The sequence below is a fragment of the Chiloscyllium punctatum genome, chromosome 27 (assembly GCF_047496795.1).
Source record: "Chiloscyllium punctatum isolate Juve2018m chromosome 27, sChiPun1.3, whole genome shotgun sequence".
In the NCBI taxonomy this organism is placed as follows: domain Eukaryota; kingdom Metazoa; phylum Chordata; class Chondrichthyes; order Orectolobiformes; family Hemiscylliidae; genus Chiloscyllium; species Chiloscyllium punctatum.
This window is the reverse complement of record NC_092765.1, coordinates 15,252,079-15,313,026: the sequence shown is the minus strand read 5'-3', so window position 1 is coordinate 15,313,026 and position 60,948 is coordinate 15,252,079. Positions and strand designations below refer to the sequence as shown.

Below are 60,948 nucleotides of genomic sequence, written 5' to 3'. Positions count from 1 at the left end.
GAGGGTGGAAGCTGTATATTCTTCTCAGAGCCTGCTCACAGTCAATGTAGAGTCATGGAGACAGCACGGAAACAGACCCTTCAGTCCAACTTGTCCACGCCAACTAGATATCCTAAATTAATCTAGTCCCATTTGCCAGCACTTAGCCCATTATCGCTCTAAACCCTTCCTATTAATATACCCATCCAGATGCCCTTAAAAGATTGCAATTGTACCAGCCTCCACCACTTCCTCTGGCAGCTCATTCCATACATGGACTACCCTCTGCATGAAAAGGTTGCTTCTTAGGACCCTTTTAAATCTTTCCCTTCTCACCCTAAACCTATGCCTTCTAGATCCCCCCGGGGTAAAAGGCTTTGTCTATTTATCCTATCCATGCCCCTCGTGGTTTTGTAAAAGGAGAAATTACATTTAACCAGTTTGTTGGAGTTCTTTGAAGGAGAACATGGGCAGTGAATAAAGGGGAGCAAATTGATGGACTGTACTTGAATTTCCAGAAGGCATTTGATCAGATACCATATGAAAGATTATTGCAGAAAATAAAAAGGCCACATATTAGCATGCATAGATTAGCTGGCTGGCTGAAACCAGTGTAAGGACGTATTGTAGAATCCCTACAGTGCAGAGAGAAGCCATTTAGCCCTCTGAAGGACGTCCTCCCCACCCCAACACCACAATGCCTCACTTAACCTGACCAATCCACCTCACCTGCACATCCTTGGACTTGGGGAAGCAAAGCAATTTTTTTCCCCTCAGCTTGTTGAGATTTTGGAACTCAATGGAAGCAGGATCATTGAATATTATCAAGTGAAATAGTTTCTTGGTAAGCAGGTCAATTATCAGGGGTAGGTGGAATTCAAACCACAAAGAGATCTGCCACGATCCTATTGAATGGCAGAATGGGCTCCAAGGGGCTAAATGGCCTTCCCCAATTCACATGTTTGTCTGCCCCACCATTCATTACGATCTTTACTGAACTTCTACATCAACTTCACTTTCCCACCCTCACCGGTGTCACAGTACCTCACTGACCTCCAGTGCTCACAGCTCAGAGCTGCAACCAACATTTAACTAAAAGACAATTCTGTATTAAACAGTGTCTCAAAGAACTGTGAGAAGCTGCAGATTTAGAACAAGAATTAATCGGAGATATGCCAGTGATTTAATCTTTTATTGACAACCAACCTTTTAGTTCAAATATATACAGTACAAGAGGATTTCTATATAAAATATACTAAGCTATCTGTACAGCTTTTTGTTCTAAATTAGTATATACATATGTACATTGTACAAATCCTGTAATCAGCAGGAGTAGACTGTAAACATGGTATACAACAGTAGGTAGTTAGTTTGAATTTACTTTAGTCTTGCTTGAATGATAAGTTACATTCACATTTTAAAAGTAATATACACTGTACACAAGTCTCAATTTGAAACCTTTAAGTGCAAAAACATTTGACCATTGGTTATACAATGCTGCAGAGTTCACTTGAATCTGTTTCTGTGTCTTGACCATTATCTCTGCAAAGGGGCAAACACAAGAACAATGTTAAGAACCATTTACTCAGCGCATGAAATGACATTGCAAGAGAACCCACAGAGCACGCTGCGGCCGCTCTACACAATATTAAACCAGTTTGTGAAGGTGCAGTTCCATTATTGTGAGGTCTGTGGGCTGCTGTGTGGTTCTCATTCCCCACCTCTCCTAGTTAGGTCTTGTATTAGACTTTACACCAAAATCATGCACGTTTAAATACACTGTTCTTTCAGTTGCTATTCATGCCTAATGACAGGTAAAATCCAGCAACATAGCAGTCAGCTCAGGCTACTGGAAGCAAAACATATTTGCAACAATATATTTGTTATATACCAGTCGAGATGACACCAGTGAAAAGCACCTTATTAAAGTTAGCCCTGGGTAGTTCCAGTTAATAAGATCATTGTAGAAGCCAGATGTGCTAATGTAATGCCAAGCTCTGAAATCACAGCAGAACTGTAGTGCTGTGACTTAACAATATCCAAACAATCTCGTGTATTTTCCTTACTTATCAGTTACCATCACATCACAAAGTCTGATTTAAAGCTTAATTAGATGTGAAATTCAATTTTGATCATAACCTCATTATCTACACACCACAAGATCACAAGAGCAGAAGGAGAATATTCAGCCCACAGGGTGTACCTTGCATTCAATCAGATCACAGCTAATTTGATAATCCTCATCTCCATTATCCTGCCTTTTCCCCATAACCCTTGATTCCTTTACTGATTAAAACTTTGTCCCCTCGGCCACAATGTGGTGTACTTGGGTTGAGCCTCTTCCTTATCCTGGAGTAGGGCCAACCTTTACTCTACCAGATCTATTTACAAAAGCAGAGAGATAAATTAAACAGTCCCTTCAATTTGTTACAGATTTGTTACAGAAGAACATTCCCAGTTGCACGTGTCTATTATGGAACATTATGAAAAGCTCTCTGTTGAAATGGAGCTTTGGGCTAGGGTCTATTTTTATCAGAGCAGAACATCTCTCAACTATTTATTCTGTTAAATAGACAGTCCAAGTCTTCAACTTGAGGATCCCTGGAGTTTGCAGTCAGTGACAAACTAAACTGCATTTGATGTCTGTTTACTTGTGTGCATGCACAAGGATTTTCTGGGACTTTTACATCGAAACTTAAGCTTATTAGTGTCAAACCAACAGAGCACCTTGATATGAGATCTGGAACCTATATAAAAGGGGCACATAATACTGTGTCTCCTTACCCTAACATGATGGAAGAATCTTTACTGGGATACACAGTCTAAACCATTCAGCATAAATGAGCTATTTCAAAGTCAAAACATGATAGAGAGGGGAAAGGGATGACATTTAGAGAAAGAAACAAAAAAAACCTTTTAATTAAAAAAAAAACTCAACAATAATTAAAATTTGAAGGAATGAGCCAGTACAACTGTAAAAGTTGATCTTCAGTATCGGAGGGGTTATTAGGCAGTAAATAAGGCTTTATCCTATTGCTAAATTTACTTACTCCTGAATAAACAAGCCCTAATATGTATATGAATGCCAAAGAGGGATTTAGGTGTCCACAAAATATTAGGATGTAATTACAGCTGAAGGGATGCCATAATTTACTAAGAGGAATGGAGCATAAGGAAAGGATGTTGTAATTAAAGAGCATTGGTGAGACATCTGAAATATTGTGTGCAGTCTTGGTCTCATTAATGAAGGAAGGATGTAAATGCAGTGGAGACAGTACAGAGGAGGTTTACTAGCTTGATACCTGGAATTAGTGACATGTCTGATGAGGGTAGGTTCAACAGGTTAGGCTTGTTTCTACTGGGGTTCATAAGAGTGAGGTTTAACTATAAGATCCTGAATGACCCTGACAAGGTGGCGTGGAAGAGATGGTTCCTCTTATGGAAATGCCCTGGAACAGGGTGGCACAGGGGTTAGCACTGCTACCTCACAGTGCCAGGGATCCAGGTTCGATTCCACCCTCCCTGTGTGTTGTTTGAATGTTCTCCCCATGTCTGTGTGGGTTTCATCCAAAGATGTGCAGGTTAGGCGGATTAACCATGCTAGTTTGCCCATAGTGTGTAGGCTAGGTGGATTAGCATTGGCAAGTGTGGGGTGGAGGGTCGGCTGGATGGGATGTTCTTTGGTGGGTCAGTATGGGCCGAATGGCTTACTTTCAGAATTCAATGATCTAGGGGCACAGTTTAAAAATTAAGGGTTGCCCATTTTAGGGAGAAATATATTGAGTGGCTATTCATGCGGGCTTGAATGCAGAATTGCTCAATGAAATGCAGTTAGAGTGGGGCTTTTTGGAGACTCCCAACAACTCAGTGATGTATGTGTTTTATATTTCTGTGCTTGTGTCGTCACCAGAATTTCTATTTTTTCTATTGTCCCCATCCAACAGGCCATGAAAGAGTTCGACCAGGACAGAAACTCAAAAAGGAAAAATGTACCTGAAAACATTTTACAAACTCACCGTAAATCTTCAAGTGCTTTCCTGTTCTTCATTCTAACCTCCTCATCAATTGGGTATAATTTAAAAATAATCAGTCCAAGTAGAATGAGGAAAATCGGGGCGGGGGCCACCAAAATCTTCAGAGTTAGATGCACTGCATTGGGCTGAACACATCCCCGGGTCACATAACCTGCAAAACTGAGGCAGACAAAGAAAGCGAAAAGATTGGTTCAGTACCTGCTACAGTAGCCAGACAGACTTCACTAAACCACATTGTAGATTAGAAAGAGACCTAGATCTCTAAACAAAAAAAAAGACAATTCAAGAATTAGTATATTGATTATCAACCTCATTGCACAATACAATAGGGGTGCACAGATTTTGTCGACAAAGAATACACAAGAAAGAAGATGTAACCTTTCAACACTAGACATTGTCAGTTATATGTATATGTGGATACATTGATCAGTAAATTAAAATTTAAACTTGCTGCATCAGAAATGTAGGGAATGAGAAGTGATTTGGTAGGGAAAAAAAATTATTTGGCTCCATATAACAACATTTATTAATATTTTCTAGCACATGTGTTTTTAATTAATTTGGGATACTGCCACAATATGTCTCTTACATAAACAATTAGATCAAGGCACGCCGCACAAAAATAATAATTTGGTCCAGGCAACTTGGAAATGATTTCAGGCAATCTACAGATTAAATAAAACTCACAATAAAATCTATTGCTTCCAGTTGATCCAATTATTTATAGTGGTCCTGTCCCTGTGTTTGAGCCAGAAGACCCAGATTCTAGTCCCAACTGTGCGAGAGATGTGTCGTAACTACTCTGAACAGGTTGATAAAAAACGTACAAGTGGAACTCCACACAATGATATAAACCCTCTTGTGCTTCCAGCTCTACCTTTGCTTACACATTACTGTCAGCCCCTAAGTGGGTCCTACTGGTTGATTTTGACATATGGGTGAAACTGGTTAAGATGCACTTCACATTTATTGCCCAACTCTGGATTCCCCCCCCCTCACTGTGTATTTAATTGTGGGAGAAAATCGAAGTTACTGACTCGAGGCTCAATGTTGAGATTCCGAGGGACACTCCAGATGCAAATTTGGTGAAGAAGACGTAGAAGGAGTAAAATATTGCTTCATGCCCCACAGAGTCTGGATTCTTCAGCTTGAAATCATCAATAACATCAGGTAGCATGGACCTGTTGAGACAGCAAATGGGAAGGCGGCTTAGTCTTGAATGAGAATAGACAAGCAGGAGGCTGGAAGAACACAGCAAGACAGGCAGCATCAGGAGGGACAGGCAGGAGGCTGGGGAACACAGCAAGGCAGGCAGCATCAGGAGGGACAGGTAGGAGGCTGGAAGAACACAGCAACGCAGGCAGCATCAGGAAGGACAGGCAGGAGGCTGGAAGAACACAGCAAGTCAGGCAGCATCAGGAGGGACAGGTAGGAGGCTGGAAGAACACAGCAAGGCAGGCAGCATCAGGAAGGACAGGCAGGAGGCTGGGGAGCACAGCAAGTCAGGCAGCATCAGGAGGGACAGGTAGGTGGCTGGGGAACACAGCAAGTCAGGCAGCATCAGGAAGGACAGGAAGGAGGCTGGAAGAACACAGCAAGCCAGGCAACATCAGGAGGGACAGGCAGGTGGCTGGGGAACACAGCAAGTCAGGCAGCATCAGGAGGTGGAGTAGTTGGCGCTTTGGGTGTAACCCTTCTTCAGGGCTGGAGGTGGGTGTTGCAAAGCTGCAGATAAAGGGGTTGGCAGGGAGCAATGGAAAGGATGAAGTGACCTCTGAAGAAGTGACATAAGTGTCAATTACAATTTTAAACAGCAATATCGGACACTGTTTATAAATTATAAAATCACCCTGGAAATAGTGCCAGAATAGAACTGTTAATCTTGATTCACTGCTTACTAAGTATAATAAAAATGAACAAAAACAGTACAATCATCACTAGCACTATGGAACAATGCTATGGAAAATGCTGCTGCAGGGACTGCTATGCTTCAGCAATATTTGGGCCAATCCATTCATTGTTCACCGTGTGACACAGAAAGAAGAAGGGCTTTCATTGGTAGAGGTTTAATTAATAATTATCCAGAATAATAGCAATTCCCAGATTGGATTGTATAAGTTAGGTACAAAAACTGTATTCAGTTTTTGCTGAATATAGCATTAGAACTCTGATTTTGTGATTACCAATCAAGTACATTAATAATTTAGGAATCAATCAATTTCATGTAATGAAGCCAGTGTACTTATCGGTGCAATGCATGAGCTCCTAAACTGAAGGAAGCGTTAGAATGTGGAATGTTAGAATGTGGAGGATACAATTCTAAGGCATAGAATTTATAGCAAAAATTTAGTGTGACGTAACTGAAATTATACATTGAAAAATACGTTGATTGTCTGTTCAGTCTCAACAGGCAATCAAGGTATTTTTCAGGGTATAATTTCAGTTACATCATACTGTAAATTTTTGCTATAAATTCTGTGCCTTAGAATTGTATCCTCCACAATCACCTGATGAAGGAGCGTCGCTCCGAAAGCTAGTGTGCTTCCAATTAAACCTGTTGGACTATAACCTGGTGCTGTGTGATTTTTAACTTTGTACACCCCAGTCCAACACCGGCATCTCCAAATCATCATTTCTTTGTCATGTTGCAGATTTTACAGACAAACTGCAATATCACTGGGCTACTGGCTTTGAAATTATGTTCCTCAGTTACTGGGGGACCCTTGGTACAATTATACTTGAGCAGAATTATAAGGTAGTGTAAGAAAAGGTCACTCACCATGGCAACAGGAAAGCAGCAGCAACACTCATCCCAGAGGCAAATGAGGCAACATAAGCCACAGCTAAATTGTTCTGTACCAGGACATTCAGGATAAGGAACGGGACAGCTGACTGTAAAGAGACAGAAAACATGCAAATGTGAAAACATGGAGGTACAGTATTATTACTCAGACAGCTCTGTAATGCACAGTGTGGGGGGAGGGGGGGTGGAGAGGGAGGAGGGGAAAGAGATGCTGGCGTAGTGGTAGTGTCACTGGCCTAGGAATCCAGTTGTCAATGTCAAAGCTAATGCACAGATAACACGTGCTCACAACTCATCGCATTTAAATTTAAATTCATTTAATAAATCTGAAATTTGGTGTCTATGCCAATTATCATCAATTGTCCTACAAGGTCACCTCAGTCACTAATGCCCTTGAGGGAAGGAAATCTGCCATCCTCACCTGGTCTGGTCTACATGTGACTCCAGACACACAGCAATGTGGTTGGCTTTTAACTATCCTCTGAAATGGCTCCAAAAAGCCAATCAGTTCATGGGAAATCTGGGATTGGCAAAGAATAAAAAAGTAACACTCGCTAAAATATATAGTTCCGACAATTCCATTGACTGGAACCTTTGTCTAGGGTAATATAATCGCAAGGACAGATCATTTGTCAAATTCAGAAACATAGCTAGGACTGGCCAGGTGATCAAGTAAGGTCTCAAGTCAGCAACTATTAAAGTTAACACTACCATAGAGAGTAGCTATCATCAACTTCAGCCACTGTGGTATGATGCAAGTAGAACTTGTCAAAATAAGAAACTTGACCTGGTCCTATTCTGAATGTGCGGGAAATCCAAACTCCAAAACACGATGAACTTCCACGTAGACAAGCTGAATTGGAGACACAACGTGAATCGATGCAAGTCCAGAGTACAGCCACTCGGTGATATTTTTGGCTATGAACTTTCTTATCTTTATAGATTACAGTTTGTACCTTGTGTATTGATATTTTGGAAGACTACACTGCAACATTATGATGAGTATCATAAATCTTTTGAAAGCACATTAGAGACATGTCTAGTTAATTTACAAAAAAAAAAATCCTATTCCACTCAATACCTCTGTACTTCACCTGCTCAACATACAGTACAAGAACAGAACAGAACGTGCCTCGAAATAAATAATCAGAAAAGCGAAGTTTCCTGAAATAGTTCACATGACATTAATAAGTCAGAGAAGGAATGAAAACCCAAACTGTTGTTAGATTTAAAATTCTTGGTGCATTAAAAAGATAAGTGGCTCCATGGTCAGCCTAAGTTTGTATTGTGCAAACTGGATTTTGGTCGCATAATCAAAATAGCAGTATATTATTAAAGTCCATTACTTCTACATCATGACAGGTTTTGAATAGATTTCTGGATCAATAAATAATTTTGTTTAATAATTAAAGCTGGTTTTCTTTGGGAACGTGGCTGAAGAGCGTGCAAAGATGCACAATGGTGTCTAATAAGCAGAATGCACAGCTGACTGTGCAGGCAGTATCCACTGGGCACTAAAGTGCTCACCTTGAATACTCCAGCAGAAGTGGTTGTTTCTGCTGTACTTTCTCAGCACACAAAACAAATGCTGCTGGTTTCTGGTGCTAACAATTAGCTCCACCAATTATCACCAGGGCAAGATTTAAAGAAATAGCCCTCTGACGGATTCAATAAAATGAGTTGGATTTTAGTTTGTGACAGTGGTCCCACTCATGTACAAACCTCGGGGCTGAGTCCACCTCTAGCCAGTTTGCCCTGAAACTGGTCAATTGTACGTGTTGAGCACTGCTGTCTCACAACACCAGGGACCCAGGTTTGATTCCACCCCCAGACAATTGCCTGTGTGGAGTTTGCATGTTCTTCCCGTGATTGTGTGGGTTTCACCTAGATGCTCCGGTCTCCTCCCACTGTCCAAAGATTTGCAGCTTAGGAGGATTGGCCATGCTAAATTACCCATAATGTCCAGGGATGTGCTGGCTAGGTGGATTACCCATGGGAGATGTGAGATTACAGGGATCAGGGTGGGCCTGGGTCAGATGGTCTTCAGAGGGTGGGTGTGAACTCAATGGGCCAAATGGGATTGTGCAGGGATACCATGATTGGCCATTAACTCGCTTGAGGGGTGGCTTCTGTCGCTCAGCAACAGCAAGAGCTTCTGACAAGAGGTAGGAAGCCTTCTCCGATATTGTCATGCCACTGGGTGTAGTGGCCGCTGCTGGTACTGCAGGAAAGTGAGATGGCTGGGATAGAAGGCAGGGATGAAATGGGGGAAGAGAAAAAGGTGGGGAGGGCAGCCAAGGGAAAAAGACCGTGTGTTGCTTGTGGGGTGACTCTGATGGTTCCATTAAGACGGCAGACCAGCCTTCATCCACCAGGGGCCCACACAGTAAGAGGTGCCTGGCTGGACAGAGCTTGGGCCTCTCCCATCATTGGTTAAACACTAGCCATAGTGGGAGAGAACCCTTAAATGACTCTTCAATGGCCACTCATTCCAGTTGGCTCAGAGTCAATTGGGCAGCAGCCCCACTGCTGGTGCAACAGGAGGAGGGAGGTAAGTGTGGACACGGGACTGAGGCAGTTTACTCTCAATGTGCCCTCCCCAGCTCTCCAAGGTTACCTGCAGAGTGTTTGGCGTTGGCACACCTACACCTGCTTCTGGAAGTCACTGCCTTGCAGGTCCACACAGCCAAAAGAAAATGAGAGAGAATGTTATTTACAAACCCTGTCACCCACCGGCAGAGGGCTGTAAGATCCAGAACCGATACCTCACTTGCTTGCTATAAATTCTGAGGTAATGGGGTTAAACTCACCGAAATGCCGACATACACAGCTGTTTTTTTGCCAAATCTGGTCAAAAACCATTGCCAGAAAGGGATAGTCAACGTTGCTGAAAGCTGAAAAACAGTAAAGATATTTCCCATTACATCATAGGATTACATAGGCGGTGTTCAAACTTCACCCCTATCTTTAGGATAGCTAACCATGCATTCATTTACAACATAATACATTATGGGATAGTAAAATCGATGTGCAGATTCAGGTCAGGGCATAATATACTGAAAAAGCATTAACTTTACTTCAAAATCAAAGCAATTTTCTCCAAATGGATGACATGCTAAAGCATTTCCAATTTTGATAAAACTAGAATGGGATAAGAAGCGACAGTATCAACAAACGCAACATGTCAACCCAAGCTATACAGAAGGCCACCCTCCAAAGGTTAGATACATTCTGCAGCAATTCTTCACCGGTCTCTTAACCTTTAACCTGCCGAATCACAAAAACAATCCTTTCCAAAATACAGTCAGTTTCATGTTGCAAGATTTACAGCGTTCCTCCAGGCACTAATTTGTCTGTGCTGAAAAGCAAAAATAAAATGCTGGAGATCACAGCGGATTGAGCAGCATCCATGCAGAGAGTCTGGATGACTCGAAACGTTAACTTGCTTTCTCTCTGTGGATGTTGCCCGGCCTGCTGTGATCTCCAGCGCTTTTGGTTTTCAGTACAGATTCCAGCATCTGCAGTAATTCCCTCTGAATGTGTACATGCTGTTTGTTCATGTGTACCCAAGACAGCACCCAGAACCAGATTACTGAGTAAATCCCAAGGAGATTAGTGAACTTTACTACAATTTGCTATAAATTCATTTATAGAATGGAATTGCCCAACTTAAGTCATATATAGCCTTGCTTCCCTAAAATGATTATTATTTGAATTACTAGCAAATCATTTGAAAGGATAGATTCCAAGAGAATGAGCTGAGTACAATTTCCTCTTTGTTCTCATGATCAGACTACATCCCACGTCTTGGAAAGGACTCTGTAACTTGCCCTTTAGATTCCACGCAAAGCTTTTAACAGTCTCAGTTCAAATAGAGACACCCCCACCCTCCTGAACATGCATAACTATAACATACTAATGCTGACAGTTACACTGTAAATATCCTCTGAACGGCAAAAGGCTCTTTCAGAAATAGTTTTCCTTCCAAAAAGCCTGCAAGTGGCACGACAGTCTCTAAAGTTATTACTGTTGAAGAGTGATAATAATTATTGGAACATTGGAGGAGGACTAAACTTTGGAGGTCTCCAAGTCTGCTTCAAGAAGCTAATGCACAAAATGTCCACGCACTTTGACAGCAAGCTACATGTGCCTCAGTGTCCCTTACCCTGAATTTGAATGATCGCTAGGGACCTTTATTCAATTTTGAGTTCCACCAGCCACTTTTGAGACCTTTACTTTTACTGAAGAAAGTGTCTATCATTCAGTGAAGTTTATATAAAAGAACACACATGCACTTCTCCATATCATGATGCCTGGGAAACAGCAGGACAAAGACGTTACTGTTCAGCTCAAGGACACCCACATTCTATTCACATTTCACTATCTGCGGAGTGTGAATACTGCAGGTTCCAACTGAAAGGGACACAATTTGCCATGCAAAGTTGTTCATTATAATCTAAAGTTACTTGAGCAGCTTTAGAAATCATAGAAATGAAGGGACGACTGTAGACAAAACAAAACTAATGAAGCATTACCGTGCACCTTCTCTGCTGAATCAAATAATGCTTGCATTCAGCCAGCTGTTGATTTTTTTTTAAAAAGAAAGCATCATGGAGAAAGCTTCTTTCCTGTGTTCAACATTACGTCCACCTTTAGGATGCATTTTTCTCTTTCTGGGCTAAATACCTGCATGTAGTTTGGGGATAAATTCTGATCAACAGCAAAGGATTGGGAAAGAAGGCTCAGTTTCCTAGAATGGTGATTCAGCTGGATCCATTCAAGACCCCACATTATTTTGAACTTTTTCATTGCCCTGTTGCTTGCAATCTACCTCTGTCCATTGGAGTGATGCTCCTGCTCACATAGGCCTGTAGACAGCTGCCTGACTCCCATTAGTGTCAGTGTTACCCAGCCATACCTCAATACACTCATTGTTTCTTATGGCAGTATCTGCAGCTTTCGCAGAATGAAACAGATTCCTCTCTGTCTCTGCCTCACATGGAACACTCACTTTCTCAACAAAAACTGATAGCGACGCAGTAAAACATTGAGCAATGTGCTCTGTGATCAAAACTGTCTGGTCTCCTGGAGATAACAAAGACTTTTCAGAACAAGAGTCTGGCAGCTTCACAGGCAGGCAGCAGTTTTAGGCGGCACGGTGGCTCAGTGGTTAGCACTGCTGCCTCACAGCACCAGGGACCCAGGTTTGATTCCCACCTCAGGCGACTGTCTGTGCGGAGTTTGCACATTCTCTCAGTGTCTGCGTGGGTTTCCTCCGGGTGCTCTGGTTTCCTCCCACAATTCAAAGCTGTGCAGGTCAGGTGAAGTGGTCATGCTAAAATTGCCCATAGTGTTAGAGGCATTACTCAGGGGTAAATATAGGGCAGAGGAATGGGTCTGGGTGGGTTACACTTCAGAGGGTCAGTGTGGACTTGTTGGGCCAAATGGCCTGTTTCCATACTGTAGGAAATCTAATCTAATCCCAGACAGTGTTCACCCGCAGCAAATTCTTCCTTTGCTGCCAACAAAAAATTTACCATTCTCGGTTGTAACTAACTTCTCCCCAAAACACAACCAGTTGTTTCTGCTTTTAGTTGCTCGCTGACCTGCTGTGCATTTTAAAAAATTTATCGACGTTTTCGTCAGTGCGTCTCCACTTATGTTTCTTTGCTCTTGATTCTTCAATTTTCACTCCCTCTCCTTCCTGTATACATCTGTAAATATTTTCTAATTTAATTTGTTCCTTCTCCCAACTATGAAGCTCCAACATACTTCGATCATTCTCATATAACCTTACAGTCTTAGGAAATTGGTCCACCTGATTCCCAAATTTCCTTCGCCTCCAAGTTTACTTTTCTAACTCTTCGTTTCTCAATGAAAGTGATTATGAGAAGTTATAATGAGGATCTCACGAACAAACTGAGACGGTTGCTAATTTTTGCAAAGCTAGTTCACAGCACAATCAATATGAAGTTGTTACTACTGTACAAAGGCATAGCTTACACTCTTACCATGATTACCAGCAGGATATTCTGGAAGTCATTGGGAAAACCAAGTGTGTAGGAGCAGTACAGGGCATAATTCCCTTCCAGCAGCTAAAAGAAGAGTTCATAGTCACTTAGAATATTTTGAACTGTAATTCATAAATGAACAAATTGATCACAACAGGTAGGTGAACTTGTGACCCTGAAGCAGTACATCTCTTAATGGGATACTTGGTTTTCAACCGAAAGATGTAGAAGCTGAAGGAGGTCATTCAGCCCATTGAGTCTGCTCTGCCATTCATCGGGATCATGGCTGATCTGATACTCCCCAACTCTGCTTTTCCGTCTTTTCCCCATAAACCTTGTTTCATTTCTTTATCTGACCTGGGCCTTGCTAGTCAGGCTGCAGTTGCCCAGAGGTCAGGTTAAAAATAAGCCACATTGTGGTGGGTCTGGAGTCACATGTCAGCCAGAGCAGGTCATGATGGCAGACTTCCTTCCCCACGAGTGAAGCAGATGAGCTTTAACAATGCAATCAGTAGTCATTACATGTCATCATTTGACTCGCTTCTTTTATCCCAGAACTTTACAGAATTCAAATTTCACCATCTGCTGTCATAGAGTTATATCTGGTGAGATTCAAACCAATATTCCCAGAACATTAGCTGGGAGCTCTGGACTGCTAATCCAATGACATTACCACCACACCAGGACCTCTTCCCAACTGAACACTCCCAAGCATACACACAGACACACCTAAGGCAATAAATTACCCAAGTTCTTTATGCTTTCTCTTCTGAGAACTTGGAAACAATGTTAAAGGCAAATTCCCACCTTCGGCTGCATAATCTCTTTTACAGATTTACCTGCATCTCGTACAGGACTCCCACCCCCGTACAGCCCCACATCGCCCTGACACCCTCCGTGCATATTTGCCTCGAATACTTATTTGTGAAACATTCCCCTTTCTAGTATTCTAAGACAAACAGGGAATTGGCTAAAATATCATCCCACTTTCAACTTCCCTGCCTCTCCAAGGTACCATTGGCATGTCACCATCAACCAGATCCCCACTCAGTTACTCAAATCTCTGAATTGTTTAAAGTGTTTTTCCACCTTTCCCTTGCGACAGTAGTGCAGAAGTAATCCACAAGTCCTCAATTCCATTTCTGGCTAAAATATTTGTAACATCCCAGCCTTGACAGTGCCCAGTGATAACGAATTCCACAGCTTCCCCTATCCTCAGAGGAAATTCCGCCTGATCTGTCGTTCATGTGTGACCCCTTATTCTGTGATTATGCCCTCTGGTCTGAGACTCTCTCACAAGGAGAAGTAACCTCTCTGCATCTACCCTGTCAAGTCCTGCAAGAATCTTGTATGTTTCAGTAAGGTCGCCTCTCACTCTTCAAAACACCAACAACCTACTCAGCATCTTCTAAGACAATCCATCCATACCTGGTATCCACCTAGTGAACGTTTGTTGGACTGCTTCCAATGCCAGTATGTCTTCTTTAGAGAAGGAATCTAAAACTCTTCACACTATTCCAGATGTGGTCTGACTAGTGCCTTGTTTAGGTTTAGCAAGAACTCCCTATTTTTGTACCCTATTCCCTCTGAAATAAAGGCCAATATTCCATTTGGCTTCCTGGTTATCTGCTGAACTTGGTTGCTAGCTTTTTGTGCTTCACGCACAAGGACTTCTTCATCCCATTGTTCTTTGGCTTTCTGCATACTTTCTCCATTTTTTCCCCACTGCATTGGAGCAGTTCTGACTGGTCAGAAGAAGTGGCATTTGCTTTGAATTTGGCCATGCTGCATTATCCTTTAACGGGGGAACTCTTTCACACAGAGGGTGGAACGTGTATGGAATGCGCGGTCAGAGGAAGTGGTGGAGACTGTTACAATTGCAACATTTAAGAGGCATTTGGATGGGTATATGAATAGGAAGGGTTTGGAGGGATATGGGCCATGTGCTGGCAGGTGGGACTAGATTGGGTTGGGCTATCTGGTCGGCATGGATGGGTTGGACCGAAAGGTCTGTTTCCATGCTGTACATCTCTATGACTCTATGATCTTATGCTTCAGTTTGGTCCTAGTACATATAGGGTTAATTTATAAATCACCCATGACCACTGAATTGCAGAACAGTCACAAGGAGTGGAATGGCCTCCCCTTGTCTGGGTTTGTGCCTCATTTTTGTCTAATTCTTCTCCACCATCCCCTCTCTCATTAATCCTTTTGTAGTCACAGTAGTGCTAGCTACAGCTTCTTCCCCATAACAATACCCCCTCAGAAATCCCCTATGGACTCACCTTCATTTACAATGTTGCCCCTTAGTGATATCACCTGCAGATCAACATGAACAGGGGTAACCGATGACTCTCAGTTCTACCTCTTTTTCATCTCTGCCTGGTGGGAGGTGAAGGCCTAGAGATATTATTGCCGGACAGTTAATCCAGAAACTCAGCTAATGTTCTGGCAACCTGGGATTGAGACCCACTATGGCAGACGGTGAAACCTGAATTCAATAAAAATCTGGAATGAAGAGGCTAATGGTGACTATGAATCCATTATTGATTGTTGGAAGAATCCATCTGGTACACCAATGCCTTTACCTGGTCTGGCCAAAGCGACTCCAGAGCCATAGCAATGCGATTGACTCTCAACTGTCGCCTGGGACATTAGGGATGGGCAATAAATGTTGGCCTAGCCAGCGATGCCCTCATCCCATGAATGAATAAAACAACAAGTTCTTTGTGCTATTGCACTGGCTTCAGATGAGCAGCAATTCCCTCCAGCTAGACACAGATAGTGATAGTCCTGAGCTTTAGTTTTTGTTGAACCCCCTCCATCCCATGCCATGCTCTTTACAATACTGCCAATCTGCTTGACAGAGTTAAATGTTCACCCTGCATTCCTTCATTAAATATTGCACCAGCCTCCCTTCCACGTTCAACATAAGTACCTCAAGCAGGCTTGTGATCGTTTGATAACTAAACCATGTAGAATCACATTCAGCAGGAACAATTCAATAATTATTTTGGACATTCTGTTCAGAAATATTCATCTTACCATAAATGCCAATGAAGTGAACAGGAAGCCAATTATCAATTTCACATAAGGTCCATGACTCATTACGAGTTTCAGTCCTTTCCCAAAGGAATAGGACTTCTGTGCTTTTCTGTTACATGGCTCTTGAAACAGAAATAAAAGGATTAGAACCATGTATTACGTTTACAGCCAGTTGCACAACAAAAATTCTCAAAGAAACATAGATAAATTCCCTATGTGCTATTTTAAAGTAGGTCTTACAAAGAACAAAAAAAAAGTATAGCAGAGGGGCAGGCCCAACAAGACTATGTTAACATGTCACACTTTTCTGAACTAAAAACCTCTTCCCTCTGCACAGTCTGTATCACTCAATTCCCTGCCTATTCACATATTCTCAAGGTGCCTCTAAAAATGTTGCTATTGTGTCTGCTTCAATCACCTCCTGTTAATCTCATAGCTCTCCATGGAAGTTAGCATGTGTGTTAAACATGCATACAAACAGCTTTGAGTGTAATTTGTCCCCTAATACAGTTAAACTTGCACTTTTATTGTAAAATTAACCTTTCCCAGAAATTACAGCACTACATCTTGCCAAACTAGTATTACAGCTCTACAGTATTAACAGTCTGGCAAAAACTAAAGCTATGGACAGAAAACAGTTTGGGATTTTGCAATTCTACTAAGAAGATAGACAGTGAGAGGAGTTCTGTACTGGGATGAAATCACAACTTAGCTCGACTGATCTTTATCACTGGAATCTAAAATCTTGAATAGTTATCAATATCAGGAAATAAACTGTTTATCTTCCTGGTTCTTTTCCCCACCCTTTGAACAATGTTTAGTTCATTTCCTATGGGACTGGGAAATGGTTAGATTGTCTGAGTTTGATATTGTACTTCTGCAGCAGCAGACAACCTCAGATCAGTAACGTAATACCATACACGTAATTACTCCATGTGGAAAGACGTCAAATCATTTGCTGGCAGTGCCATCTCACAAAGATAACATCTGGTTCGGTTTCGACGCTTGGCCATTACACTTCCCACCCACACTACACAAAGCTTGCCAAACATGCTCTCATAAAGACCACTGATGTCCTGTACAACTATTTTCTTTTAAACCATTTGCTTTTACTGCTTATACAATAAGGCAAATGGATACACTTCACTAACTCCTTAACGCTACCTAGGCAGTGCAGGCAAGGTTTGCCTCGCAATACAATAACATTCTTGGCAAATAACACTGTATTACGCACGACACAGCAGAACCAGTATTTGATTTGGCTGTTATTCATTAAAATGAATAAATAATCAGTTGAAAAGACATTTGGATTGGGTTAGTGCAATTAATATAATAAAACACATGATGCCTTCTTGGAGGCAATTACTTGGTGTTTTAGAGCCAAAAGAACTATGGACACATATTCAGTAACAGTTCAATTTGTTCAAGACTGAACCCACATCACAATTCAAAATAGACAAAAACTGCTGGAAAATCTCAGCAGGTCCAGCAACATCTGTGGAGAGAATAACAGAATTAACATTTTGAGCCTGGTATGATTTCTACTGAACCCAAAAGGTTATACTGGATTCGAAACTCTGCTTCTCTCTCTACAGATACAGCTGAGGATCCGAACTGTAGAGAGGTTAGGTGCTGGCGCATGGCTGAGAGTGTGGAGGAGAGGATCCGCCTGGCTCTGGGTGTGAAGGGGAGGATCAGGAGGATGCAGCTGAATCTGCTGGCTTTCTCCAGCACTGTTTTTATTTCAAATTTCCAATATCTGCAATATTTCCTTTTTATCCACATCACAAGATGGTTTCAGTGGTGGAATCTATTGACGACAATCCTTGCAATCTCACTCACCATGAAAATAACAGTGACTTTAAAATGCAGAAAAACCAGTTTTTAGGAACTGAGCAAGATTAGGGACCAGAGAAACAGGGGCCAAAATATTCCCCTTGTTTGTTCAGACATCTGGCCCTTAACCATCTACTTTAGTATGGATCTGGACACAAAAGGAGGGATAGAACTGGATTTTCCTTGCTCTGCTCAGGAGATTACATTGAGAAAGGTTGGCATGGTAGCTCAGTGGACAGCATTGCTACCTCACAGCTCCAGGGACCCAGGTTCGATTCCAGCCTTGGGTGACTGTCTGTGTGGAGTTTGCATATTCTCCCTGTGTCTGTGTGGGTTTCCTCTGGTTTCTTCCTACAGGTTAAGTGGATTGGCCATGGGAAATGCAGGGTTATGGGGATAGGGGATGCTCTTTTGAAGGATTGGTATGGACTCTATGAGCTGAATAGCCTTCTACCACACTGTAGAGATTCTGTAGGTGACTGGATGAAGGGCAATGTTGCATCAAGTTGCATTGGACATTTCTCTTTCTCTCATCTTGCTTTATAAGTGGTTCCTGTTACTAAAGGAATCAAGATCCTGGTGTACTTGTTTGATCTCTTGTATGAGGGGATTGTTCTATTTTAAAGCAAGCACTCACAATGTAATTGCCCTTTCAGCTCAATGTCTGCTAATCAATTAAAATAGGCTAATTATAAAAAGCCACGTGAGCAGCAACATTTGATGATTTTTTGATCAAATATAGCTCACATATCAGACAGTGCACAGTTGGAGTTTGACTGAGGAGATTATAAGACTTGATGTACTTTTCCAAAAAGTAGTCAAAAGATCAATTCCTTCCCAGTTCCTTTTAAAGAAACTAGAAGGTTACTGACTACAAGCTAACAAGATGTTTCTTTAAAAACCAGTGCCCATCTCAACCTTGTGGTATGTAAAATTACTGGACTGACATGGACTGCTAAAAGCCCACCTTATGGGGGCAAAATACTGAGGGTATATTAGATAAATAGAGAAGTGGGGATTTTGCATGGCCATGGGGAAAAAAGGTGGGCTGTTGGATTAATTCATTTGCTATTTCACAGACAAAATGGACTCAATGACTTCTGTCCTGTATCATTCCTTGAATGATTGACGATAAGCTATCACAAGATAGTATGTGAATGGATCACTGAATATGTCAGTCTGCAGCAGAATTTACAGCAAGATTTCAGCAAAGCTACACTGCAGCAATGCAAAAACCAATCTCTGCTTTTTATTGTGATAGACAGCACTTCAGTACAAGGTAAAACTGAACAGTGCAACTGCCAATAGCTTGAATAATCTATGCCTTGATATATTTATACCTCACCCTTCATTGAAAATATTACTGGCCACCTCTAGAACATTTCACTTCTTATAGTAACCCTAGTCATAAACCAATAGTAGCAGAACAACAGGTAACTGATGGGAATGGACTGGTCTGGTTCACTGACCCCAATGCATTGAATTCAGAATTCTTGTCCTCAGTTATAAATCCATTTCAAACCAAATGATTTCAAGAACTTTCTCCAGCCCCACTTTCTACCTTGTCTGACCGACTCGGATCTCTGAATATATTGCTTCCTCCCTTCTGCTCCATCCTGTTTCGGTGCAGATGTTCAAATCCACTTACTAATGCTCTCCAACGTCCAGCCATGCAAAAACATCTTATAAAACTGCCCCTTTAAATAATGAATCTAGTCAGCTGCACTAAGTTTTCAAATGCCCAGCATCTTGGTGTGGTTTGATAAAGCACCTTGGGATACCTCTTGCTGATGCATTTATCCAAATGTGCTGACCACGTTGCAGGACTGATTAGGAGCGGATTTTAATGCCTTGGTAAATTTGATTGCATTTGAATGTGGATGAGGCGAGTGGGTAGCAGGAAATAGTACTACAAAGACACACAATGGAAAACATCAACACTTAGGAGCTATCAGACCTGGGGAGGGGGGAGAAACAGAGGTTGTAATGGGGAGTGGGGGGAGAAGTGAAAGGGAGAGAATTAGAGTGTGAAAGAGAGCAAAAAAAGCTGCTTTGAATTACCTTTGAAAGCACATCATTTTTGGAAGTTATCTCAAAATTGGCCTCTGTGGAAGTTTATTTAAACAAGAAATCTTTAGATAACTTACAAATCTGTGTTAACTTGCAACCACAGATTATTCTGGGGTATTACGCGTGCTTCATCAACCTGAACTGGCTGTAATGTGATTGATGAACTGAGGACATTGATTGGATAATGCAGAACTTCTACTGAATGGGTGCAGTAATCTTCTACAGTGCAATTTTCTATAGCGTGAGGTCACAGAGGAACACAACCTGTCACATCATAGTATTCCCAAACTGGGCAGAGTGAAAAATAGGTTAATAAATGTAAAAAGGAGGCAGGGCTAAGGAAGTCTTATTCTCTTGTGGTGAAATGGTAGTGTCCCCAGCTCTGAAATAGGACGCCTTGGTACAGGTCCCACCTACTCCAGAGGTGGTACCAATGATGCTAAACAGGTTGCGATGAAAATGCATTTATCATTTTGGTAGAAAGTTGATTGAGGGTGCCTGTGGTGCATTGGTAGTGTCCCTACCTCTCTGCCAGGGGGCCCAAGCTCAAGTCCCACTTGCTCCCATGATGTGTAATAACATCTCTGGATAGGCGGATTAGAAAATATATACATAGTACTTGCAGTTGTTGAAAACAGCACAATTTCATTTTGAAACTTAAAAGTTGAGCATAATTTTAAATGCAGCTTCGCTACATAAACAGGTCAAAAACAGTTACTTACCATCTCTCTCCTGGACTCCAGCAAACAGAATGATGGTGCACAGAATATACACTGCACCAATGACTCCCGCTGCCATCATGTAGGCATTTTTCTGCACAGAAAGAAAAAAAGAATTGGTCATTTGGTGCTTTCCAGAAGACAGATAAAAACTTGCAATTGATAAGTTTCCATTTTACATACTTAGAAATCCAACAAATTCAGTGTGGGTTATCTCTTTCAGAAGATAGATGAGAGAGTAGAGTGCTCCTAATTTCACTAGACCAGATTCCAGATAATTCCCCGGAGACAGGGCTTGAAATATCACCATGGCAAGAGAATTTAAATTCAACAAAGAAAAAAGAATCTAGAATTGAAAACTGGTCTCAGCTAGTGATCTTGAAACTACCATTGACTGTTGTTAAGAACCCAACTGGGTCACCAATTGCCTGTAGGGAAGGAAACCTGCTACAAATGCCAACCATACCAGTGAGAGATTTCCTCCAGTACATTCCTAATGCCCGATGTTAACTGGCCTGTACTGTCTTGTTTTCACTCTCGTCTCCTTTCCTGAACAGTGCTGCTACATTTACTAACTTTCAATTCACTGGGACCATGCTGGAATTTCGGCAATTTTGGAAAATTACAGCCAATGCATCCATTTTCTCTACAGCTATCTCTACTAGAATCCTACGATGCAGGTGCTGGTCATGTGTTGGATACAATTCTCTCAATTTCTCCAATACCTCTACATAGATTTTAATTTCCTCACTCCTTAGAGGTCCCTAGGTTTTATTCTTCTTCTGGTGTGTAACTTTTGAATTTGACTAAAGAAGCCAAAGAGAAAACATTTGCTTAATGTCTCGGCCATTTCCTCATGGTATTTTCTATTGTCTTGGCTACTCAGGGAACAACATTTACTTCACGATTTGGAGACGCCAGTGTTGGACTTGGGTGTACAAAGTTAAAAACCACACAATACCAGGTTATAGTTCGACAAGTTCAATTGGAAACACTAGCTTTCGGAGAGCTGCTGATGCCAAATCCCCTGATGAAGGAGCGGCGCTCTGATAGTTAGTGCTTCCAATTAAACCTGTTGGGACTATAACCTGGTGTTGTGTGATTTTTAACATTTATTTCAGCTACTCTATCCCCTTTTATATACACACTAAAGCTCTTACAATTGGTTTGACTTTTACATTCCTGACTAGTTTATTCATACTTTTTTTTCCCCTTTTTAAATCAACTTGGCAGCACTTTGCTGCTTTTTAAATCATTCCGTATCCACAGATTAATATTCTTCTTTGTAGCATGATAAGCTTCTTTTTTTAATCTTATGTTTATTGTAAATCCACTTAAGCAAAGATGGATTATTCTCACTGCATTTTTCTTTTGCAGTTGAAAAAAATGTTATCAAAAGTATTGAAGTGTTTTTTTAAAAAGAATTCCTCCCCCTGTTTATTTATCACCCTACCTGTTAGTATATGAGATTACTTACAGTATGGAAACAGGCCCTTTGGCCCAACAAGTCCACACCAACCCTCCGAAGAGCAACCCACCCAGACCCATTCCCCTACATTTATTCCTTCACCTAACACTACGGGCAATTTAACACCTAACCTGCACATTTTTTTTTGGACTGTGGGAGGAAACCCACGCAGACACAGGGAGAATGTGCAAACTCCACACAGACAGTTCCCTGAGGCGGGAATTGAACCCGGGTCTCTGGCATGGTGAGGCAGAAGTGCTAAGCACTGTGCCACTGTGCCGCCCATATTTATCCAATCAACCATAGCAGGTCTTCCCTCATAGCTAGATGTTTGGCTTTAAGATTACGCTTATGCTTGTGATTAGGGTTGGTTGTTTTCAGACTTCAAAGGGATTTCAGTTTTGTTATGATCGCAATTTAAATAGGACTTTGCTAATTAACACTTGCCACGCTGTAACCACGTATCACTTTTATAATGTGAAATTGGATTTTGATTCTACTGTTAAAACTTGGAAACATGAATACATACCAGCTGACTGATGGATGTGTTGACACTGTACTGTGTAGTGTTGACTTCAGTTGTGGATGCTGAAGCATTAACGAATACATTTTCATGAATACATGGGGCATCAGCACCACCCACAATCTGGCCTTGTATTGCTGTTCCCAATACTGTTCCCAACACCTCCACAGTCATACCTGCAAAGAACAGTAGAAATCACTGAAGACCACAGTAACTTGCCTTCAAATACTTAGAACAGGCAAATTTATTGGGTAAACTGGTTAAAAATCCCTCAAGGTTTCTGTAGCCTAAGAATTAAGGACTCCAAGAATAGTCACCATATTTCATCATAAATATTTTTCTGTTCACCCCACAGATATTCTTCATTTTCTTTACAATCCAGAATTACTTCAGTATCAGCATTGTGATTTTTAATACCTTTGAACTCTAACGTATTATTCGAGTGATTGTTAAATCACATTAAGTCAGGTTTCAGCATGTACAGCAAGTGAATTTAATCCTACACAGGTAAAACAGCAGAATTTAAACGGATTAAGAACTGTGGAAACAAACCAGGCCACTCTGAAAAATCATAACTATTCCCATAAATATTCTGCTCAAATGAATTTAACTTTATCTTGCTGATGAAAACTATAAAACATTGAACTTATAATCAAAGAAAAAAAAATTGGTAGCAATTCAAGTTTAATATTTTTAAAGAAATAACTAAAATAACAGGCATTAATAGTTGCAGTAGGATGCATGCCCCAATGAATCAGTCTCCTGACGAACATCTTAAATTTGTGTTACAAACCCACTTATAAAAATAAAAAGACCTACTCACGATATGCTGTTGCAGAATCCCTCTCCTTTTGATCTGTGCTTATGAACATTGTGAGTGCAGAGTAGGGTACGTGGAAACACTAAGAAAAGAAAGGAAACGTTTATTTTCAAATAGTGACATTTCAAAAATTACAATGCAGCATCTCAAAGAAACATAGTACTACTGTAAGATCAGAAACACAGCATGAGGAGGTTCATATACACATTTACCGAGATGAAAAACACTTAAACTAACATGAAACTAATCTACAATATTATCAAAAGATTATGGGCTGGACTTTCACACAGTCAGGATGGGTATGAAATGCGGGCAGGTCCCAAATGCTGGAACCCCACTCACAATTTCAGCAAATTCTATTTTGTCGACGGGGGGCACCGGCAGGGCACTCAAACTCAGCATGACCAATCAACAGTAATGCTGAGCTCAAACACATCCATTTTCCAAAAGCCTTTCCCTGCAATGTGAGATCGATAAGTTTATGGACTGCCATAAGCAATTGTGAGGCATGAATGGTATCTAAGTGTCACGACCTAAAGAGGTTTAAAACCCCAGCATCTTAAAATTTGAAAAAAAGAAAAAGACTCTTAGCTCAAGTACAAAAGCAGGAATTCTCTATAGGAATACATTGATGGGCAAGCATCTTCCGCCTCGGGACCCTGCAACCACACACGATTAATCAGGATTTCACCCGTTTCCTCAGTTCCCTTCCCCCCACCTTATCCCAGTCCCAAGCCTCCAACTTGGCACCACCCTCGTGACCTGTCCATAGTCTTTCCAATCGATCCTCTCCACCCTATTACCTGCTCCCCAACCTTCAACTACCTCTCACATTCCCAGCTACCTTCTTCCCAGCCCCACTCCCCTCCCATTTATCCCTCTGCCCTCCGGCCCACAAGCCTCATTCCAGATGAAGGGCTTATGCCTGAAACGTCGACTCTCCTGCTCCTCGAATGCTGCCTGACCTGCTGTGCTTTTCTAGCATCACACTCTCAACTCTGATCTCCACCATCTGGGGTCCTCACTTTCTCCCAGGCAAGTGTCTGGTGGAACTTGGAAAAACACTAATCATTTATTCCTGCAGATTTAGTAGACTTCACTGTGAAGATGCCTGAAGGGTCGTTGTAACAACGGAGCTCACTAGGAACTACTTCCTAAGTTTCCAAAGCTCCAGGCGCAACGATGGGGGTGACATTGAAGGTTGAGAAGTAAAGGTCTAACAATCTTTTCATGAAACAGGGTTGAAGTTTGAGCCAACTAACTATCAAACTAACCTCCCCCCAACCCCCCGCCTTGCCACTCACCTGCCTTTGAGGCCACTGCTAAATCTCTTTGGATGTAGTGTGTCTGTCCCACTACCATCTCTCCAGAATGAAAGTATGGCCCTTGTGTAGCAGTGACCCATTTTACTAGTAAGTGGGGTGTTAAGTCACTTCAGAGGGCAGGTCTAAGTCAAACCACTTTGTTGCAGGACTTGGGTCACACACAGGCCAGACTGGGAAAGAACACCGGATTTCCTTTCTTCAAGGACATGAGTGATCTCGGATATTCTTTTAGTTTTAAATGATAAATCTGACAGGTTTCTGATCTGCATTTTATTTAGATTTATTAATTAATTGAGGTTAAATTCCTCCAGCTACGATGGTGGGATCGTATGAACTCGTGTTGTGGGCTGCTTATCTCAGCCTCTTGATGACTTGTTCAGTAACATTACATTATAGGATCGAGCCTTACAGGGAACTCAGTGACAAGAATGTTTGCTGATGAATTACATTCCACTCTGAGCTGGTGCTGCACTGCATGACCCTTTCTAATTCTAACCATAACTCTGGAATAACACATGCCCATGTATATACAAGACTTAGTAGAACATAAGAGATGTATTGGAGTGGTGGAAAATGCAGGCTGCTCAGTTAGTCCTGGCTGAGCATGGGTATCATATTAAAAACATGACTCAGATCCTGAATGGAGAATCTATCCTCCAGTTGAGAAGAATCAGGGAAAGGACAGATGAACTAAAATTGCCAGCATCAAGGAGGGCCACCAATTTTGTATTTACCCAAGGTGTTGGCAGAATTTTTATATCACTGACAGAAGCTTCCTGTAAGTCAAAGTAACGCAGCCAATTCATGCAAACAGGTTTCTTTCTGGAACATTCAGACTAACAAAGCCTCTCCACAATTGGCAAAATTCATCTTGGCCATTGCAACTTAGATACTTCGGAATAATTGGAAACATTATTCGCACATTAGGAACTCTGAATTTTTATGCATTTCCATTGAGAACTGTCACTTTCCCAAAAATCACATGGCACTGAACCAAAAGTAACACATGAGCAGCCAAGTCAAGCAGGTGAAAAGGAATGTTTACAGACAAATAGCCACAGGTACAAATTAGGTTACAGTGGGTTCATGTTGTTGAGTCAACTGAGAACTAGGTTAGTACTTCTGGCTTTGGTCATGGAATAACTGCTGGTGAATGCTGTTTTAGGGCACTGATTTCAGATTCATGGATGTCAAACTTGGAGCTCCTAACAACAGAAGCCAACCAGACTCCCTCAAAGTAAACATGTCCCACTAAGTGTTGAGTGACTATTTACCGAGTTGAATAAAAGTTGACATACTTTTAGGGGCTTTTTATTTTAAAAGCTAAGAGTAACATTTTTCTTCAGGCCCAGTAGCAGAGTCATCTACAAATAACATGAATACAGAGTTGTGTTTTTCATTATATGTCACTAGCTCACAAATGCAAGTGAGTTAACCTCCCTTATTAAGTACTTACTGTTTGCAGTGTTTGGAACAAACAGTAGAAAACCAAGTACCAAAGGATTTTTCCAGTCTCGGATACATTTCCATCTGGTACATACCACAGGAGAAAGTAAGAGGCAACTGCGAAAGGTGAAGAGCAAACTATCCTGGAAAAGACAGAAGTAAAGCTAATTTTAATTTATTTTCAAAAAAATGTTCTAATATACTCAGATTAACTATTTCCAGCTCCACTGTTGCAATCACAATGCATTGTCCAAGGGAGTTTAGGTTAACATCGAATGCCAGACATAAACCGTGTCAAATGGCTCAGAGTACAGGAACCAGGACCAAAGTTAGTTGTTCAGTTGACATCCCTATCCACCTGCAATGTAATGTAGTGTTGTGTCATGTTTTTCTAAACAGAAAGACTTGAATTTAAAATTGGAAAGACTTTTCATGAGCACCAAATATTTAATATTGCTTTACAGCTAATGAAAGACTTTAAGTGTACTCACTGTTGTAATAATAGGAAATATAACAGCTAAATTGTGCCTAGCGAACTCCCACTAAGAACAATCTGACAATAATCAGATAATCTTTTGTTGTGATATTGATCGAGAGAAAAATACTAGAATAATCTCCCTACTCTGCATTGGAATAGCACCATGGGATATTTGACAAGCAGGTGGTGGTTCAGTTTAACCTCTTGTCTGAAAGACGCAAACTTCAAAAAGTACAATTGTCCTTCAGTGTCACGCTGGACAATCAACCCTGAATGTTTATCCAAAAGTCCTGGAAGGGGGATTTGAATTAGAAACTTTGTGACACCCACTCGAATGTAGAACGGTCAAATATGCAATAGTATCTCAATCCAGTCAGTCAGTGTGCCAGCAGATAATAATGAACAAATTTTTTGGCAAAGAAAAAAAAACCATGTGCTATCTGGTTAGTGGGACTATTGTGCTAGTGGGCATGTCATTACAAGAGAATGCTTTGCCTAAAACAGAAAACAGAGGCCAGTTAGCACCTCAGGCACTGTCTGTGGAGAGAGGAAGGTCAGGATTGTACATCAGGCCAACAAAAAAATGTTGCAAATAACCAGCTTACATGGTGGTGGGCTGTGTTAAAAAGGACAGGCTGAGATGGAATGGTGTGACTGAATGAGGCAATAGTGAAAGAAGTGGATTGGCTGCTTTTTCAAAAAAAATAAAGGTTATTAGGTCACACAAACTGGTAAGATTTTGATATATGTTTACGCTTAGAAACAGGCAAACAACTAAAATAAAAAGTTGACTTGAAATGACATAGAGGTTATTTTGAATTCAGTAATTAGGCTTTTTGCCATTGGGACAATCCACCCAGTGACTGATGATAGCCCTCAGTATAGTTACCATTACTCCCATCAGTTGATGAAGGCATTGATTCATTTCTTAAAAGACAGACAGTCACGACAAGCACCAGAACAGGTGATGAACCCGAAAATAGCTGTCACTCTGACAGCTGTGCTGAGGGAAGTTGCTGCCTGTAACAGAATTGCTGAGACTCAAAGGTTGTTCATTACAGCTCCAGCTGCTCTGTAGCAGACTCTTGCACCAATCCAACAGTTATTCTATATTTGGTAAATAAATGATATGCTGTTTCAAGAAGCTCATCACTAAACTGGTGCATATTTCAAACCTTACTCTCATTCCCACGCAGCCTATCTCAATAGCAAACCCAGTATGGATTTCTCAATGTTCTGGTTCTGAACAAAAAAGGTCATACTCACTCTTGATTAGGACCAATATTAAACACTGCTGTTCGACGTTACAATATAATGTGGGCAAGGCACTAATAAGTTTGTAACAGGTTACTTTTAAATTTATTTTTAAATCACGAATCCAAAATGTTAGCAATTTGCAGTTCGCCATGCAATGATTTAATTTGATTTATTGTCGTCACATGTACCGAGGTACAGTGAAAAGCTTTGCAAGCTCTATAGGCAGATTATACCATACAAAAGTGCAACAGGGTAGCAGAACAGAGCGCAGAATACAGTGTTACAGCCGTAGAGAAGGTGGGGTGATGGGGAAAGAGGGGGAATTAAGATATGAAAAGTCTGTTGAAAAGTCTGATAACAGTGGTGAAGAAGCTGTTCTTGAATCTATTTGCACATGTACTCACACTTTTACATCTTTTTGCCTCCCATCTCCAAACTTTCCTTCCCATTTACTTTCCTACCTTCAGATGACTGGTACCTTGCCCAAGATCACCAGGTTATTGCATCGTGATTGACATCAGAGTGAAGCCTGTTTGAGCTCCAGTGTCATGAAGCTAGAAGGATTGGATAAGACTAGAAATTCTTTGGTAACTATTGCTCAAAATCCTGTTCTCCATCGACAAAACAGGAGTCAGGAGTGTGATGGAACACTCTCCACAAAGCTTGATGGGTGCAGCTCCCAATTCTTGAGAAACTTGAACCCATTCGGGACAAAGCAGCTTGTTTAACTGCCATCCCATCCACCATCTTCAACGTCACTCCCTCCACTGCTGATGCACACTAGCAGCAGCGTGCACCATTTCAAGCTGCACTGCAGTGATTCACCAAGGCTCCTTAGACAGACCCTTCCAACCCCCATGAGCTCTATCTCCTAGAAAGAGGAGAGAAGCAGATATATGGGAACACCACCACCTGCAAGTTCCCCTCTAAGTCACTCACCATCCTGACTTGGAAATATATTGCTGTTCCTTCAGTTTCGCCGGGTCAAAGTCCTGAAATTCCCTCCCTAACAGTGTTGTGGGTCTACCTACCTCAAACAAACATTTCAACTAGTGAGGTCCAGCCCAATTGTTAGGATTCCTGAAGGTCAAGAATCGAGGGAAAGAAATCCTAGCCCTCAGTGATATCCAATGTTAGATTGTGTGCTGGATAGTTGTGACATAGAGTTGACTCCAAGAGGACATGCCTTGGCAGTAGAAACTGAATGATACCATCACAATGAAAAGGTCTGCAATGATGACAGGTCAGATTGACAGGCTAGTTAATAAATCACAGAATATCCTCAGCCTCATTCATAGGCACATGGAGTTCAAGACCAAAGGAGGTTACCTCGAAGCTTGGACACCAGTTCTGCCTCAGCTGGAGTACTGTGTCCAGCTCTGGACATAGCTTTTTTAGTAAGGAACTGAGGAATTGCAGTTCTGAAAAATCAAATGGAAAAATTGCTGTTGTTCTTCTGGGAGAATACAACGTTGGGAGAAGATCTGATTCAAAATAACGAGGGGGCTAGACAGAGTAAACAGGGAGAAACTATTCCCTCTCATGGAAGGATTATGAACAAGAGGACACAGGTTAATGTAATTTGTAAAAGAAGCAAAAAGAAAGTGATATGGAGGGCTCTTGTGGTGCAGTGGCACTATCCCTACCCCAGGACCGGGGGTCCTGGGTTCGAGTCCCACCTGCTCCAGAGGTATGTAATTACATCTGTGTACAGGTTGATTGGAAAAATAGGTGAATAAAGTAAAAGGGATATGAGGAAAGGCTTTACTCAGGCAGTGTGGGGTTAGGTTCCAGAATGCACTGCCTGTCAATGTGTTGGAGGCAGGGTCAATCAAGGCATCCCAGAAGGAACTGGCAGATTATTTGAAAAGGCACAATGTGTAGGATTACAGGGTGAAGTCAGGCACTCAGTGAAATGTTCATTTAGGGAAGACACAAAGAAAATGGGCTGACTGGTTATTCTCTGCACTGCACCAATTCTATGATTCTGGCCAACACCCTTTGTTCGATCAGATAACTAAAACACACTCACTCAATGTGCCAATGGTTTGCTCAGTTATGACATAACGAACAACGGAGCGTATCTACTCTGAAACACACCTTGTGGCCAGGGACCTTGTGTCAGTATCATTAGCCTTGGCTGAGGAAGATAACCTCAATCTTTGTGACCCTAAAAGAGACAACCTAACTTAAATGTGTAATTAAGTGATGAAAATCCAACAGTTTGTGGGTTGATCCTCGGAAAATCATCATGAAAACTGGCTGATTCTAGTAAAAACACAATCGTTTCACCAACACCCTTTAGTTAAAAAGCTGCCCTTATTTTTATTTGGCTTATATGTAACTCCACCCCCTCACGCGACAAGGTCAGTTCTTAATACCTTAACAGCATCTAGGTAATAATGCCCGTTAACAATGCTGCCCGATTTGAAGAACAGATGAGGATTGCGTTGAGAAAGACGAGTAAGAAGGAGAGATTAGTGCTGGGAGTTGTAAGACTATCTGAACATTGAGAATGGAATCCTCTCGTATTGATTTGGCAAAGCCATTGAACAAGATGGTCTCCACAGCCACAAGGTGAGTGAACCTCTGATGTCTTGGACTTTGAAGAATCCTATTGCTCTAAACTTTAGGCTGCTGTTGGGAAATGGATTGAAATTGCACATTACAGCAAAGGATCATCCAGGACTTGTTTGGCATATAGTGGTCAGTGACAGCCCAGAATCATTCCATAGTCTAACAGCTCAGGGCCAGTGGCCTTTACAGCCACTGGCTACTCCACAAAGGCTGATGTGAAATTAGATCCCAGCAGCAGGAAAATCTAAACAAGCAAAACCACGCACATCCTATTGATCTTCCACAGCCTCTTTAAATTGCCTTCCACCTTTTCTCTAATGCGCAACAACCTTGTGCAGCTCTTTAGTATTGCTTGGAACACAGACACACAAATAATGATAATGGAAAAAGCAAGATATAAAGAGAAGGCAAAGTGATGCAGTTCCAGCAGAACCTTGCCACATTTTGCACTCCTGCCTCTGAATTACAACGATACAACCAGCATTTGACAATGCACACTCTTAAAACAACAGCCTTAATTGCTGCTCAAGACCAGCACTGTCCCAAAGCCAGGAATAAAACAACTTCATAAATCTATTGAGTTGCCTGGTCACCAAATAAGGCCTGGAGAGGTAAGGATGAAGCATCGTTCAACTGCACAGTCCACTCCTTTCTAGGCAAAACAGAGTTCAAACAGGATGGTCAAATTACAAAGAAATAGAGAGTTTTTCTCGTGTGATACACAGGGGAAGGAAAATGAATCTCAACATGAATAAATTCAAAAAGCATATATACACAACACACTTTTGTTACCAGCAACAGAAAGTAAAGAATCACCTTTAAAAGGCAATACTCACAAAGTCTGTGAAATCAGAACTACATGCAGCACTTTCAAGGACAGAGACAAGGCTGAGTAAAACAGTCAAATTCACATTCTGTACAGGGTGAATGTCAAATTTGTAATAAAAACTACAGAATGCAGAATAGTCCAACATTTACTTAGATCAAACCGCAGGATCAGATGTCCTGTTGTTCAATAACTAGGCATACTGGACAGGGAGTTGAAAAATTTTCTTCCTGATTGAGCTAGTTTTTTTTAAACTGATGATTTCGCTCAAGATTATTCCTAACACCTACAGACTAACTCCAAAAGATTTAAAGTCTTATGCAAAATGCTAGCCTGAAGAAAAAATCTCCGATACTCCACTAGTTTAGAGTTAGAGTTAATGAGAGAAGGAAGCCAAGCAGTTGATCTGAATGTAGGATCACTGCATGGACGTGCAGGATGCTGTAAAAGGAAAAGATTACTGCACAGCTAAAGAGAATCATCATTTCATAGTGCCCTTTTCTTTCTCAGATCCTGGCAACAGCATTCAGTGTTATACAAAGAGTCAGACCTACAAGAAATCTGCTCTGCATGATTTTTTTTCATATATTGCAATTCTTATGTTGTCAATTGCACCTTTCCTATGAAATACTTATGTTTAAATCTTTATTTAAACACATTTTATTTCCTCTTGAAGTGGTGCTGGGAGGACTTCTAACTCATTTCAAATTGCAGCAAAAATGAATTACTGCAAAATGACAAAATTCTGAAGTACATTGAGCAAATAGGTAAGATATACACAATACGTTTTATCAGTGTCAGTGAAGAGATGTTTTGGATTCAGGCCCATCATTAGATTTGAATGTGGGAGGGAGCTCTTTACTCACAGAGGGAAAGCAGAGGGAAACTAGGAGAAAGCACGCAACATGGAAAGATGCCAGTCATGTTGTACTTGCTGGTCACTGCACTGCCTCCTCTAAATGACGGAAACCAAACACTGAGTTGATGGTCATTTTCCTGAAGACCATTGTTCCTCTGGAAATGCAAATCACATTCCCTATGCAAATATGAAGCAGAGGAAATATTGGCAGGGTGGCGGAGGAGAAGAACAATAGTCATAGATTGACATTGTAACTGGGAAACTGGCAGAAAATGGTTATAATTGATGGTTGCATGGTGGGCTTGTTATTCACTCTTCACCACCTTCTGTCTTTTTTAACTGTTTCACCAAGGAGGAATCTTTAACGTTTCTCTGGGATAACTAACTTCTTCCTGCCCTCACTTTGTTGAGCTCAATGAAAAGATTGGATTCCCTACAGTGTGGAAACAGGCCCTTTGGCCCAACCAGTCCACATCGACCCTCCGAAGAGCAACCCACCCAGACCCACCTCCTTCCGACCAATGCACCTAGCACTATGGACAATTCACCTGACCTGCACACCTTTGGACTGTGGGAAGAAATTGGAGCACCCGGAGGAAACCCACGCAGCCACGGGGAGAATGTGCAAACTCCACACAGTTGCCCGAAGCTGGAGTCGAACCTAGGACCCTGATGCTGTGAGACAGCAGTGCTAACCACTGAGCCACCATGCCACCCACTTTACAATGAAACAACTATCCCCAATATATCTTCTGTCCTTATGTTAAGATGTAAGCAAACAGTTAAAAAGGTAATTCAGCAAAAAAAAATTCACACACGAGTTACATTCCTGTTTCTCCGTGCCACATTCTGCATTCTGCCTCAGGCTGTCTTGTGGTAAAGCCTTTGTGTGGAACCATTTTAGCTAGAGATCTATGCCATTGACTTTCAAATAAGTCACTTATTTAAGTTATGCATAAGCAGGCCACTTAATGTACATTGAGTCATAATACTATTGTATTTTATTTTGTTGTCCCTTTCCAAATTTTGCCTTTTCTCCACTTCTCTTGTGTATACAGTTGTAAACTTATTTTAAATCACACTAACAGCTTTCAAAGATATACTCATAAAACAGTTATTTGTGTGTTTATGGTCGCCTAGCTGGTGAGAATGTATCTTTAAATTTTACTTCACTGGGAATGTCTCAGCTGCAGGGCTTGTCATTTTTTGACCGAATGTAACCTTTGGCTGCAGCGTTACATTCCTTGTACACTCTTCAGCTTCCTATTGGCGGATAGTGATAGCGTGTTCCTGCATTTTGACACACCTCTTTTCTCCACCCCACCCCCAACTCATTCCTCATCACAGCCTTCCTCTCGCCACGAGGTCAAACATAAAATCAAATCACCTCCAAGGACAGGACCCATGGAAATCTGTCCACGCTACCACTCTCACTGCCAAATCCGGCTGAATTAACACGTTTAGTGTGTCAAGCCGACTGTAATAGCTTGCAAAGGGTTATGCGCAGTTAAACATTGCTAATTGAAGACTGCCCAGAGTCAAGTGTCACTATGAACTGCTGCAGTAGATTAGATTCTCTACAGTATGGAAACAGGCCCTTTGGCCCAACATGTCCACACTGACCCTCCGAAGAGATACCCACCCAGACCCATTCCCCTACTAGGTAAAAACAATGACTGCAGATGCTGGAATCCAGATTCTGGATTAGTGGTGCTGGAAGAGCACAGCAGTTCAGGCAGCATCCGAGGAGCAGCAAAATCGACGTTTCGGGCAAAAGCCCTCCATCAAGAATAAAGGCAGAGAGCCTGAAGCGTGGAGAAATAAGCTAGAGGAGGGTGGGGGTGGGGAGAAAGTAGCATAGAGTACAATAGGTGAGTGGGGGTTAGGGTTCCCATAACTTAAATAAGTGACTTAATTGAAAGTCAATAGCTAAAATGGTTCAACACAAAGGCTTTACCACAAGACAGCCTGAGGCAGAATGCAGAATGTGGCACGGAGAAACAGGAATGTAACTCGTGTGTGAAATTTTTTTTGCTGAATTACCTTTTTAACTGTTTGCTTACATTTTAACATAAGGACAGAAGATATTTTGGGGATAGTTGTTAGGGTTCCCCACTCACCTATTGTACTCTATGCTACTTTCTCCCCACCCCCACCCTCCTCTCGCTTATCTCTCCACGCTTCAGGCTCTCTGCCTTTATTCCTGATGGAGGGCTTTTGCCCGAAACGTCGATTTTACTGCTCCTCGGATGCTGCCTGAACTGCTGTGCTCTTCCAGCACCACTAATCCATTCCCCTACTGTATTATTCTACATTTCCTTTGACCAATGCACCTAACACTTTGGGCAATTTAGCATGGCCAACTCACCTAACCTGCACATCTTTGGATTGTGGGAGGAAACCGGAGCAAACCCATGCAGACACAGGGAGAATGTGCGGAGTTTGCACATCACACAGCCACCAAAGTTGGGAATTGAACCCAGGTCCCTGGTGCTGTGTGGCAGCAGTGCTAACCACTGAACCACCATGCTGCCCCTAACTGGCCTTGCGTTTCACATTGCAATACCTGCAGGCAGTGGATTATTATTAACTCACTGTATCAGAGGAGATTGAGTTACTTTGGAAAAATTAAATGCTGGCACAATAGCGTTATGGAAACAGGTTGGAACAGGTACAAATTAAGCATTAAATATAATTTGCAGACCATATTATAAATGCAGGAGTATTAAAATGGAATTACTGGTGTCATTAGAAGATTGGAATGGTGAATAGTTAACCACCAAGAGTAGGCACCTATCCAAGCTTGGATCAGTTTCAGATTTGGGATGAAGCAAATTAGCTGGCATAAGCTTGCAATGTTTTCTTTAAAAACATAAACATCATTAAGTTCTTTTTCTTAAAAAAATACTGAATTCCACTTGAAGTTCAGATATTTTTCTTCAAATTTGTTGATTATTTCAAAAATAAAGGGGATTTCTCCAGATTGCTCAAAGTGCCAGCAGCACCATCCAAACTATGACCTTTACCACCCGGAGGGACAAGGGCAACTTCACATGGGACCACCAGGTAACTTGCAACGTCCCCTCCAAGTCACACACCATCCTGACTTGGAAATGTCTTGCTGCTCCTTCAGTATTGCAGTCAAAATCCTGGAACTCCCTTCTTAACAGCACTTTGGGTATTCCCAACGTACAGACTACAGCAGTTCAAGGAAATGGCTCACCACTTCCTTCGCAAGGGCAATTCTGAATGGGCAATAAAGACTTGCTTTCCCACAAAGTGTCACACTCCAACAACTAACATTTCGATCCTAAACCCTAATTTGCGACAGCAAACATCAAATAAGCAGGTGCATCCCATTATATTATTGATGCCTACAGTCTGCTCATTCTGAATCCCAATGTACAGCATTATTTTCAACTTTGTGGAGAGCTGAGAGTTCAAACGGTGACTATCATGGTGTACAGGTCAAATGCATTCTAAATGATTAGCTGGTGCACCTCAAAGACAACTTTTTAAGCTTGCTGTGGTTGGTTAGGTGCACTGGCAAATATACAGTGTGCACCCAACAAATTAACAAATAATTAATGGATTACAAATTCTCACTTCAGCCCCAATGCAGCCATTCCTGCAACAAGATTCTTCAGGAGATTGCCAGTGAGCTCCAGATTTGCTAAATTGCAGAGCTGCAAGGTTGTCTGGTTGCTTGCTGAGCTGGTGGGTTTGTTTTCAGATGTTTTGTCACCGTGCTAGGTGATATCATAAGTGAGGCATTGATGTTCTGTCCCTCTTGCTGTTTATGTGACTCTGTTTGTTGTGGTAGGTGATATCATTTTCAGTTCTGTTTCTGTGAGATTGGTAAATGGGGTCCAAATCGAAGTGTTTATTGATGGAATTCTGATTTGAATACCAGGCCTCTAGGGATTCCTGTGTGTGTGTGTCTTTGTCTGGTGATGGACGCGTAAATAACAAGCAGAACAGAACATCAATGCTTCATTGGAGGCTCAAAGATAATGTTACCCAGCACAGTGACAAAATGTCAAAAACAAACCCACCAGCTCAGCCAGCAATCCGACAAACCGATCTACAACTTGAGCTACAAACCTTCTCCAAAATGTGCAAGGCTGCAATTCAGCAACAAAATTGTAATTGTAACATGTGATTCCACTGGACTACACCTTCTGAAGTCAGCACACAGCATCTTCAGTTTCAACAGGGCTCGAGATCAAAACCAATCTTTAATAGACATATCCTGAATTCCCCTGGGTATTTTGGGACCCATATTCCCACTCTTGGCTTTTAATGCTAAAAATATAATCTGGAAGGAACATTTGCATTTTGAGAGCCAATAATTAAAATGACTTTTAATGAATCCAATAAAGTCAAAGAAAAATAAAATCTAACAATACATAACATGAAAGTTCTGCTTTGAGATTATTTGAAAGAGATTAAAGCTCAAATCAGTATGTGTCCTACGTTTTATCCTTCTCACCAGCATCATACAAAGCCCCTAGCATCTTAGTTGGAGCCCTTAATATGCAGTGGCAATTTACTTTGGGTAAAAGTGTATTCTGAAAGTCCTCAAGTCTGTTAGTTCCTTTTGGTTAACATAATATACTGAGACTAAACCAGAAACGGACCAGCCCACACTACACCGATCCTCATGTACCACACAAGCAGAAATTTGTGCTGAAACATAATATTAGATTTGCTTAAAAACTGCAAAGGAGATTTGCCTTAGTTTGAAGTTGAAACATAAGTCTGTCTAGGGGTAAATGAAGTCTTGTGTTTGTCTCATGTGTTACTAATTAGGCAAAGAGACTGTAAAAAGTCTGGAGTCTGCGGAAAGTCAACCATACAATGTTGGTTGTAGGACTCTCCATTGGAAACAGATACTCTTACCACATTACTGCTCCAAATCTGAGAAACAGAGAGGACTGTTGAGGATTGATGTATCAGCCCCGGTGGAGTTGGATTTGTTAAACTTACCATAAACATCAGGGTCTGCTTTCACACAAAACAAATCCAATATAAACTTCCTTTCCCAGCTACTGACACAGTATCTTCAAACAACTCGACATGAGTGCAGTCGAGTGTGTGGTGCTGGAAAGGCACAGCAAGTCAGGCAGCATCTGACGAGCAGGAGAATCAATGGTTTGGGGGTGATGAAGGGCTTATATATGAAATGTTGGTTCTCCTGCTCCTCAGAGGCTGTCTGACCTGCTGTGCTTTTCCAGCACCACGCTCTCAACTCTGATCTCCAGCATCTGCAGTCCTCACACTCTCCTACTACATGAGTGCACACTGGATAAAATTGGCTGTACAGATTTCCTGAAGATTGCTTCCCTCTGAAAGACACTGGGTGGATTTCCCACTTCCTTATGGCTCAGTAATTAGCGCTGCTGCCTTACAGCCCCGCAGACCTGGGTTCAATTCCAACCTCGGGTGTCTGTCTGCGTATAGTTTGCACATTCTCCCTGTGTCTGCGTGGGTGCTCCGGTTTCATTCCACAGTCAAAAGATGGTCAGATTAGATGGACTGACAATGCTAAATTGCCAGATGATGTGCTATAGGTGGGTTAACCTAGGGTGTGATGCCCTTCAAGGGGTTGGTGCAGATTCAATGGGCCAAATGGCCTCTATCTGTGTTGTGAGGATCCTATATAAGGTGGCAGCGAAGGGAGGGGATAATTGAGTGGGTTGGCATCAGAGAGATACTGGCTTCCTTCCTGTTACCACAGAGAAAGCAATCCGGGGACTTTTGAAGGGAGATTTGCCCAGCAGCTCATGTATGTTGAGCAGGAAGCTGGTTGAGGCCTGGAGTTCTGGCTTGAGTACCAGGCCACTAGGAGTTCCCGTGCATCTTTGACTGCCCTGTCCCAGGATGGACATAAACAGCAAGCGGAACAGAACACCAATTCTTCACCAGAGGCTCACTGGTGGAGACCTTTGAGGGCCTCATCCAGCCTGGACTGCAATTACTTCAGCTCCAGGTGAGACAAGAGAAGGCCGGCCTACTCCACCGCAGACAAGCTGTTGGTACAGGGAGGGCTGCCTGTCAATCTGAACTAATTTGTGAAAGATTGAGGGACGTGGCCAAGGGTAGAGATGCTGCTGAAAACCAACCCCTTTTGCCTGCACACAATCTCCAAAATCCCCCGTCCACTCCGGAACAACACCCGCCTTTTCCAGACAGTGGTGCTCCATCTGGGACACTGAGGGGCAGGTGCTTGCCTTGGGCCCCCACCACAATAATACAGGAGGGGTAATCCGGCCTCTGATTGGCATGAGCTGCCAGCCAGAGGAAAGCTCAGGTGACAGTCAGTCAATCAACCAACTGCCAGATAACTGGAAAACCTTCTGAACTTTTTAACCCGAGTAGGCAGTGAACGCCCTGCCTCCACCCTACACCCACCCCCCAACTCTGCCACTCACACCTGGAACTTATCACCGTTCGGATTCGGACCAAAAGTGGCCAAATTTTGGCCAGTTTCACTGCACATTAGTGGTGACATTAACGTGGTGTGGCATCAGTGACAACCAACCACAGGCTCTAGATCAGTGAAGTCACTTTATCCACTGTGTCTTTTTCACCCAAAAATCTCACTTCTTAAAACAGAACAGTGGGTCATCTCTGTGGAATTCATTTCGAAACGCAAGGTGACTATTTTTGTTCAGTAAAATGCAACAATACTACCGTTTGTTTCAAACAAGAGAGTCTTTGCAAACAAACATCAAACAATACAAATATCACAGGCTGGCTCCAAAGAAATGGTTTTTCCCAGTGATTTGATAACTGGGAAAAACAATTACTTTGGAATGAATCCAGAATCCAATATTGAGCATGTTTGTGCCAGCAGGGAGTATAAATGGAGCACTTTTAAAATTTAAAAAAATATTTTGCGGGCCTGATTTTTATTCCAAAATTTAGTTGTCAGTTACAATCCTTCAGTTACTTCGCAGGAGACAGACTCAGGCAGTGGAACACACTTGAGCTCTTAAACCGGCCTTTAGAAGCAGCAAGCACAGGTTACTCATCAAATTGAGAAGTGCAAGCCTTTAACCAACTGTTCAAAGTTCCACCAAACCCTCTAAGTAGATTTTCCATGTTGTTATCGAGTCTCTGCCTGTCTTGGCAGGATCTCCCTCCCCTGTTGAGGCTGTTGGCTTGTCATTTTCCAGAGGCCCTCTTTGTATCTGCAGCCTCAGAAGTCTGCATTCTGTCCTCAATTATAATGACAACTCCCATAAGGCAGCCAGGATGATGGAGCCTGGCACTGTCATACTGGCCTGACATCAGAATCCCAACATCCTCTGGAAAATTCCAGCACTGTGACTGATGGTTCCAATTGTTTTTGTTTTCCTATCAACTTACATATTGTAATAAATGAACCTCTCTGAATTGCACGCAGTCTGTCAGCCAAGTGTTGCCCTGCCTATGAATGCCCGATAGGCAACCCAAGCAAACTCCAGGGTAGCAAGGTTAATCCTGCAACACAAAGTCCACAAAGCTGGGCAGAAACTTCATGCCTTCAACTATCTAAAGAAACTGCCTATGATATGACTGAAAACTAAAAGAGCTGAGAGAGACTATTACAGTTTTACTGAATCAGATCTTCGAATCCCTACAGTGTGGGAGCACTGACCTTCCAAAGAGCATCCCACCCGGTAACATTGCATTTCCTGCGGCTAACCACTCTAGACTGCACATCTGCAGACATCATGGCAATTTAGCATGGCCAATCCACCTAACCTGCCCATCTTTGAACCATGGGAGGAGATCCACGCAGAGAATGTGTAAGCTCCACCCAGACAGACACAGTCACCCTGCGGTGGAATCAAACCTATGTACCTGGGGCTCTGAGGCAGCAGTGCTAAACACTGAGCCACCATGCCACTCCGTCTTGGAGTCAAAAATAATTTAACTTGTAAGGGAGGTTGACAGTTCCCCTGCCTCAAAGACTTGTAGATCTGGGCTCGATCCCACTCTAGGGCTTGATGGACACAGAAGGCACCTCCATAAAGCAGCCAAACTATGACTCCACTTTCAAGGAACTATGAACCTGCACTCCAAGTTCTCTTTGTTCAGCAACACTCACCAGGACCTTACCATTAAATGTATAAGTCCTGCCCTGTTTTACCTTTCCAAAATGCAGCACCTCACATTTATCTAAATTCAACACCATCTGCCACTTCTCAGCCCATTGGCCCATCTGATGAAAGTCCCATTGTACTTTGAGGGAACCTTCTTCACTGTCCACTGCAGTTCCAATTTTAGAGTCATCGGCAAAATTATTAACCATACCTCCTACGTTCTCATCCCAGTCATTCATATAAAACGACAAATATCAGTGGACCGAACCTTGTGGCACACTGCTGGTCACAGGCCTCCAGTCTGAAAAGTAACCCTCCACCAGACAGTCTTTTACCTTTGAGCCAGTTCTGTATCCAAATAACCAGTCTACCATGAGGAACCTTGCCGAAAGCTTTACTGAAGTCCATATAGATCATATCCACTGCGCTATCCTCATCAATCCTCTTTGCTACTCCCCCAACAAAACTCAATCAAGTTAGTGAGAAATGATTTCCACGCGCAAAGCCATGACCCTATAACCAGCTGAGGTTACCATGAAGGACTCTCCTTCTCAACTGCGCCCCTCGCCTGAGGTATGGTGGCCCTCAAGTTAAATCACCTCCAGTCATCTCTCTCTAATGACAGAACTGTCTTACAGTCTGGTAAGGCATTAGTGACTTGGTTGCTCAACCGTGGCTGTACACAGAAATATAAGATGTTGAGGGGCTCGGGATGTTGTTGCTTGAAATACAATCAAACATTTAGATGCAGCAGGTACAATACTTCCAGTGTTGTTCCAGTAACAGACTAGCTTCTTCTGGATCAACACCAGTATCCAGCAGCAAACCAAACTTTTAACAGGTTAATTATAGAATTTTGATGCAAAAGCAAAACACAAACAAACATCAATTTCATTACAGTTTTACTAGTAAGCTTGACATGGATCTTTATTTTAATTGCAGGGGCTGATGTTCAAACGGCCTAATCAGAATTTCTGGCATAGTTTTCAGTTACTTTTAACGTATGAAATAGTCACCTGTGATTTCAGATAAAGTGTGGGGTATTTCCTTCCAGGTGTAAATCTTTGAACTGTCATGTGATGACAATTCACCAATCATTTTCCCATTTCAAAATGAAACTACTATCACCTAATGAAATTGGAGGCCAGTGAAGCTGCAGAAAGGTGAATATTAAGTGTCCTTGTGATTCTCTGTTGTACGGTTTTTAAGTAATTGCTGTTCCCTTCAGTGCTGCAAAGCAAGAAGTAGTCATTTTTCAGTGAAATTTAATCCCAACTTTGGAACCATAAGCAAGCATTCCAACAAAATAAATTCCACAATCCCTAAGGCTTTCTTGTTTTGTAACTCACCTTGCTGAGATGCATCTCCTACAACTGAGTTCTCAAAACATTTTCAGATCAGTTTCAAAACCTGCAATCTTCAGTGTGTACAAAACAGGGCCAGCAGATGCGTGGGATCACCACCATCTGAACCTTTCCTCCCAAGCCATACATCACCCTGATTTGAAACAACGTCACTACATCAAAATCCTAGTACTCACTTCCACAATCTGCTCTGTAGATCCCCCTAGTCCAGTGTTTCAGGATGGTGAATCCCCATCACCTTTGGTGCAATTAGGGACGGATCATAAATGTTGGCCTAACCAATGACTCTCACACCCCATGAACCTTTTTTTTTTGGGATGTAGGTTTGCTCGCTGATCTGGAAGGTTCATTTTCAGACGTTTCGTCACCATACCAGGTAATATCTTCAGTGCGCCTCCGAATGAAGCTTCATCTGGAAGCTCACTGATGATGTTACCTAGTAGGGTGACAAAATGTCTGAAAACTAACCTTCCATCTCAGCGAGCAAACCTACATCCAGAACCTCAGCCTGAGCTACAAATCTTCTCAACACTCATTTTTTAAAAAAAAACTACGATGGTGAAAGGTGAACAGCAGGCAGGAAAGTGAAAAGGTTTACTGCACAAAGGCATGTTCAGATGCTTGTTTTTACAAAGCTGACAAAAATATTGCAAGGAAGAATGGTTTTGAAACTGAACTGTGGTGTTGGTAAAATCAAAAGTCTGTTCCTACCAGGGGAGTGGACAGGTTTGGGTTGTGAATCTGTGTGCAGGTAGGGTGGAAGTGATGGTGGTTGGATGAATGGCAGGAGAATGTTATTCCAAAGAAACCAGAACAAGATTGTGCATATAAATCCTGATCTTAAAATCTGTCCAGAGTTTTGAACCAGGTGAAAGGTGGAGGTGGGAAAAGAAAAGGGCATCCAGGAAAGAAATAGAACAAGTAATCAAATGAGTTAGGGTTTTGGTGGTATTCTATCATGGAGCAATGGTCTGGACAGCATCCAGCCTATTGGGAGAGTGAACACTTGTCTCAAACAAGTGCATGTTTATAAAGCCCACCCTCACAAAGTCTGACAGAAGGGAAGGCAGGGACTTGGCTTAAACAAGCTTCAGGCTGATTTGCTACTTTCCTGCTGCTATGTTCTATGGTCAGACTGCAAATGTTACTTCATGCCAAAGAAATGCTCAACACCTCTTCAAGGTTCTTTCAAGGATCAAACCTCTTGTAGATATTTTACAACTAAGGTTCCTACAGGTACACTGCCAAACCTGGAGGAAGCAGTTTCACCCCAGTGAATGTTCTTGGGACATGGGTTCAAATCCTACCATAGCAGATTTTTTTTCAATTTGTTCACAGGTTGAAGGCATGGCTGCCTAGGACAGCATTTATTGCCCAGAGGACAGTTCAGAGTCAACCACATTACTGTGGATCTGGAGTCACATGTAGGCCAGACCAGGCAAGGATGGCAGTTTCCTTCCCTAAAGGGCATTTCCAACAATCGTAGAATGCATCATGGTCAACATTAGACTCTTAATTCCAGATTTTTATGGAGTTCACCTTCTACTATCTGCCGTGGTGGGATTTGAACTCAGATCCTCAGAACGTTGGATCTCTGGATTAACAGTCCAGCGATAATACCACAGGCCATTGCCTCTCCTTGATGGTGAAACATGGAGGCAATAAAAGTCTGGAATAAAAGCTGGCCAAGTACTGACTATGTAACCACTGTCAGCCGTTGTAAAAATTCAGTGGTGTCCTTTAGGAATGAAAATCGACCATCCTTATTTGGCTAACCTACGTGTGACTCCAGACCCAACGCAATGTGGTTGATTCTTAACTGCCCTCTGGGCAATTAGGGATGAAGAGAATATGCTGGCCTATCCAGTAATGTCCACATCTCATGAACAAATAGGAAATTCTGGGAGTTGGTGACAGTTTACTCACATATGGTGCATTTATTCTATGATGAATGCAGCAGATACAGTCACTATTTATAATAGGTAATACATGTATTTAACTGAAAACACATTTGGTTTCACAAGTTCATTTGGATTAGAGTGAGCAGACAGAGTTTCAATTGTGTAGTTGGAACGAGGAGGGAAGAAGTGCATTCACTGCTGTTGTGCCTTGCCAAAAGAAAAGGAGCCATTTACCGAGGTGCAGATGGAGGCACTATAGACAGGGTACAGGCACACAGGCCAACAGCTCCAGTTGCCAATTTATTTCAGCAGGAGTCCAGCTCTGGTCTGACTCCAAGGAAGGGGCCATAATGAAGGCAACAGAATCAGAGCACGTGACTGCTGCTTCATATTTGAACAACGTGTGCCAGGAATTAGATCCTGCTGCCTACTGCACCACAGTCCCACCAGCAGTTTGTAGATTTAAAAAAAACTTTCCTATAGCAACTCTAACGGAACAGCGAATGGGCACAGGAAATAACTATGTTAATATCCTGGCAGGATCTACTTTATTCCGTTCTATCAGGAAGAACGTGTAAAGATGCATTCACTATTCCTTAGCTAGGGCACATGCCAACATGTGCTAAAAGTGTACTGGAAATTCTCTTCATGCCTGACACTTTGTGCTGAATGTTCTCTCTCGGGCTGGGAAACAGAGATTCAAACTGTTTCTGCATCCCAACACCTCCTCTCCCGCAGTGAGTGAGTCTGCAGGGGTGAGTTGTTTTTTTTTATATATAGTGTTGCCTCCCCAGTTTGTCTGGAGACAGTTTTGTTGAAGAGGGCAGACTAGAAGCCCTTTCAATTTGAGTGGAGTAGCAGGGATGTTGGTGATCAAGAAAGATAGAATTTTAAAAATCTTTTCTCATCCTAAGAAAGCAGTATTTTAAAAAGGGAAACTGGGTGGAAATAAATGCATGCTGAACAACTTTGTATTTTTCCAAATTGAATTCAAAATATTGAAATTGCTCTTTTTAAACTGTATTGAGCAAGCTGGAGCTAAGGGATGGGATTCAGGGTCGTAAAATTCCTACAGTGGAGATAGAAGCCATTCAGCCCATCACGTCTGTGCTGATCCTCTGAAAAGCATCCCACGCAGACCCCATCCCCCCACTCTATCTCTGTAACCCTGCTGGAATCGAACAGAGGTCCTTAGCATTGTAGGGTAGTGTTGTAATGAGCCAATTATCAAAAGGCCAGTAGGATAATGATCAAAACCAAACTGTTGGTGCCACTGAAAGATGACCACTGCACTAAGTTTAGTGTAGGTTTCCTCCGGGTGCTCTGGTTTCCTCCTACAGTCCAAATATGTGCAGGTTAGGTGAACTAGCCATGCTAAATTGCCCGTAGTGTTAGGTGCATTAGTCAAGGGTGAATGTAGGGGAATGGGTCTGGGTGGGTTGCTCTTCGGAGGGTCGGTGTGGACTTGTTGGGCTGAATGGCCTGTTTCCACACTGTAGGGAATTTAATCTAATCTAATCTAATCTGCTCAGAATTTGATTGCACTTAAAATGGAGTGGTCCCAAGACTAGAACAAAGAAAACAAAATGTGGCTATTGCAGATACAAAAATAGACAAGTGATGGGCAGGAAAATATTAGCTGTTCCATGAATCTTGGCCTATGTAGCTACAATGTGTTAAAGTAGAATTATTCACAACACCCACAAACTGACCAGCAACCCCAGAGTCTCCTCAGAAGGAATTTAAACAACACTTCAGAAATTAGATCACAAAAAAGTGTTCTTTTGAGGAAATGGCTCAACTGTGAATCCAGAATTCTGATTCTAAATATTCTAAAAGATAGAAATGTTCCCCCTGTCCTCCAGGATGGTGGGGATTGGAACAGAGAGAGTATAATACCTGCTCTAAATATTGGAAAAAGACCCTTCACTCAGATCTGGGAGGGGGTTGTAAAGAGTCCACATGGCTGAGTAAAACTTTAACTCTATCACAGACTGGGGGAAATTTTAGACCATCACCCTGATGACTAGTAAATTCTCTGCATTTGCAAAAACAGAACTGAATTTAAATCGAGCCATTTGTATTACAAACTCAGGAGTGCTCCAAGAATCAACACATTTCCAATAAGAGGTAGGGGTAGGTTAGACAAAAGTAATGGCTTGCAAATTTAGAATCCCCACTGGATGGAAGCAGGCCATTCAGCCTATTGAGTTCACACCAACCTTCCAAAGAGCATCCCATCCAGACCCACACCCCCTACCCAACCCCTGTAACCCTGCAATTCCCATGGCCAATCCACCTAACCTGGACATCTTTGAATTAAAAGGAGGAAACCAGAGCACCTGAGGAAACCCACACAGACACAGGGAGAACGTGTCTCCAGGCAGACAGTCACCCAAGGGTGGGACTGAACCTAGGTCCCTGCTGCTAAGAGGCAGCAGTATTAACCACTGAGCGACTGTGCCACCTGTCATATCATTAGTCATGTGGTCTATGACCTTAGTCACATCTCTTATTTACATTCATTTAGGACATTTTAAATCATTTGCATTTATGCACAGGTTCTCATTGCAAATTTCTTCTCAGAATTGAAAACGCATTTAATGATTGCAACCGACCCTCCATTATAAATCAGGTCATTGAGCTGAAACTCTGAAGGTAAACCGCTGATATTTGGTGCTTTTGTCAGTTCCCAGGCATTTGTAAGAATGAGATTCCATTCTGAACAACATTAAAGCATAACATTACGATCTACATTGAAACATATTCAATGGGACGACATTAAGTAAGAACTGTGTGGTTCATGCGAATACGTGGACTTTAGCCCATATGATCCCTTATTTTGCATTTAGTGAATAACTTTACACAGATAAAGGTTTCTTTACACCCTACTGCTTCTCATCAGTTATATACAATGTGAAAATCTCAATCACAAAAACCTTCTTACCATGGCAATAGCCTCCCAAACCTTGTCCATTTACTTCTGCTTATGAGAAAACCCACAGATGGATCAGTGATGGCATCCCAGGCACGGCCAATGAAGAGGATCAAAGATGCAGATGAAGGGTGAAGCTGTGTGTTAGAAGATTACGTGAAAAACAAGCAAAACAGAATAAAATGACTCATTTGTACAGTATAAAAATAAACTGCCCTGCAGTGCAAGTTAAACATATAGCACTGTTCAGCACTACTCTGCAATAACATTTAGAAATGTCTTGATCAGTGACATTCAATGCATGTGCTAATTTTAGCAAGCATCTGTGAGCTATTATAGATTAAGTTGACTGACAAGATAGTTTTTATTATTTTTCACCTTCTCATCAATATTCTCCCTTCTCATCATGGAATTAACTCTGTGCTAAGCTACTGGTTGAGAAGTGTTCAGGATCTTTGGGCAGTCCACATGGCCATTATTCATACAAATCTACAAAGGGCGTATTACCCTGCTACTTCATGGCCCAGTCAGCATGGCCCTCTTTCTCTACACAACCTGCATGCATTTCCATTCTCAGCAGAGCTTCTTGGAAAACAATCAAGAGGAGGAACCTTATTCCCCTCTCAGGGAAAGCCAACTGTAATGTCCTTAGCATTTTCCAACTAGAAGTGGCCAACTGAAAACAGACTAGAAACTAAAGTTAATGCATGGTTCTGGAAGTGGCATGGCTACTCAATGTATTGCGGAAGAGAGTGGAGGGAGAACATTGGAGGAAGCACCTAATTCAATCTGTTAAACAATTGCATTTGAGAATTGTTTAGTCATTTAAAACAGATTCATCTTCTTCATGAAGAAATAATTAAACTTCACCATCATCACTGAAGAAAGTCCTGGAGAAACCCAGCAGGTTTGGCAGCATTTGAAAAAGAAATCAACGGATGAGTCATACTGAACTTGAAATGTTAAGTTTGTTTCTCTCTCCAGAGAAGTTGCTTAAACTGCTGAGTTTCTGCAGAATTTTCTCTTCTTAATTCAGATTTCCAGTATCTGCAGTATTTTGCTTTTATCACAACTGAAGATATTCCTCAGCTTTGAACAGAAAAATCTTTTTCTGCAATAACTAAATGATGGATTACAAATATCCATTCTGTAGACCTCAGCCAGCTTTTAGTTCACCTTTAGAATACAGTTACAGCATTTGGGTGTTGAACTCTGTATTGGTCCAAACTTGTGTTCTTTTGGAGGTAAGGTGTACGGTTTCCAAATCCTAACAATTGGAAAAGACTTATCACATGTTGGAGTTAAAGTCATTTTTTGATTGGTTTAGCCCCATTCCAGTAGTGATATCCAATATTAGAAATAGGAACACTTACTTTTTATTTAATACCACTTCTCATTTCAGTCATTAACCTGAACTTAGTAATTAAATCACCACATATTGATATTACTGATTGAGTGGGACTTACCTGTGCTACATCCAACAGGTAAATTTGTAGGAAGAATCCAATGGCACATCCGGTTATCTGATAGGGTGCTCCACCAATAGCATAACAAAGCTTATTGCATACCGATAGATTCTTTCTCACGTCCCTCTGAAAGGATAGAGTGAAATTTGCTTTAAAACAGACCATGAATTATTTACTAAGGTACATTAACAGTGTTGTGGGTGTTTTTATCCCATTTACTATATCTACAAACTGATACCAGATCCAATGTCAATTTGTATCAATAACAGCCATTAGGTCCACATTAAAACATATGAAAAGTATTATAATTTAAATGTCTGCGTTAAGTTCCCTAAAATAGAACAAATGTAACCTACAAATTATTTTAGGGAACAAAGAATGTTTTTGCTGTGTTAATTTTCAACAACGACTGGTTTAAAAACTGAGCCTCTCTTGGTAATGCCAACACACAATGGTAACATGTGAATCTAAAATCCAAGTTTGATATACAGTGTGTGTTGAATTAACTGATCCAGCCAGCATCGTTAGATGATTTGTACAATCAAGTTTTGTTAACTACATGAATATCTTGTACTTGCTCTGTCCACACACTTAACAGCAATTAGAAAACAATTCTATGGTGCATTTAGCACTTTGGAAACATATCTTGCAGTTAATATGGCAAGCCATTAAAATCAGGGGGCAGACTTACATTGAATTTATGAATAATTCACAATTATCTTTGACTAAACATTAGAATTAAACATTCTCCAAAAGCCAAATCCTTGGCACCTAGTAATGACATATTTTCAAACCTGAAAAGCTCCGATAATAGTTTGTGCTGTTTACAGCAGATTTACGAAGTGGCTACCAATGAAAGTGGAAAACAAGATCCTTAATGTTAAATTGGGGATGGAATAACAAAGGTTCCTGCTCCTGCTTGCCAATCAGTAACATGTTATAAAATGGTGCACAGCATTTGAGAATGGGGTGCACCCACTCCATCAAATTCTCTGTTAATAATCTCAGGTAAAGAATACCAACATAGCTATTGTGTTGACAGCGGCTGGCGTCGATGCATCAGAATCCAATCAGAGTCAGATGTTGCTGGGTATTTTTTTTTAAAAGGAGGGGGGGAAAAGGCTTGTCAAATTGCTAACAATTGCACTCAAGAATCAAACTTTCTCATGTTACATGATGCTCTAATTTCAGTATTACACCTAATGTACCACTCCATGGGGCTCAAAGTTGTAGCACATTGGAAGGAACATTATTAATTTAGGTCATTTATACCCAACATATATTGTTTATGTGAGCAAACATCATTTAGTAATAGAGCACTTGGAAATTCTAACAGGATCAGCATGGATTTATGAAAGGGAAATCATATTGGTCAAATCCACTAGAATTTTTCCAGAATGCAACTAGCAGAGTCAATAAGGGAGAGACAGAGGGTGTGATTTGCTTTGACTTACGGGAAGATTGCAGTAAAGTTCCACATAAGACACCAGCATGGAAAATTAAATCACATTGCATTGGGGTTAGCATACTGATGTGGATAGAGAACTGACTGGCAGACAGGAAACAAACAGGGAGAATACAGGAATCCTTTTCAGAGTGTTAGCCAGTGACTAGTGGGTACTGCAATCAGTGCTAGGACCCCAGCTATGCACAATATAAATGAATGATTTAGCTAGGGAACTAAATATAACAGCTTCAAAGTTTGCAAATGACACAAATGTGGGTGAGAGAGTGAACTGTGATAATGATGCAGAAATGTTTCAGTGTGATATAGGCAAGTTGAATGAGTGGGCAAATGCATGCCAAATTAAATATAATGTGGATAAATGTGAGATTATCCACTTTGGTAGCAAAAACAGGAAGCAGATTATTATGTGAATGGTGACAGATTGGGAACTGGAGAGACGCAACAAGACCTGGGTGGCCTTGTACACTACTTGCTGAATGAATGCAGATGCAGGAGGCAGTTAAGAAGGTAAATGGTATGTTAGCTTTCATAGCATGAGGCTTCAAATACAGGAGGTGGGATGTCTTGCTGCAATTGCACAGGGCCTTGGTGAGGCCACACATGGAGTACTGTATACACTTCTGGACTCATTATCTGAGGAAGGGCATTCTGGTTATGGAAAGGATGCAATGAAGGTTTATCCAAACTGATTGCGGGGATGGCAGGACTGACATATGAAGTGAGATTGGATCAGTTAGGACTTTATTCACTGGAGTTTAGAATAATGAGGAAGTGGATCTTGTTGAAATCCATGCAATTCTAACCAGACTAGACAGGGTATACTTGGGAAGGATGTTTCCAATGATGCAGGGAGTCCAGAACCAAGGGTGACAGTTTAAGAATTTGGCTTAGGCCACTTAGGATTGAGATTCGGATAAATTTCTTCACCCAGACAGTGGTGAGACTGTGGCCATAGAGTTAAAGTAGAAATGATCCTGGTATGCAAGATTATTACTTTAGAACCAGAAAGTGGTTGGGGCTAAACTTTGAATGTTTTCAAGCAGGAGTTAAAAGGCTAAAGGGATCAAAGAATGTGGGGCAGAAGCAGGAACTGAGTTAGTGATCAGGCTGATGGTTGATTTATGATGCAAGGTGATGCTTATGATGTTGGGTCAATTCCAACCTCTCTCCTTGCCTGAGACATGGTGAGCCATAGGTTAAAATACTAGCAGTCGTCTCTTTAATGACAAAGCAGCCTTACAGTCTGGTAAGGTTATGGGCACTTTACCTTTTACATTGAAAGGCAGAGGAGACTCGAAGAGCTGAGGAGCCTACTCCTGTTCCTATTTTCAGTGTTTCCATTTCAGAAATCCTACATAACTACTCCAAGGTTAACAGCCAAATACAACCTTGTACTTTGGATATGTTTGTGATCAGTTTAGGAGAAAAATCTCAAAAGGAAGCTGGAATCCAAAAGTGAGATACAATCAAAAATAATGTGAACATTGGCAATCATCAAGCCTTAAATATTCATGATCTGAAATAAAAAGGTGGCTTATTTTGACAAATTTCTCTGATATGCAGAACGCTGTCAATCTAGAATAGAAGTGATTCTGACATACAATGTCATTACTTTACAGTCAGAAACAGTTGATTTATAACTTTCCTTTTACAATAAAAAGGGGAAAAATGGCCCTATACTTCTTATTTTTGGGCATCCAGGGCAAAGAGGTGTGGGTGTGCTCCTGGGCCTGGTCGAGCTGGCTATAACCAGGTCTAGGTTAGTGGTGCTGGAAAAGCACAGCAGTTCAGGCAGCATCCAAGGAGCTTTGAAATCGACGTTTCGGGCAAAAGCCCTTCATCAGGAACGTCCGTCGATTTCAAAGCTCCTTGGATGCTGCCTGAACTGCTGTGCTTTTCCAGCACCACTAATCCAGAATCTGGTTTCCAGCATCTGCGGTCATTATTTTTACCTCGTTAATTATAACCAGGTCTAGGCAGCAGGCTTGATGGGGTGGGGGCGGTCATATCTCTAACTCTCTGCCCATCTTCTGTTATGTTGGTGTCACTGGAGAGAGAGCACCTGGTCAAGACTAGAGTGGTGCTGGAAAAGCACAGCAGGTCAGGCTGCATCCAAGGAGCAGGAAAATTCACATTTCGGGCAGGATCCCTTAATCAGGAATGAGGAATGAGCTCATTCTTCATTCCTGATGAAGGGCTTTTGCCCAAAACATCAATTTTCCTGCTCCTTGTATGCTGCCTTCCAACACCACTCTAGTCTTGACTCTGATCTCCAGCATCAGCGGTCCTCACTTTCGCCTAGAGAGCACATGATGTCCATTGATGCTCTTTAGAGAGAGAGAGACAGGCACTGCAGTGGCTAGTGCTTTATTTCCCTCTCCAACTCAATTTTGATTTAGCCCTTTCCACACTCTCTCTCTCTCTCTCTCTCTCCCTCCCCCCCACCCCCACCTCCACTCCCCCCCCCTCCCCCCCACCTTTGACAGCTTTCATTGCCCACAACAGGCTTTGGCTGTAAATACTTAATTGGCAACATGGGTGATTTACTGGTGGCAGTTAGTAGCTAAAAATAAAAAAAAAGTCACGGTTATTTGTTTTTTTATTCCCATCACCATTTGGTTGTGTTTGATAGCACTCCTGGTGATATCTAAAGAAGATAAGAAAGGAGAAAAGGTCATTGAGCAAACTGCCATGGTTTACTCCAGAGGAAGTGAAATTGGAACATGATCCCTGCTCAGAAGGACACCCAACTTCCTGCTCGGTTTTAGGAGAGGGCTGGATGAGAGGGCTTCAGCGATGCAGCCGTACACAGAGCCATACAGCACGGAAACAGATTCTTCAGTCCAACTCGTCCATGCCAACCAAAGTTTCCTAAACAAAACAAGTCTGCATTATCTGCATTTGGCCCTTATCCTTCAAACCTTTCCTATTCATGTACCTGCCCAAACATCTTATAAAACCATAAGATGGCAGAGCAGAAACTAGGCCATTTGGCCCATCGAGTGTGCTCCACCATTCAATCACGGTTGGTAAGTTTCTCAACCCCATTCTCCCTTTGATCCCCTTCAAGAACCTCTCTTAAATGTTGTAACTGTACCTACATCTACCACTTCCTCTGGCAGTTCATGTACCTGCCTCCAGTGCAGGAGGCCTGGACTCAAGTCCAACCCGCTACAAAAGGTGTGACACGGAATCTCTGACTAGAAAATACGAGGGGCTGAATTGTGCTTGATTCATACTCGTCTTGTACACAGTTCTGAGTCAAACGACCTTTTTCCCTGTCTTGTATATTGGCTAATCTTGCATCCCGGATTTAAGGCGAGTGCATACAAACACACACACACACAGGCTGAAATCTAACCTGAAAAGTATGTTCCTTAACAAAACGCAATGTAGAAGGAAGTGAAACACATGGTCGCGGTTCACATTTGGATTCTTTACAAATCCGTTAAAAGCAACGTGTCTTATCTCACTTCTCCCTCGGTGACAACACGGCCTGTCTCCAGATCAAACAGGAATGCAAGTGGCACAGTCCCAGCCTTCAGTGAATGGCCAGAGGGAGGTACACACCTCCCAGTAACACACCAATCTAGGCAGAGTATTCACAACCCATGCACACACCAAAGGCACTCATAGCCACAAGTTCGCCTCCCACTGCAGGAACAATCACGGCCGATTTTAACCTCACAGTCCATTCTCCCTCACAACAAAACATCCTCGAATACTGAAGCTAATTTTTATTTTGCCTCCACTCACTGCAGCACTGCCGGGAGTTTTATTCCGAACTTCGCGCCTTTAGTAACTTTCTTTTTAACCCCTCCCTCCCCTTTGAAGGGTTACCCATTGAAATTCAGGTTTTGAATTCAGGGCTAAGTGAGTATTGTTTGAAAATACTGCGGGTTTGCGATGTGAATTCAATGTGCTCAGTCTGTCGGGAGCAGAGGTTTTAAATCTTATTTAAAACGTTGGTGGGGGAGCACATCACAAGCGAAGCTCTAAAGGAGAAAGTGTAGAGTCGAAGGTGAACTCAGGGACTTTCAAATGACAATTCCGCCTCTTTGACCCACCGAATAGACTCGGCCTGCCAAGGAAAGCGTTCTTTCTCACATTCTCAGCCAGGCTAGACTCGGGGTTGGAGCTAGGGTTAGTTTATCAAGTTTGTGGAGAGTTAGGATTAGTTCACAAATTTGAGGGGAGGGGGGGGGTGGGGGGGGGAGGGTTAAGGATGGTCTATAACGTTTAGGAGGGTTAGTTTATAATGTTTTAGGGATGGTTAGGGTTAGTTTATAAAGTTTGGGAGGATTAGGGTTAGTTTATAATGTTTGGGAGAGCTAGGGTTAGTTTACAAAGTTTGGAGGGTGTTTAGGGTTAGTTGATAAAGTTTAGGGTGGGTGAGAGTTAGTTTACAAAATTAAGGGGGGGGGTTAAGGTTAGTTTATGAAATGCAGGAGGGTTAGTTTATAACGTTTAGGGTGGGCTAGGGTGAGTTCACAAAGTTTGGAGTGGCTTAGGGTTAGTTTATAAAGTTTAGGGAGCGTGGAGGTTACTTTATAAAGTTTAAGGAGGTGGATTAGGGGTCAGTTTACAAAGTTTGGTGGGTGGGGTGGAGGAGAGAGATTGTCTGTTACCTGTTTGAGTCTCCGCTCGTCCACCGAGACCGCTTTGGGCTGTAAGAAAGTCGCTGTCACGCCACACGTCTCGCCACCTTCTCCCTTTGCCATTCTCTACAGCACTGGGCTGTTCTCATTCACACACACGCTCACTTACTCACTCAATGATCGAGCTGTCTTTTATTTTCCCGCCCATCCGTCTTCCCCCACCTCCTTCCTCCGTACCACGTAAGCAACAAAAGACTGTGAGCTTTCCCTGTCTCCCTCCCCTCGGCTACTGACTCTGACCAAGAATCGCTCAGGAAGCGGGATGGGTGGTCCTTGACTCATGCTCAAAGCGATGACGGTGCCGGCTGGGAAACGCCGTTCCCCCGGGATGGAATGTAAACCTCGCTGGGGACAGGACTTGGGTGTCCTGGTGAAGCCCTGGGGCAGGGCGGCTGGACAAGGGTCAACAGAAATTGGTCAACTCCAGCGCCTTTCATTAGTGCCTCCATTGCCCCATCCCGTTCCCAACTGGACATGTCCACGCTCTGAAACTTGTCAGTTCAGAAGGTGATTCAGGGTAATGTGTCGCTGCTTTGCCTTTTTCTTTTAGTTTGCATTTTTTTTAATGTGGAAGATCCCCCCCTCTCCCCGGACCTGTGTGGTGAGCTCCCAGAATTGTTGCAGTGTAGGAGGAGGGCCAGTCGGCCCACTATGCATTGCCCTTCAAATGGTAACTCACTCAGTACCATTCTCCTGCCTTTCCCCTGTAACTGTTCATTCTTCCTTTTCAAATAACCATCGAATACCCTAACTGAACCTGCTCCCACGACACACTCCAGACAGATCGATTGCTTGTGTGGAAACGCTTCAATTCTTTTTAGATTCGATTCCCTACAGTGTGGAAACAGGCCTTTCGGCCCAACAAGTGGATGATGGACCAATTACAGGTAACTATCATACACAAACCTGAGAGTCAATATTAGATTAGATTAGATTCCCTACAGTGTGGAAACAGGCCCTTTGGCCCAACAAGTCCACACCGACCATCCGAAGAGCAACCCATCCATCCCTGACTAACGTATGGGCAATTTAGCATTGCCAATTCACCTGACCTGCACATCTTTGGACCGTGGGAGCACCTGGAGAAAAGCCACACAGACACAGGGGAGAATGTGCAAACTACACACAGACAGTCACCCAAAGTGGGAATCAAACCTGGGTCCCTAGTGCTGTGAGGCAGCAGTGCTCACCACTGAATCACCCCTAAACTGATTTCATCCCAGATGGGACTTGAACCCACAGTCCCTGACTTAGGAGGCCAGTGCCTTATCCATTAGGCCATTGGGGCCACATTCTAAGCATAACACATTCAGCTTATACCAGGTCTAAACAGCCACTCTCTCCGATAGTAATTAGATTCGATTCTCTACAGTGTGGAAACAGGCCGTTTGGTCCAACAAGTCCACACCAAAGTGTAACCCAAACAGACCCGTTCCTCTAGATTTTCCCCTAACTAACGTACCTAACACTTACTGTAATTTTTGCTTCCCTTATGTTTGTACCTGCTCATTCTCCATTCTTTCACATGGGATCTCTCTGTCCTAACCAGTGGTTTTTCCAACTGTGGTCCATGGATCCATAAGGTTGATCAAGTTCCTCCAGGGAATATCCGTTAAATAATTCGAGTGGCAGTTTGGTTGTGAGCTAGGAGGTAGAAATTGCATTTATTTTATTAATTCACAGAATAAGGGGATCGCTGGATAGACCAGCATCTATTAACCATCTGTAATTTGGCCAGAGAGCAGTTGAGAGTCAATCATGTTGCTGTGGGTCTGGAGTCATATGGAGGGCAGACCAAGTAAGGATGGAGGACCTGAAGGACCTTAGTGGATTTTTCCTGATAATTGACAATGGCTTCATGGTCGTCATTCAATTCTTAATTCAATCTACCATGGTGAGATTCAAATCCAAGTCGTGAGAACATTACCTGATTCTCCTGCTCCTTGGATGCTGCCTGACCTGCTGCGCTTTTTCAGCAACACATTTTTCAGCTCTGATCTCCAGCATCTGCAGTCCTCACTTTTTCCCTGGATTAATGGGCAGCAGGCCAGGCAGCATCCGAGGATCAGGAGAATTGATGTTTTGGGCATAAGCCCTTCTTCAGGAATGAGGCTGGTGGGCCAAGTGGTCTGAGATAAAAGGTGGGGGGGAGGGGATTTGAGGGAGGGGCGCTGGGAATACGATAGGTGGAAGGAGGTGAGGGTGAGGGTGATAGGCCGGAGAGGGGGTGGGGGCGGAGAGGTCGGGAAGAAGATTGCAGGTCAAGAGGGTGGTGCTGAATCCAGGGGTTGGGACTGAGATAAGGTGGCGGGAGGGGAAATGAGGAAGCTGGAGAAATCTACATTCATCCCGTGTGGTTGGAGGGTTCCTAGGCGGAAGAGGAGGCGCTCTTCCTCCAGGTGTCGTGTGGTCAGGGTCTGGCAATGGAGGAGGCCAAGGACCTGCATGTTCTTGGCAGAGTGGGAGGGGGAGTTAAAGTGTTCAGCCATGGGGAGGTTGGGTTGGTTGGTGCGGGTGTCCCAGAGGTGTTCCCTGAAACGTTCTGCAAATAGGCGGCCTGTCTCCCCAGTGTAGAGGAGACCCCGTGGCTGAACACTTTAACTCCCCCTCTCACTCCGCCAAGGACATGCAGGTCCTTGGCCTCCTCCATCGCCAGACCCTGACCACATGACGCCTGGAGGAAGAGCGCCTCATCTTCCACCTAGGAACCCTCCAACCACAGGGGATGAATGTAGATTTCTCCAGCTTCCTCATTTCCCCTTCCCCCACCTTTTCTCAGTCCCAACCCTCAGACTCAGCACCGCCCTCTTGACCTGCAATCTTCTTCCCGACCTCTCCGCCCCCACCCCCTCTCCGGCCTATCACCCTCACCCTCACCTCCTTCCACCTATCATATTCCCAGCACCCCTCCCCCAAATTCCACCCCCCCCTCCACCTTTTATCTCCGCCCGCTTGGCACACCCTCCTCATTCCTGAAGAAGGGCTTATGCCTGAAACGTCGATTCTCCGGCTCCTCGGATGCTGCCTGGCCTGCTGCGCGTTTCCAGCACCACACTTTTCAACTCTGGTCTCCAGCATCTGCAGTCCTCACTTTCTCCCTGGATTAATGACCTAGCAATAAGACCATTAAGTCATCACTTCCCCATAAGAATAATTCACTTTCACTGTAATTCACTTTCAGTGCCCATGGATGAATATGGAAGCAGCACAGTGATTGCCAGACAAACCCACGGAGTGAAAGGCTGATAGTGAACAACATATAAGTCCAACCTAAAGCCACTTTCCCAAAATGCTCACATTTATACTATAGATCCACTCAACTAGCTGATATCAAAAAGTAACAGATGTGGTTTCTTAAAAGTATTATTAAAACACTCTTTATCTGCGGAATCTTTGCACTATGATATTATATGATATTAGCATTTACATGGGGCTAGTGATTGTAATACCAGTTTAAACAGTGTCCTTTGACCAGATAAAGAAATAAAATAGCATAATCTATTTCTGGTATACGTAAGTTAATCATTGAATTTTCTGTCTTGCGCTGGCATTCTGATACAGAGACAAAAATAACTTGGATAGTTTTTTGCTTTAAGAAATACCGATCTATCATTCCATCCGATTAATTTTAGGTTTTCAACCTTTGCAGTTTTTTGGTGAATCACAAGATAATCATGCTTGCCTTATTTCTTCAGGGCTCTCACAGTAATTTTTTTTTTGTGGGTGCAAAATGCATTCATAGTTTAAAAAAAACCTTTGACCACTCAGCTCAAATAACATCCAAATGGGAGGATCACGCTACTTTAATAGACATTTGGATATGGAAAACAGCCTCGGTATTGAAGATAAAGTTAGATGAAACAGTAGAAAAATGGTGAGGTCCACACTTAAATGAAACTGTTCAGAATGCTGTTCTATTTCAACAATTTCATGAATTGGTTATTGAAGGACAGAAAGTACGATTTAGAAAAACATCACAGATAACATTGCATGGTTGTTTTGGTCTCTATACTGACAGTTAGAATTTGGTGTTTGCAGTATGTGAGACTGTTTAAGGTTTGTGTAAAACGTTTACAAAATGCTTCTTTCAAATACTTGGAGATTCATGCTGGAAAGAAAGGGTTGATAAAGGTGTTCCACGTTCTTAAAACCCTGTGACTATTGAGTTGGGATAACTGGCAGGATGATTTCAATACTACAAAGAGTATTCTTGCACCACAGGAGAATCAATAAAGTTAAATAGCCGACCAACTGGTCGTAGTAATAAGTTAGAGGCAGGTGGTTGTGAGAGAGACTGCGCCTTATAAAAATGTTTTATGACATTGTGTATGTGGAATTATACAAAACTAACTTTATCAGAGTAATGCTGAGAAAAAGACACATTGTCAAAGTTAACACTTTGTTCTGACACAAAAGCAACTCTAGTTTGCAAAGATTTAAAGTTATATGCTAGAATTATTGACAAATTCAGAACTTTAATATCAAGTGTGAAACAGTACATTTAAATTTTTATTGAAATCACACTTGATGGAAACCTTTGGATAGAGACAAAGCAGCTGGAATTAAAAGAGCTGAGTGTCCTTATCTTGCATTATTGGCAATACAGCAGCAAATACAATGCAATGGTTCTAATAATCTGATAACAGATGTATATTCATGCCAGCTGCAACCTTGGCTGAAGATTAGTTTTATAATTAACAATTACTGAGGAGAGGAAAATAGCTTGACAGAAGAGACGCTGCAAAATTTATGTTTGCACTGAAATTCACAGCATACGTATATTTTTACACTGTTGACATCATTCACTGCCTGTAATATTTACTAGGGCGATATTCTGATTGTGGTTCGATTCTTAGAGATAGGGTAATATGATCCTGGCATGTTGTTCATCACTTCCTGTATCTGCCTCCTGGGAACAGTACACATCCTGTGTAATTTAAAATGTTTATTCCCAATCCTGATCATCTTCAAACTTCCTGAACACTGCTGTGGCAACATGTTATATCAACTTCATTAACATTTATTGGTATTGCCAAATAGAATAGTGGTTTCAGAGCTTTCTTTCTCCATGCATGCATTTCTTTTGAGCTTAACTCATTGAGTAGCTATTGGTTATGGGAAGCATGGTTTATTCTTTCTATCCCCAAACCAGTGGTGCAGAAACCAATTGAATAACATTTAGATCTTCAATTCCAAATAAGTTCAGAGCCACACTGGCCAGTGTATTTTTCAGCAATAGGTCGGAGAGGTGATTCAGGAGTGGAGGATGATAAAATTACTGCATTGTGTGTCTTCGAAATTACAATTTTAACAAAGTAGAATTGTAGATTACCACATCTGCTATTTCACCAGGATCACTTGATCAATATTGACAAGACATTAATAGCATTCCTGTTTTGTTTTGCCAGTAAAACATCAGTGATTGGAAGTTATCCTCTACCTGAGTGCAATTATAGTACATTTGCAAGTAAACCACCAGTCAGATCCCTGAGCATCATGCTCTTTACCTGCTGCAAAGGGGAAAAAAAATTTTACAAGTAAATTGTGATCCTCTAAGCATGCATGCTGCTATCATTTTAACAAAACCAGACAATCCGATTTCTCAGAAAAACAAGACAGGACACTCCATAATGCTGTTAACTGTGCCAATTAATTTTTAACCCAGATTTTGTGTTTTCTGCTTTATTTTTTGACTTAAGACATGTTATTATAAATCAAAGCAATAAACTTTTAAGCTCCAAGGAGTTTTCAGCACTCAAACTTGTTGGTTGTATCTGTGGCTGGACGCATTTATTAGAAAGGTAATGAATATGCACGCAACCGTAGAGTCATAGGGATGTACAGCACGGAAACAGACCCTTCAGTCCAAATCATCCATGCCGACCAAATATCCCAACCCAACCTAGTCCCACCTGCCAGCAGCTGGCCCATATCCCTCCAAACCCTTCCTATTCGTATACTCATCCAGATGCTTTATAAATGTTGCAATTGCACCAGCCTTCACCACTTCCTCTGACAGCTCATTCCATACATGTACCACCCTCTGCGTGAAAGCTTTGCCTCTTAGGTCTCTTTTATATCTTTCCCCTCTCACCCTAAACCTATGCCCTCTTGTTCTGGACTCCATCACCCCAGGGAAAAGACTTTGTCTTTATATCTTATCCATGCCCCTCATGATTTTGTAAACCTCTACAAGGTTACCCCTCAGCCGCGGACAGCCAGGGAAAAACAGCCCCAGCCTATTCAACCTCTCCCTATAGTTCAAATCCTCCAACCCTGGCAACATCCTTGTAAATCTTTTCTGACCCCTTTCAAGTTTCACAACATCTTTCCTTTAGGAAGGAGACCAGAATTGCACGCAATACTCTGACAGTGGCCTAACCAGTGTCCTGTACAGCCACAACATGACTTCCCAACTCCTGTACTCAATACTCTGGCCAATAAAGGAAAGCATACCAAACACCTTTTTCACTATCCTATCTACCTGCGACTCCACTTCCAAGGTCTCTTTGCTCAACAATACTCCCTAGGACCTTACCATTAAATGTATAAGTCCTGCTAAGATTTGCTTTCCCAAAATGCAGCACCTCGCATTTATCTGAATTAAACTCCATCTGCCATTTTTCAGCCCATTGGCCCATCTGATCAAGATCCCGTTGTAATCTGAGATAACCTTCTTCGCTGTCCACTAGACCTCCAGTTTTGGTGTCATCTGCAAACTTACTAACTGTACCTCTTATGCTCACATCCAAATCATTTATATAAATGATGAAAAGTAGTGGACCCAGCACCGATCTTTGTGGCACTCCACTGGTTACAGGCCTCAAGTCTGAAAAACAACCCTCCACCACCACCCTCTGTCTTTGAGCCAGTTCTGTATCCAAATGGCTAATTCTCCCTATATTCCATGAGAGCTAACCTTGCTAACCAGTGTCCCACGGGGAACCTTGCTGAATGCCTAACTGAAGCCCATATAGATAACATTCA

At 42.2% G+C, this 60,948-nt stretch overlaps 1 protein-coding gene across 1 annotated transcript; it reads right to left on the bottom strand.

The window, feature by feature from the left end:
- Nucleotides 1-1,159: 1,159 nt before the first annotated feature.
- mfsd2ab (MFSD2 lysolipid transporter A, lysophospholipid b) lies at nt 1,160-54,291 on the bottom strand. The gene is made up of 14 exons (XM_072548138.1): nt 53,932-54,291; nt 47,836-47,961; nt 46,382-46,506; nt 26,090-26,222; nt 23,312-23,390; nt 22,495-22,664; nt 20,501-20,591; nt 15,873-15,994; nt 12,828-12,911; nt 9,627-9,710; nt 6,793-6,905; nt 5,051-5,194; nt 3,996-4,172; nt 1,160-1,521 (listed from the first exon to the last, which is right to left on the bottom strand). Exons 1-14 carry the CDS (start codon nt 54,022-54,024, stop codon nt 1,467-1,469), a joined length of 1,596 nt encoding a protein of 531 aa, XP_072404239.1. The 5' UTR covers nt 54,025-54,291; the 3' UTR covers nt 1,160-1,466.
- Nucleotides 54,292-60,948: the final 6,657 nt, after the last annotated feature.

Excerpts from the sequence above, each read along its gene's own strand:
- mfsd2ab (XM_072548138.1), bottom strand. The coding sequence starts at position 54,024 with ATGGCAAAGGGAGAAGGTGGCGAGACGTGTGGCGTGACAGCGACTTTC. Across the intron at positions 26,223-46,381 it reads TTTGGGAGGCTATTGCCATG|GATAGTTTGCTCTTCACCTT; the intron begins GTAAGAAGGTTT and ends TGTCTTTTCCAG. Across the intron at positions 1,522-3,995 it reads AAAGCACTTGAAGATTTACG|AGATAATGGTCAAGACACAG; the intron begins GTGAGTTTGTAA and ends GCCCCTTTGCAG.